The sequence below is a fragment of the Oncorhynchus kisutch genome, linkage group LG29 (assembly GCF_002021735.2).
Source record: "Oncorhynchus kisutch isolate 150728-3 linkage group LG29, Okis_V2, whole genome shotgun sequence".
NCBI lineage: Eukaryota > Metazoa > Chordata > Actinopteri > Salmoniformes > Salmonidae > Oncorhynchus > Oncorhynchus kisutch.
The window spans coordinates 38,657,110-38,729,198 of record NC_034202.2 but is presented as its reverse complement, the minus strand read 5'-3'; the positions used below and the strand labels follow the sequence as shown (position 1 = coordinate 38,729,198).

At 39.2% G+C, this 72,089-nt stretch overlaps 1 protein-coding gene across 1 annotated transcript; it reads left to right on the top strand.

Moving 5' to 3' along the window:
• Nucleotides 1-19,885: 19,885 nt before the first annotated feature.
• sertm1 (serine rich and transmembrane domain containing 1) lies at nt 19,886-66,523 on the top strand. Its single transcript, XM_031808736.1, has 2 exons — nt 19,886-20,241; nt 64,122-66,523. The coding sequence occupies exon 2, from the start codon at nt 64,145-64,147 to the stop codon at nt 64,493-64,495; it is 351 nt and encodes a 116-aa protein (XP_031664596.1). The 5' UTR covers nt 19,886-20,241; nt 64,122-64,144; the 3' UTR covers nt 64,496-66,523.
• The last annotated feature ends 5,566 nt before the right edge of the window (nt 66,524-72,089 follow it).

Sequence of the window (72,089 nt, the reverse complement as noted above, 5' to 3'; positions counted from 1 at the left end):
ACATTACCTACCATTACATGCTGCCCTGGACTGTCTGACTGGACTGTCTGATCCCTATTGACATTACCTACCATTACATACTGCCCTGGACTGTCTGATCCCTACTGACATTATCTATGATTACATACTGCTCTGTACTGTCTGATCTCTACTGACATGACCTACCATTACATACTGCCCTGGACTGTCTGATCTCTACTGACATTACCTACCATTACATACTGCCCTGGACTGTCTGATCCCTACTGACATTATCTATGATTACATACTGCTCTGTACTGTCTGATCTCTACTGACATTACCTACCATTACATACTGCCCTGGACTGTCTGATCCCTACTGACATTATCTACCATTACATACTGCCCTGGACTGTCTGATCTCTACTGACATTACCTACCATTACATACTGCCCTGGACTGTCTGATCTCTACTGACATTACCTACCATTACATACTGCTCTGGACTGTCTGATCTCTACTGACATTACCTACCATTATATACTGCCCTGGACTGTCTGATCTCTACTGACATTACCTACCATTACATACTGCCCTGGACTGTCTGATCTCTACTGACAATACCTACCATTACATACTGCTCTGGACTGTCTGATCTCTACTGACATTACCTACCATTACATACTGCCCTGGACTGTCTCATCTCTACTGACATTACCTACCATTACATGCTGCCCTGGACTGTCTGACTGGACTGTCTGATCCCTACTGACATTATCTATGATTACATACTGCCCTGGACTGTCTGATCTCTACTGACATTATCTATGATTACATACTGCCCTGGACTGTCTGATCTCTACTGACATTACCTACCATTACATACTGCCCTGGACTGTCTGATCCCTACTGACATTATCTATGATTACATACTGCCCTGGACTGTCTGATCTCAACTGACATTACCTACCATTACATACTGCCCTGGACTGTCTGATCTCTACTGACATTACCTATGATTACATACTGCTCTGGACTGTCTAATCTCTACTGACATTACCTATGATTACATACTGCTCTGGACTGTCTAATCTCTACTGACATTATCTATGATTACATACTGCTCTGGACTGTCTAATCTCTACTGACATTATCTACAATTACATACTGCCCTGGACTGTCTAATCTCTACTGACATTATCTACGATTACATACTGCTCTGGACTGTCTAATCTCTACTGACATTACCTACCATTACATACTGCCCTGGACTGTCTGATCTCTACTGACAATACCTACCATTACATACTGCTCTGGACTGTCTGATCTCTACTGACATTACCTACCATTACATACTGCCCTGGACTGTCTGATCCCTACTGACATTATCTATGATTACATACTGCCCTGGACTGTCTGATCTCTACTGACATTACCTACCATTACATACTGCCCTGGACTGTCTGATCCCTACTGACATTATGTATGATTACATACTGCCCTGGACTGTCTGATCTCTACTGACATTACCTACCATTACATACTGCCCTGGACTGTCTGATCCCTACTGACATTATCTATGATTACATACTGCCCTGGACTGTCTGATCTCTACTGACATTACCTACCATTACATACTGCCCTGGACTGTCTGATCCCTACTGACATTATGTATGATTACATACTGCCCTGGACTGTCTGATCTCTACTGACATTACCTACCATTACATACTGCTCTGGACTGTCTGATCCCTACTGACATTACCTACCATTACATACTGCCCTGGACTGTCTGATCTCTACTGACATTACCTACCATTACATACTGCTCTGGACTGTCTGATCTCTACTGACATTACCTACCATTACATACTGCCCTGGACTGTCTAATCTCTACTGACATTACCTACCATTACATGCTGCCCTGGACTGTCTGACTGGACTGTCTGATCCCTACTGACATTATCTATGATTACATACTGCCCTGGACTGTCTGATCTCTACTGACATTATCTATGATTACATACTGCCCTGGACTGTCTGATCTCTACTGACATTACCTACCATTACATACTGCCCTGGACTGTCTGATCCCTACTGACATTATCTATGATTACATACTGCTCTGTACTGTCTGATCTCTTCTGACATTACCTACCATTACATACTGCCCTGGACTGTCTGATCCCTACTGACATTATCTACCATTACATACTGCTCTGGACTGTCTAATCTCTACTGACATTACCTATGATTATATACTGCCCTGGACTGTCTGATCTCTACTGACATTACCTATGATTACATACTGCGCTGGACTGTCTGATCTCTACTGACATTACCTACGATTACATACTGCCCTGGACTGTCTAATCTCTACTGACATTACCTACCATTACATACTGCCCGGGACTGTCTAATCTAACTGACATTACCTACGATTACATACTGCCCTGGACTGTCTAATCTCTACTGACATTACCTATGATTATATACTGCTCTGGACTGTCTAATCTCTACTGACATTACCTACGATTACATACTGCTCTGGACTGTCTGATCTCTACTGACATTACCTACTGATTACTATACTGCCTCGAGACTGTCTAATCTCTACTGACATTACCTACGATTACATACTGCCCTGGACTGTCTGATCTCTACTGACATTACCTATGATTATATACTGCCCTGGACTGTCTGATCTCTACTGACATTACCTACCGATTACATACTGCCCTGGACTGTCTGATCTCTACTGACATTACCTACGATTATATACTGCCCTGGACTGTCTAATCTCTACTGACATTACCTATGATTACATACTGCTCTGGACTGTCTAATCTCTACTGACATTACCTACCATTATACTACTGCCCTGGACTGTCTGATCTCTACTGACATTACCTACCATTACATACTGCCCTGGACTGTCTGATCTCTACTGACATTACCTATGATTACATACTGCCCTGGACTGTCTGATCTCTACTGACATTACCTACCATTACATACTGCCCTGGACTGTCTGATCTCTACTGACATTACCTACGATTACATACTGCCCTGGACTGTCTGATCTCTACTGACATTACCTACGATTACATACTGCCCTGGACTGTCTGATCTCTACTGACATTACCTACCATTACATACTGCCCTGGACTGTCTGATCTCTACTGACATTACCTACCATTACATACTGCCCTGGACTGTCTGATCTCTACTGACATTACCTACCATTACATACTGCCCTGGACTGTCTGATCTCTACTGACATTACCTACCATTACATACTGCTCTGGACTGTCTGATCTCTACTGACATTACCTACCATTACATACTGCCCTGGACTGTCTGATCTCTACTGACATTACCTATGATTACATAGCTGGCCCTGGACTGTCTGACTGGACTGCTATGATCATTACCTGACCATTACAACTATGACTAACATACTGCCTCTGGACTGTCTGATCTCTACTGACATTATCTATGATTACACTACTGCCCTGGACTGTCTGATCTCTACTGACATTATCTATGATTACATACTGCATCTGGACTGTCTGATCCTCTACTGACCATTACCTACCATTACATACTGCCCTGGACTGTCTGATCTCTACTGACATTACCTACCGATTACATACTGCCCTGGACTGTCTGATCCCTACTGACATTATCTATGATTACATACTGCCCTGGACTGTCTGATCTCTACTGACATTACCTACCATTACATACTGCCCTGGACTGTCTGATCCCTACTGACATTATCTACCATTACATACTGCCCTGGACTGTCTGATCTCTACTGACATTACCTACCATTACATACTGCCCTGGACTGTCTGATCTCTACTGACATTACCTACCATTACATACTGCTCTGGACTGTCTGATCTCTACTGACATTACCTACCATTATATACTGCCCTGGACTGTCTGATCTCTACTGACATTACCTACCATTACATACTGCCCTGGACTGTCTGATCTCTACTGACAATACCTACCATTACATACTGCTCTGGACTGTCTGATCTCTACTGACATTACCTACCATTACATACTGCTCTAGACTGTCTGATCCCTACTGACATTACCTACGATTACATACTGCCCTGGACTGTCTGATCTCTACTGACATTACCTACCATTACATACTGCTCTGGACTGTCTGATCTCTACTGACATTACCTACCATTACATACTGCCCTGGACTGTCTAATCTCTACTGACATTACCTACGATTATATACTGCCCTGGACTGTCTAATCTCTACTGACATTACCTATGATTACATACTGCTCTGCACTGTCTAATCTCTACTGACATTACCTATGATTACATACTGCTCTGGACTGTCTGATCTCTACTGACATTACCTACCATTACATACTGCCCTGGACTGTCTGATCCCTACTGACATTATCTATGATTACATACTGCCCTGGACTGTCTGATCTCTACTGACATTACCTACCATTACATACTGCCCTGGACTGTCTGATCCCTACTGACATTATGTATGATTACATACTGCCCTGGACTGTCTGATCTCTACTGACATTACCTACCATTACATACTGCCCTGGACTGTCTGATCCCTACTGACATTATCTATGATTACATACTGCCCTGGACTGTCTGATCTCTACTGACATTACCTACCATTACATACTGCCCTGGACTGTCTGATCCCTACTGACATTATGTATGATTACATACTGCCCTGGACTGTCTGATCTCTACTGACATTACCTACCATTACATACTGCTCTGGACTGTCTGATCCCTACTGACATTACCTACCATTACATACTGCCCTGGACTGTCTGATCTCTACTGACATTACCTACCATTACATACTGCTCTGGACTGTCTGATCTCTACTGACATTACCTACCATTACATACTGCCCTGGACTGTCTAATCTCTACTGACATTACCTACCATTACATGCTGCCCTGGACTGTCTGACTGGACTGTCTGATCCCTACTGACATTATCTATGATTACATACTGCCCTGGACTGTCTGATCTCTACTGACATTATCTATGATTACATACTGCCCTGGACTGTCTGATCTCTACTGACATTACCTACCATTACATACTGCCCTGGACTGTCTGATCCCTACTGACATTATCTATGATTACATACTGCCCTGGACTGTCTGATCTCTACTGACATTACCTACCATTACATACTGCCCTGGACTGTCTGATCCCTACTGACATTATGTATGATTACATACTGCCCTGGACTGTCTGATCTCTACTGACATTACCTACCATTACATACTGCCCTGGACTGTCTGATCCCTACTGACATTATCTATGATTACATACTGCCCTGGACTGTCTGATCTCTACTGACATTACCTACCATTACATACTGCCCTGGACTGTCTGATCCCTACTGACATTATGTATGATTACATACTGCCCTGGACTGTCTGATCTCTACTGACATTACCTACCATTACATACTGCTCTGGACTGTCTGATCCCTACTGACATTACCTACCATTACATACTGCCCTGGACTGTCTGATCTCTACTGACATTACCTACCATTACATACTGCTCTGGACTGTCTGATCTCTACTGACATTACCTACCATTACATACTGCCCTGGACTGTCTAATCTCTACTGACATTACCTACCATTACATGCTGCCCTGGACTGTCTGACTGGACTGTCTGATCCCTACTGACATTATCTATGATTACATACTGCCCTGGACTGTCTGATCTCTACTGACATTACCTACGATTATATACTGCCCTGGACTGTCTAATCTCTACTGACATTACCTATGATTACATACTGCTCTGGACTGTCTAATCTCTACTGACATTACCTACGATTACATACTGCCCTGGACTGTCTGATCTCTACTGACATTACCTACGATTATATACTGCCCTGGACTGTCTAATCTCTACTGACATTACCTATGATTACATACTGCTCTGGACTGTCTAATCTCTACTGACATTACCTATGATTATATACTGCCCTGGACTGTCTGATCTCTACTGACATTACCTACGATTACATACTGCCCTGGACTGTCTGATCTCTACTGACATTACCTACGATTACATACTGCCCTGGACTGTCTAATCTCTACTGACATTACCTACCATTACATACTGCCCTGGACTGTCTAATCTCTACTGACATTACCTACCATTATATACTGCCCTGGACTGTCTGATCTCTACTGACATTACCTACCATTACATACTGCCCTGGACTGTCTGATCTCTACTGACAATACCTACCATTACATACTGCTCTGGACTGTCTGATCTCTACTGACATTACCTACCATTACATACTGCCCTGGACTGTCTCATCTCTACTGACATTACCTACCATTACATGCTGCCCTGGACTGTCTGACTGGACTGTCTGATCCCTACTGACATTATCTATGATTACATACTGCCCTGGACTGTCTGATCTCTACTGACATTATCTATGATTACATACTGCCCTGGACTGTCTGATCTCTACTGACATTATCTATGATTACATACTGCTCTGGACTGTCTAATCTCTACTGACAATACCTACCATTACATACTGCTCTGGACTGTCTGATCTCTACTGACATTACCTACCATTACATACTGCCCTGGACTGTCTGATCCCTACTGACATTATCTATGATTACATACTGCCCTGGACTGTCTGATCTCTACTGACATTACCTACCATTACATACTGCCCTGGACTGTCTGATCCCTACTGACATTATGTATGATTACATACTGCCCTGGACTGTCTGATCTCTACTGACATTACCTACCATTACATACTGCCCTGGACTGTCTGATCCCTACTGACATTATCTATGATTACATACTGCCCTGGACTGTCTGATCTCTACTGACATTACCTACCATTACATACTGCCCTGGACTGTCTGATCCCTACTGACATTATGTATGATTACATACTGCCCTGGACTGTCTGATCTCTACTGACATTACCTACCATTACATACTGCTCTGGACTGTCTGATCCCTACTGACATTACCTACCATTACATACTGCCCTGGACTGTCTGATCTCTACTGACATTACCTACCATTACATACTGCTCTGGACTGTCTGATCTCTACTGACATTACCTACCATTACATACTGCCCTGGACTGTCTAATCTCTACTGACATTACCTACCATTACATGCTGCCCTGGACTGTCTGACTGGACTGTCTGATCCCTACTGACATTATCTATGATTACATACTGCCCTGGACTGTCTGATCTCTACTGACATTATCTATGATTACATACTGCCCTGGACTGTCTGATCTCTACTGACATTACCTACCATTACATACTGCCCTGGACTGTCTGATCCCTACTGACATTATCTATGATTACATACTGCTCTGTACTGTCTGATTTCTTCTGACATTACCTACCATTACATACTGCCCTGGACTGTCTGATCCCTACTGACATTATCTACCATTACATACTGCCCTGGACTGTCTGATCTCTACTGACATTACCTACCATTACATACTGCCCTGGACTGTCTGATCTCTACTGACATTACCTACCATTACATACTGCTCTGGACTGTCTGATCTCTACTGACATTACCTACCATTATATACTGCCCTGGACTGTCTGATCTCTACTGACATTACCTACCATTACATACTGCCCTGGACTGTCTGATCTCTACTGACAATACCTACCATTACATACTGCTCTGGACTGTCTGATCTCTACTGACATTACCTACCATTACATACTGCTCTAGACTGTCTGATCCCTACTGACATTACCTACGATTACATACTGCCCTGGACTGTCTGATCTCTACTGACATTACCTACCATTACATACTGCTCTGGACTGTCTGATCTCTACTGACATTACCTACCATTACATACTGCCCTGGACTGTCTAATCTCTACTGACATTACCTACGATTATATACTGCCCTGGACTGTCTAATCTCTACTGACATTACCTATGATTACATACTGCTCTGCACTGTCTAATCTCTACTGACATTACCTATGATTACATACTGCTCTGGACTGTCTGATCTCTACTGACATTACCTACCATTACATACTGCCCTGGACTGTCTGATCCCTACTGACATTATCTATGATTACATACTGCCCTGGACTGTCTGATCTCTACTGACATTACCTACCATTACATACTGCCCTGGACTGTCTGATCCCTACTGACATTATGTATGATTACATACTGCCCTGGACTGTCTGATCTCTACTGACATTACCTACCATTACATACTGCCCTGGACTGTCTGATCCCTACTGACATTATCTATGATTACATACTGCCCTGGACTGTCTGATCTCTACTGACATTACCTACCATTACATACTGCCCTGGACTGTCTGATCCCTACTGACATTATGTATGATTACATACTGCCCTGGACTGTCTGATCTCTACTGACATTACCTACCATTACATACTGCTCTGGACTGTCTGATCCCTACTGACATTACCTACCATTACATACTGCCCTGGACTGTCTGATCTCTACTGACATTACCTACCATTACATACTGCTCTGGACTGTCTGATCTCTACTGACATTACCTACCATTACATACTGCCCTGGACTGTCTAATCTCTACTGACATTACCTACCATTACATGCTGCCCTGGACTGTCTGACTGGACTGTCTGATCCCTACTGACATTATCTATGATTACATACTGCCCTGGACTGTCTGATCTCTACTGACATTATCTATGATTACATACTGCCCTGGACTGTCTGATCTCTACTGACATTACCTACCATTACATACTGCCCTGGACTGTCTGATCCCTACTGACATTATCTATGATTACATACTGCCCTGGACTGTCTGATCTCTACTGACATTACCTACCATTACATACTGCCCTGGACTGTCTGATCCCTACTGACATTATGTATGATTACATACTGCCCTGGACTGTCTGATCTCTACTGACATTACCTACCATTACATACTGCCCTGGACTGTCTGATCCCTACTGACATTATCTATGATTACATACTGCCCTGGACTGTCTGATCTCTACTGACATTACCTACCATTACATACTGCCCTGGACTGTCTGATCCCTACTGACATTATGTATGATTACATACTGCCCTGGACTGTCTGATCTCTACTGACATTACCTACCATTACATACTGCTCTGGACTGTCTGATCCCTACTGACATTACCTACCATTACATACTGCCCTGGACTGTCTGATCTCTACTGACATTACCTACCATTACATACTGCTCTGGACTGTCTGATCTCTACTGACATTACCTACCATTACATACTGCCCTGGACTGTCTAATCTCTACTGACATTACCTACCATTACATGCTGCCCTGGACTGTCTGACTGGACTGTCTGATCCCTACTGACATTATCTATGATTACATACTGCCCTGGACTGTCTGATCTCTACTGACATTATCTATGATTACATACTGCCCTGGACTGTCTGATCTCTACTGACATTACCTACCATTACATACTGCCCTGGACTGTCTGATCCCTACTGACATTATCTATGATTACATACTGCTCTGTACTGTCTGATTTCTTCTGACATTACCTACCATTACATACTGCCCTGGACTGTCTGATCCCTACTGACATTATCTACCATTACATACTGCCCTGGACTGTCTGATCTCTACTGACATTACCTACCATTACATACTGCCCTGGACTGTCTGATCTCTACTGACATTACCTACCATTACATACTGCTCTGGACTGTCTGATCTCTACTGACATTACCTACCATTATATACTGCCCTGGACTGTCTGATCTCTACTGACATTACCTACCATTACATACTGCCCTGGACTGTCTGATCTCTACTGACAATACCTACCATTACATACTGCTCTGGACTGTCTGATCTCTACTGACATTACCTACCATTACATACTGCTCTAGACTGTCTGATCCCTACTGACATTACCTACGATTACATACTGCCCTGGACTGTCTGATCTCTACTGACATTACCTACCATTACATACTGCTCTGGACTGTCTGATCTCTACTGACATTACCTACCATTACATACTGCCCTGGACTGTCTAATCTCTACTGACATTACCTACGATTATATACTGCCCTGGACTGTCTAATCTCTACTGACATTACCTATGATTACATACTGCTCTGCACTGTCTAATCTCTACTGACATTACCTATGATTACATACTGCTCTGGACCGTCTAATCTCTACTGACATTACCTACGAGTATATACTGCCCTGGACTGTCTAATCTCTACTGACATTACCTATGATTATATACTGCTCTGGACTGTCTAATCTCTACTGACATTATCTATGATTACATACTGCTCTGGACTGTCTAATCTCTACTGACATTACCTATGATTACATACTGCTCTCGACTGTCTAATCTCTACTGACATTACCTATGATTACATACTGCTCTGGACTGTCTAATCTCTACTGACATTACCTATGATTACATACCGCCCTGGATTGTCTAATCTCTACTGACATTACCTATGATTACATACTACTCTGGACTGTCTAATCTCTACTGACATTATCTACGATTACATACTGCCCTGGACTGTCTAATCTCTACTGACATTATCTATGATTACATACTGCTCTGGACTGTCTAATCTCTACTGACATTATCTACAATTACATACTGCCCTGGACTGTCTAATTTCTACTGACATTATCTATGATTACATACTGCTCTGGACTGTCTAATCTCTACTGACATGATCTACGATTACATAGTGCTCTGGACTGTCTAATCTCTATTGATATTATCTACGATTACATACTGCCCGGGACTGTCTAATCTCTACTGACATTACCTACGATTATATACTGCCCTGGACTGTCTAATCTCTACTGACATTACCTATGATTACATACTGCTCTGGACTGTCTAATCTCTACTGACATTACCTATGATTATATACTGCCCTGGACTGTCTGATCTCTACTGACATTACCTATGATTACATACTGCCCTGGACTGTCTGATCTCTACTGACATTACCTACGATTACATACTGCCCTGGACTGTCTAATCTCTACTGACATTACTTACCATTACATACTGCCCTGGACTGTCTAATCTAAACTGACATTACCTACCATTACATACTGCCCTGGACTGTCTAATCTCTACTGACATTACCTACGATTATATACTGCCCTGGACTGTCTAATCTCTACTGACATTACCTATGATTACATACTGCTCTGGACTGTCTAATCTCTACTGACATTACCTATGATTACATACTGCTCGAGACTGTCTAATCTCTACTGACATTACCTACGATTACATACTGCCCTGGACTGTCTGATCTCTACTGACATTACCTACGATTACATACTGCCCTGGACTGTCTAATCTCTACTGACATTACCTACCATTACATACTGCCCGGGACTGTCTGATCTCTACTGACATCACCTACGATTATATACTGCCCTGGACTGTCTAATCTCTACTGACATTACCTATGATTACATACTGCTCTGGACTGTCTAATCTCTACTGACATTACCTATGATTATATACTGCCCTGGACTGTCTGATCTCTACTGACATTACCTACGATTACATACTGCCCTGGACTGTCTGATCTCTACTGACATTACCTACGATTATATACTGCCCTGGACTGTCTAATCTCTACTGACATTACCTATGATTACATACTGCTCTGGACTGTCTAATCTCTACTGACATTACCTATGATTATATACTGCCCTGGACTGTCTGATCTCTACTGACATTACCTACGATTACATACTGCCCTGGACTGTCTGATCTCTACTGACATTACCTACGATTACATACTGCCCTGGACTGTCTAATCTCTACTGACATTACCTACGATTACATACTGCCCTGGACTTTCTAATCTCTACTGACATTACCTACGATTACATACTGCCCTGGACTGTCTGATCTCTACTGACATTACCTACGATTACATACTGCCCTGGACTGTCTAATCTCTACTGACATTACCTACGATTACATACTGCCCTGGACTGTCTAATCTCTACTGACATTACCTACGATTACATACTGCCCTGGACTGTCTGATCTCTACTGACATTACCTACGATTACATACTGCCCTGGACTGTCTAATCTCTACTGACATTACCTACCATTACATACTGCCCTGGACTGTCTAATCTCTACTGACATTACCTACGATTACATACTGCCCTGGACTGTCTGATCTCTACTGACATTACCTACGATTACATACTGCCCTGGACTGTCTAATCTCTACTGACATTACCTACCATTACATACTGCCCTGGACTGTCTAATCTCTACTGACATTACCTACCATTACATACTGCCCTGGACTGTCTAATCTCTACTGACATTACCTACGATTATATACTGCCCTGGACTGTCTAATCTCTACTGACATTACCTATGATTACATACTGCTCTGGACTGTCTAATCTCTACTGACATTATCTATGATTACATACTGCTCTGGACTGTCTAATCTCTACTGACATTACCTATGATTACATACTGCTCTGCACTGTCTAATCTCTACTGACATTACCTACGATTATATACTGCCCTGGACTGTCTAATCTCTACTGACATTACCTATGATTACATACTGCTCTGGACTGTCTAATCTCTACTGACATTATCTATGATTACATACTGCTCTGGACTGTCTAATCTCTACTGATATTACCTATGATTACATACTGCTCTGGACTGTCTAATCTCTACTGACATTACCTATGATTACATACTGCTCTGGACTGTCTAATCTCTACTGATATTACCTACTGGATAAAGTTTAGCACACACATTTTAGCACACACATTTTAGCACACACATCTCTCTGTCAAATCTAAATTCTATTTGGACACAGTTCTCTTAGACCACACCAAAAACTACACATTTGTAGGACTAGATATCAGCAACACAGGTAGCTTTCACATGGCTGTGAACGAGCTGAGAGACAAAGCAAGAAGAGCATTCTATGCCATTAAAAGGGAATTCCAATTAGAATCTGGTTCAACTTTTTTCAATCAGTTCTAGAACCAATTGTTCTATATGGCAGTGAAGTATGGGGTCCAATCTCTAATAATGAATATACCAAATGTGACAAACATCCAATCAAAATACTATATGCAGAGTTTTGCAAGACTGTATTGCAAGTGCAAAGAAAAACTCCAAATAACGCATGTAGAGCAGAATTGGGCCAATACCCCCTCCTCATTCAAATAGAAAAAAGAGCCATCAAATTTCACAACCATCTAAAAACAAGTGACCCCAAAACATTCCATCACACAGCTCTACAATGTCAAGAGATGAAAAAAGAGAATAGTCCCCTCAGCCACCTGGTTCTGAGGCTCAGTTCACCAACCCAAACCCACCCCATAGAGCCTCAGGACAGCACTCAGAAAATCTGGCACAACCAAATCATCACAAAACAAAAAGAAAAATATATCACCTAAGTAAACTAAAACATACATGTTTTCATGCTATTTGTCTCTAAACAGACAGTACACGGTGGCAGACTATCTGACCACTGTGACTGATAGAAAACTGAGGAAAACATTGACTATGTACAGACTCAGTGAGCACATTCTGGCTATAGAGACCGGTCGTCACAGACAAACCTGGCTGCCCAGAGAGGATAGTCTGGCTATAGAGACCGGTCGTCACAGACAATCCTGGCTTCCCAGAGAGGACAGGCTGTGCTCACTCTGCTCCAGGGGAGAGGTACAGACTGAGCTGCATTTCCTACTACACTGTGACAAATACTCAAACCTAAGAGAATATTTCTTTCCCAAAATTATAATTCAATACAAAGATTTTGAAACTATAAAAAATGAAGAAAAAATCAAATATTTATTGGGTGAAAAGCCAAAATGTGCAGTTTCGGCAGCCAAATATGTGTCCTCCTGCCACAACCTGAGGGACAGCCAGTCAAAAGTGCAATGTAATGTTCATAATATTTCCCATCTTGTTTTGTTTTGTCTTTCATACCAGGTCATGTGTCTTCTCAGTCATGTTGACACTGGTCTACTACCAGGTCATGTGTCTTCTCAGTCATGTTGACACTGGTCTACTACCAGGTCATGTGTCTTCTCAGTCATGTTGACACTGGTCTACTACCAGGTCATGTGTCTTCTCAGTCATGTTGACACTGGTCTACTACCAGGTCATGTGTCTTCTCAGTCATGTTGACACTGGTCCACTACCAGGTCATGTGTCTTCTCAGTCATGTTGACACTGGTCTACTACCAGGTCATGTGTCTTCTCAGTCATGTTGACACTGGTCTACTACCAGGTCATGTGTCTTCTCAGTCATGTTGACACTGGTCTACTACCAGGTCATGTGTCTTCTCAGTCATGTTGACTGGTCTACTACCAGGTCATGTGTCTTCTCAGTCATGTTGACTGGTCTACTACCAGGTCATGTGTCTTCTCAGTCATGTTGACACTGGTCTACTACCAGGTCATGTGTCTTCTCAGTCATGTTGACACTGGTCTACTACCAGGTCATGTGTCTTCTCAGTCATGTTGACTGGTCTACTACCAGGTCATGTGTCTTCTCAGTCATGTTGACACTGGTCTACTACCAGGTCATGTGTCTTCTCAGTCATGTTGACACTGGTCTACTACCAGGTCATGTGTCTTCTCAGTCATGTTGACACTGGTCTACTACCAGGTCATGTGTCTTCTCAGTCATGTTGACACTGGTCTACTACCAGGTCATGTGTCTTCTCAGTCATGTTGACACTGGTCTACTACCAGGTCATGTGTCTTCTCAGTCATGTTGACACTGGTCTACTACCAGGTCATGTGTCTTCTCAGTCATGTTGACACTGGTCTACTACCAGGTCATGTGTCTTCTCAGTCATGTTGACACTGGTCTACTACCAGGTCATGTGTCTTCTCAGTCATGTTGACACTGGTCTACTACCAGGTCATGTGTCTTCTCAGTCATGTTGACACTGGTCTACTACCAGGTCATGTGTCTTCTCAGTCATGTTGACACTGGTCTACTACCAGGTCATGTGTCTTCTCAGTCATGTTGACACTGGTCTACTACCAGGTCATGTGTCTTCTCAGTCATGTTGACTGGTCTACTACCAGGTCATGTGTCTTCTCAGTCATGTTGACTGGTCTACTACCAGGTCATGTGTCTTCTCAGTCATGTTGACACTGGTCTACTACCATTGCTTTAATGTATTGTTGTTCTCATTAATATTGTTGTTGTAGTTGTTGTTAATGGTAATCCCATGTCCACTACTACTATTATTATTGCTGTTGGTCTCACCATTTATATATAAATATATATATATTTTATATATAAATATATTTTTTTATTTTATTTTCATTTTCCTATATGTATACTTTGACAATGTAAGTAATAATGAACTTGCCATGTCAGTAAAGTAAATTGAATCGAATTGAATTGAGAGAAACATAGAGACACAGAGAGAGGGACAGAGGGTGTGTGAGAGAGAGGAACATAGAGACACAGAGAGAGGGACAGAGGGTGTGTGAGAGAGAGAAACATAGAGACACAGAGAGAAGGAGAGAGGGCTTGAGAGAGAAAATCCTCTGCATTATTATTAACAGCAGACTCGTACATTTCCTCAATGAAAACAATGTACTGAGCAAATGTCAAATTGGCTTTTTACCAAATTACCGTACAACAGACCACGTATTCACCCTGCACACCCTAATTGACAATCAAACAAACCAAAACAAAGGCAAAGTCATCTCATGCTTTGTTGATTTCAAAAAAGCCTTCGACTCAATCTGGCATGAGGGTCTGCTATACAAACTGATGGAAAGTGGTGTTGGGGGTAAAACATACAACATTATAAAATCCATGTACACAAACAACAAGTGTGCGGTTAAAATTGGCAAAAAACACACACATTTCTTCACACAGGGTTGTGGGGTTAGACAGGGATGCAGCTTAAGCCCCACCCTCTTCAACATATATATCAACGAATTGGCGAGGGCACTAGAAAAGTCTGCAGCACCCGGCCTCCCCCTGCTAGAATCCGAAGTCAAATGTCTGCTGTTTGCTGATGATCTGGTGCTTCTGTCACCAACCAAGGAGGGCCTACAGCAGCACCTAGATCTTATGCACAGATTCTGTCAGACCTGGGCCCTGACAGTAAATCTCAGTAAGACCAAAATAATGGTGTTCCAAAAAAGGTCCAGTCACCAGGACCACAAATACAAATTCCATCTAGACACTGTTGCCCTAGAGCACACAAAAAACTATACATACCTTGGCCTAAACATCAGCACCACAGGTAACTTCCACAAAGCTAAGAACGATCTGAGAGACAAGGCAAGAAGGGCATTCTATGCCATCAAAAGAAACATAAATTTCAACATACCAATTAGGATTTGGCTAAAAATACTTGAATCAGTCATAGAGCCCATTGCCCTTTATGGTTGTGAGGTCTGGGGTCCGCTCACCAACCAAGACTTCACAAAATGGGACAAACACCAAATTGAGACTCTGCACGCAGAATTCTGCAAAAATATCCTCCGTGTACAACGTAGAACACCAAATAATGCATGCAGAGCAGAATTAGGCTGATACCCACTAATTATCAAAATCCAGAAAAGAGCTGTTAAATTCTACAACCACCTAAAAGGAAGCGATTCACAAACCTTCCATAACAAAGCCATCACCTACAGAGAGATGAACCTGGAGAAGAGTCCCCTAAGCAAGTTGGTCCTGGGGCTCTGTTCACAAACACAAACACACCCTACAGAGCCCCAGGACAGCAGCACAATTAGACCCAACCAAATCATGAGAAAACAAAAAGATAATTACTTGACACATTGGAAAGAATTAACAAAAAAACAGAGCAAACTAGAATGCTATTTGGCCCTACACAGAGAGTACACAGCGGCAGAATACCTGACCACTGTGACTGACCCAAAATTAAGGAAAGCCTTGACTATGTACAGACTCAGTGAGCATAGCCTTGCTATTGAGAAAGGCCGCCGTAGGCAGACATGGCTCTCAAGAGAAGACAGGCTATGTGCTCACTGCCCACAAAATGAGGTGGAAACTGAGCTGCACTTCCTAACCTCCTGCACAATGTATGACCATATTAGAGAGACATATTTCCCTCAGATTACACAGATCCACAAAGAATTCGAAAACAAATCCAATTTTGAAAAACTCCCATATCTACTGGGTGAAATTCCACAGTGTGCCATCACAGCAGCAAGATTTGTGACCTGTTGCCACGAGAAAAGGGCAACCAGTGAAGAACAAACACCATTCTAAATACAACCCATATTTATGCTTATTTATTTTATCTTGTGTCCTTTAGCCATTTGTACATTGTTAGAACACTGTATATATATATAATATGACATTTGTAATGTCTTTACTGTTTTGAAACTTCTGTATGTGTAATGTTTCCTGTTAATTTTTGTTGTTTTTCACTTTATATATTCACTTTGTATGTTGTCTACCTCACTTGCTTTGGCAATGTTAACACATGTTTCCCATGCCAATAAAGCCCTTGAATTGAATTGAATTGAATTGAAAACCTGGCTGCCCAGAGAGGACAGGCTGGCTATAGAGAGAGAGAGAGAAGGAGAGAGAAGGAGAGAAGGACAGAGGGTGTGTGAGAGAGAGAAACATAGAGACACAGAGAGAAGAACAGAGGGTGAGAGGGTGAGAGAGAGAGAAACAGAGAGAAGGAGAGAGGGTGAGAGAGAGAGAAACAGAGAGAAGGATGGAAGGAGAGAGGGTGAGAGAGAGAGAGAAACATAGAGACACAGAGAAAAGGAGAGAGGGTGAGAGAGAGAGAAACAGAGAGAAGGAGAGAAGGAGAGTAGGTGAGAGAGAGAGAAACATAGAGACACAGAGAGAAGGAGAGAGGGTGAGAGAGAGAGAAACAGAGAGAAGGAGAGAGGGTGAGAGAGAGAAACAGAGACACAGAAAGAAGGACAGAGGGTGTGAGAGAGAGAGAAACAGAGAGACACAGAGAGAAGGACAGAGGGTGTGTGAGAGAGAGAAACAGTGAGACACAGAGAGAAGAACAGAGGGTGAGAGAGAGAGAAAATAGAGACACAGAGAGAAGGACAGAGGATGTGAGAGAGAGAAACAGAGAGACACTGAGAGAACAGAGGGTGAGCTTAAGCCCCACCCTCTTCAACATATATATCAACGAATTGGCGCAGGCACTAGAAAAGTCTGCAGCATCCGGCCTCACCCTACTAGAATCCGAAGTCAAATGTCTGCTGTTTGCTGATGATCTGGTGCTTCTGTCACCAACCAAGGAGGGCCTACAGCAGCACCTAGATCTTATGCACAGATTCTGTCAGACCTGGACCCTGACAGTAAATCTCAGTAAGACCAAAATCATGGTGTTCCAAAAAAGGTCCAGTCACCAGGACCACAAATACAAATTCCATCTAGACACTGTTGCCCTAGAGCACACAAAAAACTATACATACCTTGGCCTAAACATCAGCACCACAGGTAACTTCCACAAAGCTAAGAACGATCTGAGAGACAAGGCAAGAAGGGCATTCTATGCCATCAAAAGGAACATAAATTTCAACATACCAATTAGGATTTGGCAAAAAATACTTGAATCAGTCATATAGCCCATTGCCCTTTATGGTTGTAAGGTCTGGGGTCCGCTCACCAACCAAGACTTCACAAAATGGGACAAACACCAAATTGAGACTCTGCACGCAGAATTCTGCAAAAATATCCTCCGTGTACAACGTAGAACACCAAATAATGCATGCAGAGCAGAATTAAGCCGATACCCACTAATTATCAAAATCCAGAAAAGAGCCGTTAAATTCTATAACCACCTAAAAGGAAGCGATTCCCAAACCTTCCACAACAAAGCCATCACCTACAGAGAGATGAACCTGGAGAAGAGCCCCCTAAGCAAGCTGGTCCTGGGGCTCTGTTCACAAACACAAACACACCCTACAGAGCCCCAGGACAGCAGCACAATTAGACCCAACCAAATCATGAGAAAACTAAAAGATAATTACTTGACACATTGGAAAGAATTAACAAAAAAACAGAGCAAACTAGAATGCTATTTGGCCCTACACAGAGAGTACACAGCGGCAGAATACCTGACCACTGTGACTGACCCAAAATTAAGGAAAGCTTTGACTATGTACAGACTCAGTGAGCATAGCCTTGCTATTGAGAAAGGCCGCCGTAGGCAGACATGGCTCTCAAGAGAGGACAGGCTATGTGCTCACTGCCCACAAAATGAGGTGGAAACTGAGCTGCACTTCCTAACCTCCTGCCCAATGTATGACCATATTAGAGAAACATATTTCCCTCAGATTACACAGATCCACAAAGAATTCGAAAACAAATTCAATTTTGATAAACTCCCATATCTACTGGGTGAAATACCACAGTGTGCCATCACAGCAGCAATATTTGTGACCTGTTGCCACAAGAAAAGGGCAACCAGTGAAGAACAAACACCATTGTAAATACAACCCATATATATTTATGCTTATTTATTTTATCTTGTGTCCTTTACCATTTGTACATTGTTAAAACACTGTATATATATATATATATGACATTTGTAATGTCTTTATTGTTTTGAAAATTCTGTATGTGTAATGTTTACTGTTCATTTTTATTGTTTATTTCACTTTATATATTATCTACCTCACTTGCTTTGGCAATGTTAACACATGTTTCCCATGCCAATAAAGCCCTTGAATTGAATTGAATTGAGAGAGAGAGAGAGAGAGAGAGAGAGAGAGAGAGAGAGAATGGGGGAGGAGAGCAGTGGTCAGTGAGGCAACACTCAGCTCCCAGTAGTGGATGAATACAACAGAGTGAAGAACTCTCTCTCTTCTCTCTTCTTCCTTCCATTCTTCCTTTCTTTCTCCTAATCCTTCACTTATCTGTTGGATTACTCTCCTGTCTTTCCTGGACTGTGTTTTGAGGAGAATATCACACACACGCAATTAGATTTCAGAGAGAGTGTGTGTGATTGGAGAAGAACTGCTCGTGTCGAAGAGGAATACACACTCGGCTGTCGCTCATACCGAGAGGAGAGAGAGAGAGAGAGCGAGAGGAGAGAGAGAGAGAGAGATGTCTGGAGTGTCTGGCTGAACAATCAAACAGAGATTGTGGGATGTGACAGAGAGGACTTCTTCAAGCAATAACAGGTCAGGATCTTTACTGTGTGGTGTGTGTGTGTGTGTGTGTGTGTGTGTGTGTGTGTGTGTGTGTGTGTGTGTGTGTGTGTGTGTGTGTGTGTGGTGTATGTGTGTGTGTGTGTGTGTGTGTGTGTGTGTGTGTGTGTGTGTGTGTGTGTGTGTGTGTGTGTGTGTGTGTGTGTGACAGTAGAGAGGGGAGTAAGTCTTGATCAACAGTTATCCATGAACAGGTGATAAAAGTACTGAACTGATTGATACACAACAATGATGGGAGAAGGCTGGACAATCAATCTCTATCCTCTCTCTTCCCCTCCCTCCCTCCCTCCCCTCCCTCCCCCACTCCCTCTCTCTTCCCCTCCTCTCTCTCTACCCCTCCTCTCTCCCTCTCCCCCAACATTTGTCTACCCCTCCTCTCTCCCTCCCCCAACATATCTGTCTACCCCCCTTCCCTCCACCTCCCTCCCTCTCTCCCCCTCCCCTCCCTCCCCTCCCTCTCTCCCCCTCCCCCTCCCTCCCCTCCCTCTCTTTCTCCCCCTCCCCCTCCCTCCCCCCTCCCTCCCTCCCCTCCCTCCCTCTCTCCCCCCCCTCTCCCTCCCTCTCTCCCCCTCCCTCCCTCTCTCTCCCTCTCTCCCCCTCCCCCTCCCTCCCCTCCCTCTCTCCCCCTCTCTCCCCCTCCCTCTCTCTCTCCCTCTTGTTTCTTTCTTCTTTATTCACATCTTCTGTAGAATTCTAATCAATCCATGACCTCTCTCTCTCTCTCCCCCCCCCCTCTCTCTCTCTCTCTCTCTCTCTCTCTCTCTCTCTCTCTCTCTCTCTCTCTCTCTCCCTCTCCCTCCTTCTCTCCCTCCCTCTCTCCCTCTCCCTCCTTCTCACCCTCCCTCCCTCTCTCCCTCCTTCTCTCCCTCCCTCCCTCTCTCCCTCTCCCTCCTTCTCTCCCTCCCCCTCCCCCTCCTTCTCTCCCTCCCTCTCTCCCTCTCCCTCCTTCTCTCCCTCCCTCTCTCCCTCTCCCTCCTTCTCTCCCTCCCTCTCTCCCTCCCCCTCCTTCTCTCCCTCCCTCCCTCTCTCCCTCTCCCTCCTTCTCTCCCTCCCTCTCTCCCTCTCCCTCCTTCTCTCCCTCCCTCTCTCCCTCCCCCTCCCTCTCTCCCTCCCTCTCTCTCTCTCTTCCTTTCTCTGTCATTCACCCTTTTTCTTTAACTCACATCCTCTGTGGAATCCCAATTACTCTCCACATGACCTCTCTCTCTCTTATCCCTCGCTCTCTCTTTCACACTCTCTCTTTCTCACTGAGCTTGAGAGCTCTTTGTGTGTGTGTGTCTGATTTTGTGTGTGTGTGTGTGTCAGATTTTGTGTTTCTGTTTGTGTGTGTGTGTGTGTGTGTGTGTGTTTGTCTGATTTTGTATGTGTCTGTGTGTGTGTTTGATTGTGTGTGTGTGTCTGATTGCGTGTGTGTGTCGGATTGTGTGTGTGTGTGTCTGTGTATGCACTTATGTGTCAAGGAGTCAATAGTAACTGTCCCTGCGTCAGGTTAATTAATCCTAAATGAATGAACTGTAGTTCAGTTAACAAGCTCAAGAATTGATTCATTCATTAAAATGGACAAAAGCACTAGAATGACTGCACTTCCTCTGACAGAGAGAAAGAGAGGAATGGAGAGAGGAATGGAGAGGGGGATGGAGAGGGGGATGGAGAGAGCGATGAAGAGAGCGATGAAGAGAGGGATGGAGAGAGCGATGAAGAGAGCGATGAAGAGAGGGATGGAGAGAGCGATGAAGAGAGCGATGGAGAGAGCGATGAGGAGAGGGATGGAGAGAGCGATGAAGAGAGGGATGGAGAGAGCGATGAAGAGAGCGATGGAGAGAGCGATGAAGAGAGGGATGAGAGAGCGATGAAGAGAGGGATGAGAGAGCGATGAAGAGAGCGATGAAGATAGGGATGGAGAGGGGGATGGAGAGAGCGATGAAGAGAGCGATGAAGAGATGGATGGAGAGAGCGATGAAGAGAGCGATGGAGAGAGCGATGAAGAGAGGGATGAGAGAGCGATGAAGAGAGCGATGAAGAGAGGGATGGAGAGGGGGATGGAGAGAGCGATGAAGAGAGCGATGAAGAGAGGGATGGAGAGAGCGATGAAGAGAGCGATGGAGAGAGCGATGAAGAGAGGGATGAGAGAGCGATGAAGAGAGCGATGAAGAGAGCGATGAAGAGAGGGATGGAGAGAGCGATGAAGAGAGCGATGGAGAGAGCGATGAAGAGAGGGATGGAGAGAGCGATGTAGAGAGGGATGGAGAGAGCGATGTAGAGAGCGATGAAGAGAGCGATGAAGAGAGCGATGGAGAGAGGGATGGAGAGAGGGATGGAGAGAGCGATGAAGAGAGCGATGGAGAGAGCGATGGAGAGAGCGATGGAGAGGGGGGTGGAGAGGGGGATGAAGAGAGCGATGGAGAGAGCGATGGATAGAGCGATGGAGAGGGGGGTGGAGAGGGGGATGGAGAGAGGAATGGAGAGGGGGATGGAGAGGGGGGTGGAGAGGGGGATGGAGAGAGGGATGTAGAGGGGGGTGGAGAGGGGGATGGAGAGAGGGATGGAGAGAGGGATGGAGAGAGGAATGGAGAGGGGGATGGAGAGGGGGGTGGAGAGAGGGATGGAGAGAGGAATGGAGAGAGGAATGGAGAGGGGGGTGGAGAGGGGGATGGAGAGAGGGATGGAGAGAGGAATGGAGAGAGGAATGGAGAGGGGGATGGAGAGAGGGATGGAGAGAGGAATGGAGAGGGGGATGGAGAGGGGGTGGAGAGAGCGATTGTAAACCAGGAATTCAGAGAAAAGAGGAAATGGACATAAAAAGAAGTGACCTCTAACTGATTTCATGGCTTAAAGGACAGCAGTGCGACTCTACCAGCACGCACACACACACACACACAGTCCCGTGGTCAAGGCTGAGGCCAGAATGTCATGACATTTAGCCAAACGGTACCTGATCCATTATTCATGTTAATACCACAATAGTAAACAACAGAATGGCCTCCTCTCACACTATGAAGCGTGTGTATGTTCTTGCCACTGAAATCAGTTAAGGAGTAGAAAGCGTTGTAATGAGCCTGTTGCCTGGATACAAAAAGCATAATTAAGAGCAATTATCAGCCACTTCAGTTCACACCAACAAGGTTTATCAGACGGTTCATAGCAAAACAACATCAACCAATGAATACAGCCAAAGACAGAGGAACAAGAGAGAGTAGGAGGGAGAGGACCAGAGCCCTATGGCACCCTATTCCCTATATAGTGCACTACTTTAGACCAGAGCCCTATGGCACCCTATCCCCTATATAGTGCACTACTTTAGACCATAGCCCTATGGCACCCTATTCCCTATATAGTGCACTACTTTAGATCAGAGCCCTATGTCACCCTATTCCCTATATAGTGCACTACTTTAGATCAGAGCCCTATGGCACCCTATTCCCTATATATAGTGCACTACTTTAGACCATAGCCCTATGGCACCCTATTCCCTATATATAGTGCACTACTTTAGACCAGAGCCCTATGGCACCCTATTCCATGTACACGCCTTGCAAAAGTATTCACACTTGGCGTTTTTCCTATTTCGTTGCATTCCAACTTGTAATTTAACTAGATTTTTTATTTGGATTTCATGTAAATACACAAATTGGTGAATTGAACTGAAAAAATAAAAGTTAATATGTATTCACCCACTTTGCTATGAAGCCCCTAAATAGGATCTGGTGCAACCAATTACCTTCAGAAGGCACATAATTAGTTAAATAAAGTCCACCTGTATGCAATCTAAGTGTCACATGATATGTCACATGATGTCAGTATATATACACCTGATGAAAGGCCCCAGTGTCTACAACACCACTAATCAAGGGGCACCACCAAGCAAGTGGCACCAAGGTGCTCTCCCAGGGACAAGGTCATGGAGAAGTACAGATCAGGGTTGGGTTATAAAAAAATATCCAAAACTTTGAACATCCCACTGAGCACCATTTAAATCCATTATTTAAACAATTGAAAGAATATGACACTACAACAAACCTGCCAAGAGAGGGCCGCCCACCAAAACTCACGGACCAGAAGACTCCTCAAACATATGGAAGAAGGTACTTTGGGCAGATGAGTCTAAAATTGAGCTTTTTGGACATCAAGGAAATCACTATGTCTAGCACAAACCCAACACCTCTCATCACCCCGAGAACCCCATCCCCACAGTGAAGCATGGTGGTGGCATGATGTTTTTCATCGGCAGGGACTGGGAAACTGGTCAGAATTGAAGGAATGATGGATGACGATAAATACATGGACATTTTTGAGGGAAACCTGTTTCAGTAGAACAACATCGGTCTCCTACATGTCATCTCTCTCTCAGTAGAGTAGAACAAAAGCAAGCCTAGGGCTAGGAGGAACAGAGCTCGATGGGAGACTAAGAGAGAGGGACAGAGAATGATGGGGATGAGGAGAGACTATTTTATTGAACTTGAAAGGCAACAATGTCCCAACACAATGTGTACACTTAACGCCTACCCAAATATAGCAAGTAATTCCAGACAGAGTGGGAGATCACAGAGAGAGAGTGAGGACAGAGAGAGAGAGAGAGAGAGAGAAAGACAGAGAGAAAGAGAAGGACAGAGAGAGGGAGAGAGAGTGAGAGAGAGAGAGAGAGAGAAAGAGAAGGACAGAGAGAGGGAGAGGGAGTGAGAGAGAGAGAGAGAGAGAAAGAGAAGGACAGAGAGAGGGAGAGAGGGGGGGACGCCTACCCAATTATAGCAAGTAATTCCAGACAGAGTGGGAGATCCCAGAGAGAGACAGAGGACAGAGGACAGAGAGAGAGAGAGAGAGAGAGAGAGAGAGAGATAGAGAGCAAGAAGGGTGGAGAGGGAGAGAGAGAGAGAGTGAGAACTACAGAGAGAGGGAGAGAGAGTGAGAGGACAGAGAGAGAGAGAGAGCGAGCGAGAATGGGTAGAGAGAGAGAGAGTGAGAACTACAAAGAGAGAGAGAGAGAGTGAAAACTACAGAGGGAGAGAGAGAGCAGGACAGAGAGAAGGAAAGAGAGTGAGAGGACAGAGAGAGAGAGAGAGAGTGGGGACGAAGGACAGAGAGAGGGAGAGAGAGTGAGAGGACAGAAAGAGAACGAGAGAGAGAGAGTGCGAGAAGGGTGGAGAGAAAGAGAGAGAGAGAGGGAAGGACAGAGAGAGGGAGAGAGAGAGAGAGTGAGAGGACAGATAGAGAGAGAGAGTGAAAACTACAGAGGGAGAGAGAGAAGGACAGAGAGAGAGAGAGATAGAGAGAGAGTGCGAGAAGGGAGGAGAGGGAGAGTGTGAGAAGGGAGGAGAGAGAGAGAGAGAGAGAGTGAGAACTACAGAGACACAAATGGATACACTGCAGGAATAGCAATAGGCAGCTGCAGCGAGGCAATGCGAATAGTGGGAAGGATATCAGGGAAGGATATGGAGAGAGTGAGAGGTGAGCTGCCCGCTCTCCTCTATGTTAAATACACTCTCCTTTTGAAGTCTTCCACCTGTTCTCCCCTTCGATCTCTCCATTCCTCTAAGCTCAGAGAGGAAACTGCCTCTAAAGGTCTAGCTTTACAAACAGGGTTGCAAAAGTCTGGTAACCCCGGGTAAAATTTCCCCGGATTTCCAGAAGTCACAGGTGGAAGATTCCTGAAATCAGGATGAACGTTGTCAGAAGTTACCACAATTTTTCAACCTTATTTTGGACACTGAGTCTCTCTTTCAGTCTGGCCCTGTTAATACACTAGCCTAGTTATATTACTAGCCTAGTTATATTACTACCCTAGTTATATTACTAGCCTAGTCTAGTTATATTACTACACTAGTCTAGATCTATTACTACACTAGTCTAGATCTATTACTACACTAGTTATATTACTAGCCTAGTCTAGTTCTATTACTAGCCTAGTCTAGTTCTATTACTAGCCTAGTTCTATTACTACACTAGTCTAGTTCTATTACTACACTAGCCTAGTTCTATTACTACACTAGTCTAGTTCTATTACTACACTAGCCTAGTTCTTTTACTAGCCTAGTTATATTACTACACTAGTCTAGTTCTATTACTAGCATAGTTCTATTTCTACACTAGCCTAGTTCTATTACTACACTACTCTAGTTCTATTACTACACTAGTCTAGTTCTATTACTAGCATAGTTCTATTTCTACACTAGTCTAGTTCTATTTCTACACTAGTCTAGTTCTATTACTACACTAGTCTAGTTCTATTACTACACTAGTCTAGTTCTATTACTAGCATAGTTCTATTACTACACTAGTCTAGTTCTATTACTACACTAGTCTAGTTCTATTACTACACTAGTCTAGTTCTATTACTAGCATAGTTCTATTTCTACACTAGTCTAGTTCTATTACTACACTAGTCTAGTTCTATTACTACACTAGTCTATTTCTATTACTACACTAGTCTAGTTCTATTACTACACTAGCCTAGTTCTATTACTACACTAGCCTAGTTCTATTACTACACTAGCCTAGTTCTATTACTACACTAGCCTATTACTATTACTACACTAGCCTAGTTCTATTTCTACACTAGCCTAGTTCTATTACTACACTAGTTCTATTACTAGCATAGTTGTATTACTACACTAGTCTAGTTATATTACTACACTAGCCTAGTTCTATTACTACACTAGCCTATTACTATTACTACACTAGCCTAGTTCTATTACTACACTAGCCTAGGTCTTTTACTAGCCTAGTTATATTACTACCAGCCTAGTTCTGTTCCTACACTAGCCTAGTTATATTACTATCCTAGTTCTGTTACTAATAGCCTAGTTACATTACTACACTAGTCTAGTTCTATTTCTACACTAGCCTAGTTCTATTACTACACTAGTCTAGTTCTGTTACTACCAGCCTAGTTCTATTTCTACACTAGTCTAGTTCTATTACTACACTAGTCTAGTTCTATTACTACACTAGTCTAGTTCTATTACTACACTAGCCTAGTTCTGTTACTACCAGCCTAGTTCTATTTCTACACTAGTCTAGTTCTATTACTACACTAGTCTAGTTCTATTACTACACTAGTCTAGTTCTATTACTAGCATAGTTCTATTTCTACACTAGCCTAGTTCTATTACTACACTAGTCTAGTTCTATTACTACACTAGTCTAGTTCTATTACTACACTAGCCTAGTTCTATTACTACACTAGTCTAGTTCTATCACTACACTAGTCTAGTTCTATTACTAGCCTAGTTCTATTACTACACTAGTCTAGTTCTATTACTACACTAGTCTAGTTCTATTACTACACTAGTCTAGTTCTATTACTACACTAGTCTAGTTCTATTACTAGCATAGTTCTATTTCTACACTAGCCTAGTTCTATTACTAGCCTAGTTCTATTACTACACTAGTCTAGTTCTATTACTACACTAGTCTATTTCTATTACTACACTAGTCTAGTTCTATTACTAGCATAGTTGTATTACTACACTAGTCTAGTTATATTACTACACTAGCCTAGTTCTATTACTACACTAGCCTAGTTCTTTTACTAGCCTAGTTATATTACTACACTAGCCTAGTTCTATTACTACACTAGTCTAATTCTATTACTAGCATAGTTCTATTTCTACACTAGTCTAGTTCTATTTCTACACTAGTCTAGTTCTATTACTACACTAGTCTAGTTCTATTACTACACTAGTCTAGTTCTATTACTAGCATAGTTCTATTACTACACTAGTCTAGTTCTATTACTACACTAGTCTAGTTCTATTACTACACTAGTCTAGTTCTATTACTAGCATAGTTCTATTTCTACATTAGTCTAGTTCTATTACTACACTAGTCTAGTTCTATTACTACACTAGCCTAGTTCTATTACTACACTAGCCTAGTTCTATTACTACACTAGCCTATTACTATTACTACACTAGCCTAGTTCTATTTCTACACTAGCCTAGTTCTATTACTACACTAGTTCTATTACTAGCATAGTTGTATTACTACACTAGTCTAGTTATATTACTACACTAGCCTAGTTCTATTACTACACTAGCCTAGTTCTATTACTACACTAGTCTAGTTCTATTACTAGCAAAGTTATATTTCTACACTAGCCTAGTTCTATTACTACACTAGTCTAGTTCTATTACTACACTAGTCTAGTTCTATTACAAGCATAGTTCTATTTCTACACTAGTCTAGTTCTATTTCTACACTAGTCTAGTTCTATTACTACACTAGTCTAGTTATATTACTACACTAGTCTAGTTCTATTACTAGCATAGTTCTATTACTACACTAGTCTAGTTCTATTACTACACTAGTCTAGTTCTATTACTACACTAGTCTAGTTCTATTACTACACTAGTCTAGTTCTATTACTAGCATAGTTCTATTTCTACACTAGTCTAGTTCTATTACTACACTAGTCTAGTTCTATTACTACACTAGTCTATTTCTATTACTACACTAGTCTAGTTATATTACTACACTAGCCTAGTTCTATTACTACACTAGCCTATTACTATTACTACACTAGCCTAGTTCTATTACTACACTAGCCTAGTTCTTTTACTAGCCTAGTTATATTACTACCAGCCTAGTTCTGTTACTACACTAGCCTAGTTATATTACTATCATAGTTCTTTTACTAATAGCCTAGTTACATTACTACACTAGTCTAGTTCTATTACTACACTAGCCTAGTTCTATTACTACACTAGCCTAGTTCTATTACTACACTAGTCTAGTTCTATTACTACACTAGTCTAGTTCTATTACTACACTAGCCTAGTTCTATTACTACACTAGTCTAGTTCTATTACTACACTAGTCTAGTTCTATTACTACACTAGTCTAGTTCTATTACTACACTAGTCTAGTTCTATTACTAGCATAGTTCTATTTCTACACTAGCCTAGTTCTATTACTAGCCTAGTTCTATTACTACACTAGTCTAGTTCTATTACTACACTAGTCTATTTCTATTACTACACTAGTCTAGTTCTATTACTAGCATAGTTGTATTACTACACTAGTCTAGTTATATTACTACACTAGCCTAGTTCTATTACTACACTAGCCTAGTTCTTTTACTAGCCTAGTTATATTACTACACTAGCCTAGTTCTATTACTACACTAGTCTAATTCTATTACTAGCATAGTTCTATTTCTACACTAGTCTAGTTCTATTTCTACACTAGTCTAGTTCTATTACTACACTAGTCTAGTTCTATTACTACACTAGTCTAGTTCTATTACTAGCATAGTTCTATTACTACACTAGTCTAGTTCTATTACTACACTAGTCTAGTTCTATTACTACACTAGCCTAGTTCTATTACTACACTAGTCTAGTTCTATTACTACACTAGTCTAGTTCTATTACTAGCCTAGTTCTATTACTACACTAGTCTAGTTCTATTACTACACTAGTCTAGTTCTATTACTACACTAGTCTAGTTCTATTACTACACTAGTCTAGTTCTATTACTAGCATAGTTCTATTTCTACACTAGCCTAGTTCTATTACTAGCCTAGTTCTATTACTACACTAGTCTAGTTCTATTACTACACTAGTCTATTTCTATTACTACACTAGTCTAGTTCTATTACTAGCATAGTTGTATTACTACACTAGTCTAGTTATATTACTACACTAGCCTAGTTCTATTACTACACTAGCCTAGTTCTTTTACTAGCCTAGTTATATTACTACACTAGCCTAGTTCTATTACTACACTAGTCTAATTCTATTACTAGCATAGTTCTATTTCTACACTAGTCTAGTTCTATTTCTACACTAGTCTAGTTCTATTACTACACTAGTCTAGTTCTATTACTACACTAGTCTAGTTCTATTACTAGCATAGTTCTATTACTACACTAGTCTAGTTCTATTACTACACTAGTCTAGTTCTATTACTACACTAGTCTAGTTCTATTACTAGCATAGTTCTATTTCTACATTAGTCTAGTTCTATTACTACACTAGTCTAGTTCTATTACTACACTAGTCTATTTCTATTACTACACTAGTCTAGTTCTATTACTACACTAGCTAGTTCTATTACTACACTAGCCTAGTTCTATTACTACACTAGCCTATTACTATTACTACACTAGCCTAGTTCTATTTCTACACTAGCCTAGTTCTATTACTACACTAGTTCTATTACTAGCATAGTTGTATTACTACACTAGTCTAGTTGTATTACTACACTAGCCTAGTTCTATTACTACACTAGCCTAGTTCTATTACTACACTAGTCTAGTTCTATTACTAGCAAAGTTATATTTCTACACTAGCCTAGTTCTATTACTACACTAGTCTAGTTCTATTACTACACTAGTCTAGTTCTATTACAAGCATAGTTCTATTTCTACACTAGTCTAGTTCTATTTCTACACTAGTCTAGTTCTATTACTACACTAGTCTAGTTATATTACTACACTAGTCTAGTTCTATTACTAGCATAGTTCTATTACTACACTAGTCTATTTCTATTACTACACTAGTCTAGTTATATTACTACACTAGCCTAGTTATATTACTACACTAGCCTATTACTATTACTACACTAGCCTAGTTCTATTACTACACTAGCCTAGTTCTTTTACTAGCCTAGTTATATTACTACCAGCCTAGTTCTGTTACTACACTAGCCTAGTTATATTACTATCATAGTTCTTTTACTAATAGCCTAGTTACATTACTACACTAGTCTAGTTCTATTACTACACTAGCCTAGTTCTATTACTACACTAGCCTAGTTCTATTACTACACTAGTCTAGTTCTATTACTACACTAGTCTAGTTCTATTACTACACTAGCCTAGTTCTATTACTACACTAGTCTAGTTCTATTACTACACTAGTCTAGTTCTATTACTAGCCTAGTTCTATTACTACACTAGTCTAGTTCTATTACTACACTAGTCTAGTTCTATTACTACACTAGTCTAGTTCTATTACTACACTAGTCTAGTTCTATTACTAGCATAGTTCTATTTCTACACTAGCCTAGTTCTATTACTAGCCTAGTTCTATTACTACACTAGTCTAGTTCTATTACTACACTAGTCTATTTCTATTACTACACTAGTCTAGTTCTATTACTAGCATAGTTGTATTACTACACTAGTCTAGTTATATTACTACACTAGCCTAGTTCTATTACTACACTAGCCTAGTTCTTTTACTAGCCTAGTTATATTACTACACTAGCCTAGTTCTATTACTACACTAGTCTAATTCTATTACTAGCATAGTTCTATTTCTACACTAGTCTAGTTCTATTTCTACACTAGTCTAGTTCTATTACTACACTAGTCTAGTTCTATTACTACACTAGTCTAGTTCTATTACTAGCATAGTTCTATTACTACACTAGTCTAGTTCTATTACTACACTAGTCTAGTTCTATTACTACACTAGTCTAGTTCTATTACTAGCATAGTTCTATTTCTACATTAGTCTAGTTCTATTACTACACTAGTCTAGTTCTATTACTACACTAGTCTATTTCTATTACTACACTAGTCTAGTTCTATTACTACACTAGCCTAGTTCTATTACTACACTAGCCTAGTTCTATTACTACACTAGCCTATTACTATTACTACACTAGCCTAGTTCTATTTCTACACTAGCCTAGTTCTATTACTACACTAGTTCTATTACTAGCATAGTTGTATTACTACACTAGTCTAGTTATATTACTACACTAGCCTAGTTCTATTACTACACTAGCCTAGTTCTATTACTACACTAGTCTAGTTCTATTACTAGCAAAGTTATATTTCTACACTAACCTAGTTCTATTACTACACTAGTCTAGTTCTATTACTACACTAGTCTAGTTCTATTACAAGCATAGTTCTATTTCTACACTAGTCTAGTTCTATTTCTACACTAGTCTAGTTCTATTACTACACTAGTCTAGTTATATTACTACACTAGTCTAGTTCTATTACTAGCATAGTTCTATTACTACACTAGTCTAGTTCTATTACTACACTAGTCTAGTTCTATTACTACACTAGTCTAGTTCTATTACTACACTAGTCTAGTTCTATTACTAGCATAGTTCTATTTCTACACTAGTCTAGTTCTATTACTACACTAGTCTAGTTCTATTACTACACTAGTCTATTTCTATTACTACACTAGTCTAGTTATATTACTACACTAGCCTAGTTCTATTACTACACTAGCCTAGTTCTTTTACTAGCCTAGTTATATTACTACCAGCCTAGTTCTGTTACTACACTAGCCTAGTTATATTACTATCATAGTTCTTTTACTAATAGCCTAGTTACATTACTACACTAGTCTAGTTCTATTACTACACTAGCCTAGTTCTATTACTACACTAGCCTAGTTCTATTACTGCACTAGTCTAGTTCTATTACTATACTATTCTAGTTCTATTACTAGCCTAGTTCTATTACTACATTAGCCTAGTTCTATTACTACACTAGTCTAGTTCTATTACTACACTAGTCTAGTTCTATTACTACACTAGCCTAGTTCTATTACTACACTAGTCTAGTTCTATTACTACACTAGTTCTATTACTACACAAGTCTAGTTCTATAACTACACTAGTTCTATTACTACACTAGTTCTATTACTACACTTGTTCTATTGCTACACTAGCCTAGTTCTATTACTACACTAGCCTAGTTCTATTACTAGCCTAGTTATATTACTACACTAGCCTAGTTCTATTACTACACTAGCCTAGTTCTATTACTACACTAGTCTAGTTATATTACTACACTAGCCTAGTTCTATTACTACACTAGCCTAGTTCTATTACTACACTAGTCTAGTTCTATTACTACACTAGTCTAGTTCTATTACTACACTAGCCTAGTTCTATTACTACACTAGTCTAGTTCTATTACTACACTAGTCTAGTTCTATTACTAGCCTAGTTCTATTACTACACTAGTCTAGTTCTATTACTACACTAGTCTAGTTCTATTACTACACTAGTCTAGTTCTATTACTACACTAGTCTAGTTCTATTACTAGCATAGTTCTATTTCTACACTAGCCTAGTTCTATTACTAGCCTAGTTCTATTACTACACTAGTCTAGTTCTATTACTACACTAGTCTATTTCTATTACTACACTAGTCTAGTTCTATTACTAGCATAGTTGTATTACTACACTAGTCTAGTTATATTACTACACTAGCCTAGTTCTATTACTACACTAGCCTAGTTCTTTTACTAGCCTAGTTATATTACTACACTAGCCTAGTTCTATTACTACACTAGTCTAATTCTATTACTAGCATAGTTCTATTTCTACACTAGTCTAGTTCTATTTCTACACTAGTCTAGTTCTATTACTACACTAGTCTAGTTCTATTACTACACTAGTCTAGTTCTATTACTAGCATAGTTCTATTACTACACTAGTCTAGTTCTATTACTACACTAGTCTAGTTCTATTACTACACTAGTCTAGTTCTATTACTAGCATAGTTCTATTTCTACATTAGTCTAGTTCTATTACTACACTAGTCTAGTTCTATTACTACACTAGTCTATTTCTATTACTACACTAGTCTAGTTCTATTACTACACTAGCCTAGTTCTATTACTACACTAGCCTAGTTCTATTACTACACTAGCCTATTACTATTACTACACTAGCCTAGTTCTATTTCTACACTAGCCTAGTTCTATTACTACACTAGTTCTATTACTAGCATAGTTGTATTACTACACTAGTCTAGTTATATTACTACACTAGCCTAGTTCTATTACTACACTAGCCTAGTTCTATTACTACACTAGTCTAGTTCTATTACTAGCAAAGTTATATTTCTACACTAGCCTAGTTCTATTACTACACTAGTCTAGTTCTATTACTACACTAGTCTAGTTCTATTACAAGCATAGTTCTATTTCTACACTAGTCTAGTTCTATTTCTACACTAGTCTAGTTCTATTACTACACTAGTCTAGTTATATTACTACACTAGTCTAGTTCTATTACTAGCATAGTTCTATTACTACACTAGTCTAGTTCTATTACTACACTAGTCTAGTTCTATTACTACACTAGTCTAGTTCTATTACTACACTAGTCTAGTTCTATTACTAGCATAGTTCTATTTCTACACTAGTCTAGTTCTATTACTACACTAGTCTAGTTCTATTACTACACTAGTCTATTTCTATTACTACACTAGTCTAGTTATATTACTACACTAGCCTAGTTCTATTACTACACTAGCCTAGTTCTTTTACTAGCCTAGTTATATTACTACCAGCCTAGTTCTGTTACTACACTAGCCTAGTTATATTACTATCATAGTTCTTTTACTAATAGCCTAGTTACATTACTACACTAGTCTAGTTCTATTACTACACTAGCCTAGTTCTATTACTACACTAGCCTAGTTCTATTACTGCACTAGTCTAGTTCTATTACTATACTATTCTAGTTCTATTACTAGCCTAGTTCTATTACTACATTAGCCTAGTTCTATTACTACACTAGTCTAGTTCTATTACTACACTAGTCTAGTTCTATTACTACACTAGCCTAGTTCTATTACTACACTAGTCTAGTTCTATTACTACACTAGTTCTATTACTACACAAGTCTAGTTCTATAACTACACTAGTTCTATTACTACACTAGTTCTATTACTACACTTGTTCTATTGCTACACTAGCCTAGTTCTATTACTACACTAGCCTAGTTCTATTACTAGCCTAGTTATATTACTACACTAGCCTAGTTCTATTACTACACTAGCCTAGTTCTATTACTACACTAGTCTAGTTATATTACTACACTAGCCTAGTTCTATTACTACACTAGCCTAGTTCTATTACTACACTAGTCTAGTTATATTACTACACTAGCCCAGTTATATTACTACACTAGCCTAGTTCTATTACTACACTAGCCTAGTTCTTTTACTAGCCTAGTTATATTACTACCAGCCTAGTTCTGTTACTACACTAGCCTAGTTATATTACTATCATAGTTCTGTTACTAATAGCCTAGTTACATTACTACACTAGTCTAGTTCTATTACTACACTAGCCTAGTTCTATTACTACACTAGCCTAGTTCTATTACTGCACTAGTCTAGTTCTATTACTATACTATTCTAGTTCTATTACTAGCCTAGTTCTATTACTACATTAGCCTAGTTCTATTACTACACTAGTCTAGTTCTATTACTACACTAGTCTAGTTCTATTACTACACTAGCCTAGTTCTATTACTACACTAGTCTAGTTCTATTACTACACTAGTTCTATTACTACACAAGTCTAGTTCTATAACTACACTAGTTCTATTACTACACTAGTTCTATTACTACACTTGTTCTATTACTACACTAGCCTAGTTCTATTACTACACTAGCCTAGTTCTATTACTAGCCTAGTTATATTACTACACTAGCCTAGTTCTATTACTACACTAGCCTAGTTCTATTACTACACTAGTCTAGTTATATTACTACACTAGCCTAGTTCTATTACTACACTAGCCTAGTTCTATTACTACACTAGTCTAGTTATATTACTACACTAGCCCAGTTATATTACTACACTAGCCTAGTTCTATTACTACACTAGCCTAGTTCTATTACTAGCCCAGTTCTATTACTACACTAGCCTAGTTATATTACTACTCTAGCCTAGTTATATTACTACACTAGTCTAGTTATATTACTACACTAGCCCAGTTCTATTACTACACTAGCCTAGTTCTATTACTACACTAGCCTAGTTCTATTACTACACTAGCCTAGTTCTATTACTACACTAGTCTAGTTCTATTACTACACTAGTCTAGTTCTATTACTAGCATAGTTCTATTTCTACACTAGTCTAGTTCTATTTCTACACTAGTCTAGTTCTATTACTACACTAGTCTAGTTCTATTACTACACTAGTCTAGTTCTATTACTAGCATAGTTCTATTACTACACTAGTCTAGTTCTATTACTACACTAGTCTAGTTCTATTACTACACTAGTCTAGTTCTATTACTACACTAGTCTAGTTCTATTACTAGCATAGTTCTATTTCTACACTAGTCTAGTTCTATTTCTACACTAGTCTAGTTCTATTACTACACTAGTCTAGTTCTATTACTACACTAGTCTATTTCTATTACTACACTAGTCTAGTTCTATTACTACACTAATCTAGTTATATTATTAGCCCAGTTCTATTACTACACTTGTTCTATTACTACACTAGCCCAGTTCTATTACTACACTAGCCTAGTTCTATTACTAGCCTAGTTATATTACTACACTAGTCTTTTTCTATTACTAGCCTAGTTCTATTACTACACTAGTCTAGTTCTATTACTACACTAGCCTAGTTATATTACTAGCCTAGTTATATTACTACACTAGCCTAGTTCTATTACTAGCCTAGTTCTATTACTACACTAGCCTAGTTTTATTACTACACTAGCCTAGTTCTATTACTACTCTAGTGTAGTTCTATTACTAGCCTAGTTCTATTACTACACTAGTCTAGTTCTATTACTACACTAGTCTAGTTCTATTACTACACTAGTTATATTACTAGCCCAGTTCTATTACTACACTAGCCTAGTTCTATTACTACACTAGTCTTTTTCTATTACTACACTAGCCTAGTTCTATTACTACACTAGCCTAGTTATATTACTACACTAGTTCTATTACTACACTAGTCTAGTTCTATTACTAGCCTAGTTCTATTACTACACTAGCCCAGTTCTGTTACTACACTAGTCTAGTTCTATTACTACACTAGCCTAGTTCTATTACTACACTAGTCTAGTTCTATTACTAGCCCAGTACTATTACTACACTAGCCTAGTTCTATTACTACACTAGTCTAGTTCTATTACTATCCCAGTTCTATTACTACAATAGTTATATTACTACACTAGCCCAGTTCTATTACTACACTAGCCTAGTTCTATTACTACACTAGTTCTATTACTACACTAATCTAGTTATATTATTAGCCCAGTTCTATTACTAGCCTATTACTATTACTACACTAGCCTAGTTCTATTACTACACTAGCCTAGTTTTATTATTAGCCTATTACTATTACTACACTAGCCTAGTTCTATTACTACACTAGTTCTATTACTACACTAATCTAGTTATATTATTAGCCCAGTTCTATTACTACACTTGTTCTATTACTACACTAGCCCAGTTCTATTACTACACTAGCCTAGTTCTATTACTAGCCTAGTTATATTACTACACTAGTCTTTTCTATTACTAGCCTAGTTCTATTACTACACTAGTCTAGTTCTATTACTACACTAGCCTAGTTATATTACTAGCCTAGTTATATTACTACACTAGCCTAGTTCTATTACTAGCCTAGTTCTATTACTACACTAGCCTAGTTTTATTACTAGCCTAGTTCTATTACTAGCCTATTACTATTACTACACTAGCCTAGTTCTATTACTACACTAGCCTAGTTTTATTATTAGCCTATTACTATTACTACACTAGCCTAGTTCTATTACTACACTAGCCTGGTTCTATTACTACACTAGCCTAGTTCTATTACTACACTAGCCTGGTTCTATTACTACACTAGCCTATTACTATTACTACACTAGCCTAGTTCTATTTCTACACTAGCCTAGTTCTATTACTACACTAGCCTAGTTCTATTACTAGCCTAGTTCTAATACTACAGTAGCCTAGTTCTATTACTACACTAGCCTAGTTCTATTACTACACTAGCCTAGTTCTATTACTACACTAGTCTAGTTCTATTACTAGCCCAGTACTATTACTACACTAGCCTAGTTCTATTACTACACTTGTCTAGTTCTATTACTGCACTAGTTCTATTACTACCCCCAGTTCTATTACTACACTAGCCTAGTTCTATTTCTACACTAGCCTAGTTCTACTACTACACTAGTTCTATTACTAGCCTCGTCTAGTTCTATTACTACACTAGCCTAGTTCTATTACTAGCCTAGTTCTATTACAAATAGCCTAGTTACATTACTACACTAGTCTAGTTCTATTACTACACTAGCCTAGTTCTATTACTACAGTAGTCTAGTTCTATTACTACACTAGTTCTATTACTACACAAGTCTAGTCCTATTACTATCCCAGTTCTATTACTACAATAGTTATATTACTACACTAGCCTAGTTCTATTACTACACTAGTTATATTACTACACTAATCTAGTTCTATTATTAGCCCAGTTCTATTACTACACTAGTTCTATTACTACACTTGTTCTATTACTACACTAGTCTAGTTCTATTACTACACTAGTCTAGATCTATTCCTAGCCCAGTTCTATTACTACACTAGTCTTTTTCTATTACTAGCCTAGTTCTATTACTACACTAGCCCAGTATTATTACTAGCCTAGTTCTATTACTAGCCTATTACTATTACTACACTAGCCTAGTTCTATTACTACACTAGCCTAGTTTTATTATTAGCCTATTACTATTACTACACTAGCCTAGTTCTATTACTACACTAGCCTGGTTCTATTACTACACTAGCCTAGTTCTATTACTACACTAGCCTGGTTCTATTACTACACTAGCCTATTACTATTACTACACTAGCCTAGTTCTATTTCTACACTAGCCTAGTTCTATTACTACACTAGCCTAGTTCTATTACTAGCCTAGTTCTAATACTACAGTAGCCTAGTTCTATTACTACACTAGCCTAGTTCTATTACTACACTAGCCTAGTTCTATTACTACACTAGTCTAGTTCTATTACTAGCCCAGTACTATTACTACACTAGCCTAGTTCTATTACTACACTTGTCTAGTTCTATTACTGCACTAGTTCTATTACTACCCCAGTTCTATTACTACACTAGCCTAGTTCTATTTCTACACTAGCCTAGTTCTACTACTACACTAGATCTATTACTAGCCTCGTCTAGTTCTATTACTACACTAGCCTAGTTCTATTACTAGCCTAGTTCTATTACTAATAGCCTAGTTACATTACTACACTAGTCTAGTTCTATTACTACACTAGCCTAGTTCTATTACTACAGTAGTCTAGTTCTATTACTACACTAGTTCTATTACTACACAAGTCTAGTCCTATTACTATCCCAGTTCTATTACTACAATAGTTATATTACTACACTAGCCTAGTTCTATTACTACACTAGTTATATTACTACACTAATCTAGTTCTATTATTAGCCCAGTTCTATTACTACACTAGTTCTATTACTACACTTGTTCTATTACTACACTAGTCTAGTTCTATTACTACACTAGTCTAGATCTATTCCTAGCCCAGTTCTATTACTACACTAGTCTTTTTCTATTACTAGCCTAGTTCTATTACTACACTAGCCCAGTATTATTACTAGCCTAGTTCTATTACTAGCCTATTACTATTACTACACTAGCCTAGTTCTATTACTACACTAGCCTAGTTTTATTATTAGCCTATTACTATTACTACACTAGCCTAGTTCTATTACTACACTAGCCTGGTTCTATTACTACACTAGCCTAGTTCTATTACTACACTAGCCTGGTTCTATTACTACACTAGCCTATTACTATTACTACACTAGCCTAGTTCTATTTCTACACTAGCCTAGTTCTATTACTACACTAGCCTAGTTCTATTACTAGCCTAGTTCTAATACTACAGTAGCCTAGTTCTATTACTACACTAGCCTAGTTCTATTACTACACTAGCCTAGTTCTATTACTACACTAGTCTAGTTCTATTACTAGCCCAGTACTATTACTACACTAGCCTAGTTCTATTACTACACTTGTCTAGTTCTATTACTGCACTAGTTCTATTACTACCCCAGTTCTATTACTACACTAGCCTAGTTCTATTTCTACACTAGCCTAGTTCTACTACTACACTAGATCTATTACTAGCCTCGTCTAGTTCTATTACTACACTAGCCTAGTTCTATTACTAGCCTAGTTCTATTACTAATAGCCTAGTTACATTACTACACTAGTCTAGTTCTATTACTACACTAGCCTAGTTCTATTACTACAGTAGTCTAGTTCTATTACTACACTAGTTCTATTACTACACAAGTCTAGTCCTATTACTATCCCAGTTCTATTACTACAATAGTTATATTACTACACTAGCCTAGTTCTATTACTACACTAGTTATATTACTACACTAATCTAGTTATATTATTAGCCCAGTTCTATTACTACACTAGTTCTATTACTACACTTGTTCTATTACTACACTAGCCTAGTTCTATTACTACACTAGCCTAGTTCTATTACTAGCCTAGTTCTATTACTACACTAGTCTTTTTCTATTACTAGCCTAGTTCTATTACTACACTAGTCTAGTTCTATTACTACACTAGCCTAGTTATATTACTAGCCTAGTTATATTACTACACTAGCCTAGTTCTATTACTAGCCTAGTTCTATTACTACACTAGCCTAGTTATATTACTACACTAGCCTAGTTCTATTACTAGCCTAGTAATATTACTACACTAGTCTTTTCTATTACTAGCCCAGTTCTATTACTACACTAGCCTAGTTCTATTACTAGCCTCGTCTAGTTCTATTACTACACTAGCCTAGTTCTATTACTAGCCTAGTTCTATTACTAATAGCCTAGTTACATTACTACACTAGTCTAGTTCTATTACTACACTAGCCTAGATCTATTACTACAGTAGTCTAGTTCTATTACTACACTAGTTCTATTACTACACAAGTCTAGTCCTATTACTATCCCAGTTCTATTACTACAATAGTTATATTACTACACTAGCCTAGTTCTATTACTACACTAGTTATATTACTACACTAATCTAGTTCTATTATTAGCCCAGTTCTATTACTACACTAGTTCTATTACTACACTTGTTCTATTACTACACTAGTCTAGTTCTATTACTACACTAGTCTAGATCTATTCCTAGCCCAGTTCTATTACTACACTAGTCTTTTTCTATTACTAGCCTAGTTCTATTACTACACTAGCCCAGTATTATTACTAGCCTAGTTCTATTACTAGCCTATTACTATTACTACACTAGCCTAGTTCTATTACTACACTAGCCTAGTTTTATTATTAGCCTATTACTATTACTACACTAGCCTAGTTCTATTACTACACTAGCCTGGTTCTATTACTACACTAGCCTAGTTCTATTACTACACTAGCCTGGTTCTATTACTACACTAGCCTATTACTATTACTACACTAGCCTAGTTCTATTTCTACACTAGCCTAGTTCTATTACTACACTAGCCTAGTTCTATTACTAGCCTAGTTCTAATACTACAGTAGCCTAGTTCTATTACTACACTAGCCTAGTTCTATTACTACACTAGCCTAGTTCTATTACTACACTAGTCTAGTTCTATTACTAGCCCAGTACTATTACTACACTAGCCTAGTTCTATTACTACACTTGTCTAGTTCTATTACTGCACTAGTTCTATTACTACCCCAGTTCTATTACTACACTAGCCTAGTTCTATTTCTACACTAGCCTAGTTCTACTACTACACTAGTTCTATTACTAGCCTCGTCTAGTTCTATTACTACACTAGCCTAGTTCTATTACTAGCCTAGTTATATTACTACACTAGTCTTTTTCTATTACTAGCCTAGTTCTATTACTACACTAGTCTAGTTCTATTACTACACTAGCCTAGTTATATTACTAGCCTAGTTATATTACTACACTAGCCTAGTTCTATTACTAGCCTAGTTCTATTACTACACTAGCCTAGTTATATTACTACACTAGCCTAGTTCTATTACTAGCCTAGTAATATTACTACACTAGTCTTTTTCTATTACTAGCCCAGTTCTATTACTACACTAGCCTAGTTCTATTACTAGCCTCGTCTAGTTCTATTACTACACTAGCCTAGTTCTATTACTAGCCTAGTTCTATTACTAATAGCCTAGTTACATTACTACACTAGTCTAGTTCTATTACTACACTAGCCTAGATCTATTACTACAGTAGTCTAGTTCTATTACTACACTAGTTCTATTACTACACAAGTCTAGTCCTATTACTATCCCAGTTCTATTACTACAATAGTTATATTACTACACTAGCCTAGTTCTATTACTACACTAGTTATATTACTACACTAATCTAGTTCTATTATTAGCCCAGTTCTATTACTACACTAGTTCTATTACTACACTTGTTCTATTACTACACTAGTCTAGTTCTATTACTACACTAGTCTAGATCTATTCCTAGCCCAGTTCTATTACTACACTAGTCTTTTCTATTACTAGCCTAGTTCTATTACTACACTAGCCCAGTATTATTACTAGCCTAGTTCTATTACTAGCCTATTACTATTACTACACTAGCCTAGTTCTATTACTACACTAGCCTAGTTTTATTATTAGCCTATTACTATTACTACACTAGCCTAGTTCTATTACTACACTAGCCTGGTTCTATTACTACACTAGCCTAGTTCTATTACTACACTAGCCTGGTTCTATTACTACACTAGCCTATTACTATTACTACACTAGCCTAGTTCTATTTCTACACTAGCCTAGTTCTATTACTACACTAGCCTAGTTCTATTACTAGCCTAGTTCTAATACTACAGTAGCCTAGTTCTATTACTACACTAGCCTAGTTCTATTACTACACTAGTCTAGTTCTATTACTAGCCCAGTACTATTACTACACTAGCCTAGTTCTATTACTACACTTGTCTAGTTCTATTACTGCACTAGTTCTATTACTACCCCAGTTCTATTACTACACTAGCCTAGTTCTATTTCTACACTAGCCTAGTTCTACTACTACACTAGTTCTATTACTAGCCTCGTCTAGTTCTATTACTACACTAGCCTAGTTCTATTACTAGCCTAGTTCTATTACTAATAGCCTAGTTACATTACTACACTAGTCTAGTTCTATTACTACACTAGCCTAGTTCTATTACTACAGTAGTCTAGTTCTATTACTACACTAGTTCTATTACTACACAAGTCTAGTCCTATTACTATCCCAGTTCTATTACTACAATAGTTATATTACTACACTAGCCTAGTTCTATTACTACACTAGTTATATTACTACACTAATCTAGTTATATTATTAGCCCAGTTCTATTACTACACTAGTTCTATTACTACACTTGTTCTATTACTACACTAGCCTAGTTCTATTACTACACTAGCCTAGTTCTATTACTAGCCTAGTTATATTACTACACTAGTCTTTTTCTATTACTAGCCTAGTTCTATTACTACACTAGTCTAGTTCTATTACTACACTAGCCTAGTTATATTACTAGCCTAGTTATATTACTACACTAGCCTAGTTCTATTACTAGCCTAGTTCTATTACTACACTAGCCTAGTTATATTACTACACTAGCCTAGTTATATTACTAGCCTAGTAATATTACTACACTAGTCTTTTTCTATTACTAGCCCAGTTCTATTACTACACTAGCCTAGTTCTATTACTACACTAGCCTAGTTCTATTACTACACTGGTATTTTTCTATTACTACACTAGCCTAGTTCTATTACTACACTAGCCTAGTTCTATTACTACACTGGCCTAGTTCTATAACTACACTACACTGGTCTAGTTATATTACTAGCCTAGTTCTATTACTACACTAGCCCAGTTCTATTACTACACTAGCCTAGTTCTATTACTACACTAGTCTAGTTCTATTACTAGCCCAGTTCTATTACTACACTAGTCTAGTTCTATTACTACACTAGCCTAGTTCTATTACTACACTAGTGTAGTTCTATTACTAGCCTAGTTCTATTACTACACTAGCCCAGTTCTATTACTACACTAGTCTAGTTCTATTACTAGCCCAGTTCTATTACTACACTAGTCTAGTTCTATTACTACACTAGCCTAGTTCTATTACTACACTAGTCTAGTTCTATTACTAGCCCAGTTATATTACTACACTAGTCTAGTTCTATCAATTCACTAGTCTTTTTCTATTACTAGCCCAGTTCTATTACTACACTAGCCCAGTTTTATTACTAGCCTAGTTCTATTACTACACTAGCCTAGTTTTATTATTATCCTATTACTATTACTACACTAGCCTAGTTCTATTACTACACTAGCCTGGTTCTATTACTACACTAGCCTAGTTCTATTACTACACTAGCCTATTACTATTACTACACTAGCCTAGTTCTATTTCTACACTAGCCTAGTTCTATTACTACACTAGTCTAGTTCTATTACTACACTAGCCCAGTTCTATTACTAGCCTAGTTCTTTTACTACACTAGCCTATTACTATTACTACACTAGCCCAGTTTTATTACTACACTAGCCTAGTTCTATTACTACACTAGCCTGGTTCTATTACTACACTAGCCTAGTTCTATTACTACACTAGCCTATTACTATTACTACACTAGCCTAGTTCTATTTCTACAGTAGCCTAGTTCTATTTCTACATTAGCCTAGTTCTATTACTACACTAGCCTAGTTCTATTACTAGCCTGGTTCTATTACTACACTAGCCTAGTTCTATTACTACACTAGCCTAGTTCTATTACTACACTAGCCTAGTTCTATTACTAGCCTGGTTCTATTACTACACTAGCCTAGTTCTATTACTACACTAGCCTAGTTCTATTACTACACTAGCCTAGTTCTATTACTAGCCTGGTTCTATTACTACACTAGCCTAGTTCTATTACTAGCCTCGTCTAGTTCTATTACTACACTAGCCTAGTTCTATTACTAGCCTAGTTCTATTACTAATAGCCTAGTTACATTACTACACTAGTCTAGTTCTATTACTACACTAGCCTAGTTCTATTACTACAGTAGTCTAGTTCTATTACTACACTAGTTCTATTACTACACAAGTCTAGTCCTATTACTATCCCAGTTCTATTACTACAATAGTTATATTACTACACTAGCCTAGTTCTATTACTACACTAGTTATATTACTACACTAATCTAGTTCTATTATTAGCCCAGTTCTATTACTACACTAGTTCTATTACTACACTTGTTCTATTACTACACTAGTCTAGTTCTATTACTACACTAGTCTAGATCTATTCCTAGCCCAGTTCTATTACTACACTAGTCTTTTTCTATTACTAGCCTAGTTCTATTACTACACTAGCCCAGTATTATTACTAGCCTAGTTCTATTACTAGCCTATTACTATTACTACACTAGCCTAGTTCTATTACTACACTAGCCCAGTTTTATTATTAGCCTATTACTATTACTACACTAGCCTAGTTCTATTACTACACTAGCCTGGTTCTATTACTACACTAGCCTAGTTCTATTACTACACTAGCCTGGTTCTATTACTACACTAGCCTAGTTCTATTACTAGCCTAGTTCTAATACTACAGTAGCCCTAGTTCTATTACTACACTAGCCTAGTTCTATTACTACACTAGCCTAGTTCTATACTACACTAGTCTAGTTCTATTACTAGCCCAGTACTATTACTACACTAGCCTAGTTCTATTACTACACTTGTCTAGTTCTATTACTGCACTAGTTCTATTACTACCCCAGTTCTATTACTACACTAGCCTAGTTCTATTTCTACACTAGCCTAGTTCTACTACTACACTAGTTCTATTACTAGCCTCGTCTAGTTCTATTACTACACTAGCCTAGTTCTATTACTAGCCTAGTTCTATTACTAATAGCCTAGTTACATTACTACACTAGTCTAGTTCTATTACTACACTAGCCTAGTTCTATTACTACAGTAGTCTAGTTCTATTACTACACTAGTTCTATTACTACACAAGTCTAGTCCTATTACTATCCCAGTTCTATTACTACAATAGTTATATTACTACACTAGCCTAGTTCTATTACTACACTAGTTATATTACTACACTAATCTAGTTATATTATTAGCCCAGTTCTATTACTACACTAGTTCTATTACTACACTTGTTCTATTACTACACTAGCCTAGTTCTATTACTACACTAGCCTAGTTCTATTACTAGCCTAGTTATATTACTACACTAGTCTTTTTCTATTACTAGCCTAGTTCTATTACTACACTAGTCTAGTTCTATTACTACACTAGCCTAGTTATATTACTAGCCTAGTTATATTACTACACTAGCCTAGTTCTATTACTAGCCTAGTTCTATTACTACACTAGCCTAGTTATATTACTACACTAGCCTAGTTCTATTACTAGCCTAGTAATATTACTACACTAGTCTTTTTCTATTACTAGCCCAGTTCTATTACTACACTAGCCTAGTTCTATTACTAGCCTCGTCTAGTTCTATTACTACACTAGCCTAGTTCTATTACTAGCCTAGTTCTATTACTAATAGCCTAGTTACATTACTACACTAGTCTAGTTCTATTACTACACTAGCCTAGTTCTATTACTACAGTAGTCTAGTTCTATTACTACACTAGTTCTATTACTACACAAGTCTAGTCCTATTACTATCCCAGTTCTATTACTACAATAGTTATATTACTACACTAGCCTAGTTCTATTACTACACTAGTTATATTACTACACTAATCTAGTTCTATTATTAGCCCAGTTCTATTACTACACTAGTTCTATTACTACACTTGTTCTATTACTACACTAGTCTAGTTCTATTACTACACTAGTCTAGATCTATTCCTAGCCCAGTTCTATTACTACACTAGTCTTTTTCTATTACTAGCCTAGTTCTATTACTACACTAGCCCAGTATTATTACTAGCCTAGTTCTATTACTAGCCTATTACTATTACTACACTAGCCTAGTTCTATTACTACACTAGCCTAGTTTTATTATTAGCCTATTACTATTACTACACTAGCCTAGTTCTATTACTACACTAGCCTGGTTCTATTACTACACTAGCCTAGTTCTATTACTACACTAGCCTGGTTCTATTACTACACTAGCCTATTACTATTACTACACTAGCCTAGTTCTATTTCTACACTAGCCTAGTTCTATTACTACACTAGCCTAGTTCTATTACTAGCCTAGTTCTAATACTACAGTAGCCTAGTTCTATTACTACACTAGCCTAGTTCTATTACTACACTAGCCTAGTTCTATTACTACACTAGTCTAGTTCTATTACTAGCCCAGTACTATTACTACACTAGCCTAGTTCTATTACTACACTTGTCTAGTTCTATTACTGCACTAGTTCTATTACTACCCCAGTTCTATTACTACACTAGCCTAGTTCTATTTCTACACTAGCCTAGTTCTACTACTACACTAGTTCTATTACTAGCCTCGTCTAGTTCTATTACTACACTAGCCTAGTTCTATTACTAGCCTAGTTCTATTACTAATAGCCTAGTTACATTACTACACTAGTCTAGTTCTATTACTACACTAGCCTAGTTCTATTACTACAGTAGTCTAGTTCTATTACTACACTAGTTCTATTACTACACAAGTCTAGTCCTATTACTATCCCAGTTCTATTACTACAATAGTTATATTACTACACTAGCCTAGTTCTATTACTACACTAGTTATATTACTACACTAATCTAGTTATATTATTAGCCCAGTTCTATTACTACACTAGTTCTATTACTACACTTGTTCTATTACTACACTAGCCTAGTTCTATTACTACACTAGCCTAGTTCTATTACTAGCCTAGTTATATTACTACACTAGTCTTTTTCTATTACTAGCCTAGTTCTATTACTACACTAGTCTAGTTCTATTACTACACTAGCCTAGTTATATTACTAGCCTAGTTATATTACTACACTAGCCTAGTTCTATTACTAGCCTAGTTCTATTACTACACTAGCCTAGTTATATTACTACACTAGCCTAGTTATATTACTAGCCTAGTAATATTACTACACTAGTCTTTTTCTATTACTAGCCCAGTTCTATTACTACACTAGCCTAGTTCTATTACTACACTAGCCTAGTTCTATTACTACACTGGTATTTTTCTATTACTACACTAGCCTAGTTCTATTACTACACTAGCCTAGTTCTATTACTACACTGGCCTAGTTCTATAACTACACTACACTGGTCTAGTTATATTACTAGCCTAGTTCTATTACTACACTAGCCCAGTTCTATTACTACACTAGCCTAGTTCTATTACTACACTAGTCTAGTTCTATTACTAGCCCAGTTCTATTACTACACTAGTCTAGTTCTATTACTACACTAGCCTAGTTCTATTACTACACTAGTGTAGTTCTATTACTAGCCTAGTTCTATTACTACACTAGCCCAGTTCTATTACTACACTAGTCTAGTTCTATTACTAGCCCAGTTATATTACTACACTAGTCTAGTTCTATCAATTCACTAGTCTTTTTCTATTACTAGCCCAGTTCTATTACTACACTAGCCCAGTTTTATTACTAGCCTAGTTCTATTACTACACTAGCCTAGTTTTATTATTATCCTATTACTATTACTACACTAGCCTAGTTCTATTACTACACTAGCCTGGTTCTATTACTACACTAGCCTAGTTCTATTACTACACTAGCCTATTACTATTACTACACTAGCCTAGTTCTATTTCTACACTAGCCTAGTTCTATTACTACACTAGTCTAGTTCTATTACTACACTAGCCCAGTTCTATTACTAGCCTAGTTCTTTTACTACACTAGCCTATTACTATTACTACACTAGCCCAGTTTTATTACTACACTAGCCTAGTTCTATTACTACACTAGCCTGGTTCTATTACTACACTAGCCTAGTTCTATTACTACACTAGCCTATTACTATTACTACACTAGCCTAGTTCTATTTCTACAGTAGCCTAGTTCTATTTCTACATTAGCCTAGTTCTATTACTACACTAGCCTAGTTCTATTACTAGCCTGGTTCTATTACTACACTAGCCTAGTTCTATTACTACACTAGCCTAGTTCTATTACTACACTAGCCTAGTTCTATTACTAGCCTGGTTCTATTACTACACTAGCCTAGTTCTATTACTACACTAGCCTAGTTCTATTACTACACTAGCCTAGTTCTATTACTAGCCTGGTTCTATTACTACACTAGCCTAGTTCTATTTCTACAGTAGCCTAGTTCTATTTCTACATTAGCCTAGTTCTATTACTACACTAGCCTGGTTCTATTACAACACTAGCCTAGTTCTATTACTACACTAACCTATTACTGTTACTACACTAGCCTTGTTCTATTACTACACTAGCCTAGTTCTATTACTAGCCTGGTTCTATTACTACACTAGCCTGGTTCTATTACTACACTAGCCTAGTTCTATTACTACACTAGCCTAGTTCTATTACTACACTAGCCTAGTTCTATTACTAGCCTAGTTCTATTACTACACTAGCCCAGTTCTATTACTACACTAGTCTAGTTCTATTACTACACTAGTCTAGTTCTATTACTACACTAGCCTAGTTCTATTACTACACTACTCTAGTTCTATTACTAGCCTAGTTCTATTACTACACTAGCCCAGTTCTATTACAACACTAGTCTAGTTCTATTACTACACTAGCCTAGTTCTATTACTACACTAGTCTAGTTCTATTACTAGCCCAGTTATATTACTACACTAGTCTAGTTCTATTACTACACTAGTCTTTTTCTATTACTAGCCCAGTTCTATTACTACACTAGCCCAGTTTTATTACTAGCCTAGTTCTATTACTACACTAGCCTAGTTTTATTACTACACTAGCCTGGTTCTATTACTACACTAGCCTAGTTCTATTACTACACTAGCCTATTACTATTACTACACTAGCCTAGTTCTATTTCTACACTAGCCTAGTTCTATTACTACACTTGTCTAGTTCTATTACTACACTAGCCCAGTTCTATTACTAGCCTAGTTCTTTTACTACACTAGCCTATTACTATTACTACACTAGCCCAGTTTTATTACTACACTAGCCTAGTTCTATTACTACACTAGCCTGGTTCTATTACTACACTAGCCTAGTTCTATTACTACACTAGCCTATTACTATTACTACACTAGCCTAGTTCTATTTCTACAGTAGCCTATTTCTATTTCTACATTAGCCTAGTTCTATTACTACACTAGCCTAGTTCTATTACTAGCCTGGTTCTATTACTACACTAGCCTAGTTCTATTACTACACTAGCCTAGTTCTATTACTACACTAGCCTAGTTCTATTACTAGCCTGGTTCTATTACTACACTAGCCTAGTTCTATTACTACACTAGCCTAGTTCTATTACTACACTAGCCTAGTTCTATTACTAGCCTGGTTCTATTACTACACTAGCCTAGTTCTATTTCTACAGTAGCCTAGTTCTATTTCTACATTAGCCTAGTTCTATTACTACACTAGCCTAGTTCTATTACTAGCCTGGTTCTATTACTACACTAGCCTAGTTCTATTACTACACTAGCCTAGTTCTATTACTACACTAGCCCAGTTTTATTACTACACTAGCCTGGTTCTATTACTACACTAGCCTAGTTCTATTACTACACTAGCCTATTACTATTACTACACTAGCCTAGTTCTATTACTACACTAGCCTAGTTCTATTACTAGCCTGGTTCTATTACTACACTAGCCTGGTTCTATTACTACACTAGCCTAGTTCTATTACTACACTAGCCTAGTTCTATTACTAGCCTAGTTCTAATACTACAGTATTCTAGTTCTATTACTACACTAGCCTAGTTCTATTACTACACTAGCCTAGTTCTATTACTAGCCTAGTTCTATTACTACACTAGCCTAGTTATATTACTACACTAGCCTGGTTCTATTACTACACTAGCCTAGTTCTATTACTACACTAGCCTATTACTATTACTACACTAGCCTAGTTCTATTTCTACACTAGCCTAGTTCTATTACTACACTAGTCTAGTTCTATTACTACACTAGCCCAGTTCTATTACTAGCCTAGTTCTTTTACTACACTAGCCTAGTTTTATTACTAGCCTAGTTCTATTACTACACTAGCCTAGTTTTATTACTACACTAGCCTGGTTCTATTACTACACTAGCCTAGTTCTATTTCTACACTAGCCCAGTTATATTACTACACTAGTCTAGTTCTATTACTACACTAGTCTTTTTCTATTACTAGCCCAGTTCTATTACTACACTAGCCCAGTTTTATTACTAGCCTAGTTCTATTACTACACTAGCCTAGTTTTATTACTACACTAGCCTGGTTCTATTACTACACTAGCCTAGTTCTATTACTACACTAGCCTATTACTATTACTACACTAGCCTAGTTCTATTTCTACACTAGCCTAGTTCTATTACTACACTAGTCTAGTTCTATTACTACACTAGCCCAGTTCTATTACTAGCCTAGTTCTTTTACTACACTAGCCTATTACTATTACTACACTAGCCCAGTTTTATTACTACACTAGCCTAGTTCTATTACTACACTAGCCTGGTTCTATTACTACACTAGCCTAGTTCTATTACTACACTAGCCTATTACTATTACTACACTAGCCTAGTTCTATTTCTACAGTAGCCTATTTCTATTTCTACATTAGCCTAGTTCTATTACTACACTAGCCTAGTTCTATTACTAGCCTGGTTCTATTACTACACTAGCCTAGTTCTATTACTACACTAGCCTAGTTCTATTACTACACTAGCCTAGTTCTATTACTAGCCTGGTTCTATTACTACACTAGCCTAGTTCTATTACTACACTAGCCTAGTTCTATTACTACACTAGCCTAGTTCTATTACTAGCCTGGTTCTATTACTACACTAGCCTAGTTCTATTTCTACAGTAGCCTAGTTCTATTTCTACATTAGCCTAGTTCTATTACTACACTAGCCTAGTTCTATTACTAGCCTGGTTCTATTACTACACTAGCCTAGTTCTATTACTACACTAGCCTAGTTCTATTACTACACTAGCCCAGTTTTATTACTACACTAGCCTGGTTCTATTACAACACTAGCCTAGTTCTATTACTACACTAACCTATTACTGTTACTACACTAGCCTAGTTCTATTACTACACTAGCCTAGTTCTATTACTAGCCTGGTTCTATTACTACACTAGCCTGGTTCTATTACTACACTAGCCTAGTTCTATTACTACACTAGCCTAGTTCTATTACTACACTAGCCTAGTTCTATTACTAGCCTAGTTCTATTACTACACTAGCCCAGTTCTATTACTACACTAGTCTAGTTCTATTACTACACTAGTCTAGTTCTATTACTACACTAGCCTAGTTCTATTACTAGCCTGGTTCTATTACTACACTAGCCTAGTTCTATTTCTACAGTAGCCTAGTTCTATTTCTACATTAGCCTAGTTCTATTACTACACTAGCCTGGTTCTATTACAAACACTAGCCTAGTTCTATTACTACACTAACCTATTACTGTTACTACACTAGCCTAGTTCTATTACTACACTAGCCTAGTTCTATTACTAGCCTGGTTCTATTACTACACTAGCCTGGTTCTATTACTACACTAGCCTAGTTCTATTACTACACTAGCCTAGTTCTATTACTACACTAGCCTAGTTCTATTACTAGCCTAGTTCTATTACTACACTAGCCCAGTTCTATTACTACACTAGTCTAGTTCTATTACTACACTAGTCTAGTTCTATTACTACACTAGCCTAGTTCTATTACTACACTACTCTAGTTCTATTACTAGCCTAGTTCTATTACTACACTAGCCCAGTTCTATTACTACACTAGTCTAGTTCTATTACTACACTAGCCTAGTTCTATTACTACACTAGTCTAGTTCTATTACTAGCCCAGTTATATTACTACACTAGTCTAGTTCTATTACTACACTAGTCTTTTTCTATTACTAGCCCAGTTCTATTACTACACTAGCCCAGTTTTATTACTAGCCTAGTTCTATTACTACACTAGCCTAGTTTTATTACTACACTAGCCTGGTTCTATTACTACACTAGCCTAGTTCTATTACTACACTAGCCTATTACTATTACTACACTAGCCTAGTTCTATTTCTACACTAGCCTAGTTCTATTACTACACTAGTCTAGTTCTATTACTACACTAGCCCAGTTCTATTACTAGCCTAGTTCTTTTACTACACTAGCCTATTACTATTACTACACTAGCCCAGTTTTATTACTACACTAGCCTAGTTCTATTACTACACTAGCCTGGTTCTATTACTACACTAGCCTAGTTCTATTACTACACTAGCCTATTACTATTACTACACTAGCCTAGTTCTATTTCTACAGTAGCCTATTTCTATTTCTACATTAGCCTAGTTCTATTACTACACTAGCCTAGTTCTATTACTAGCCTGGTTCTATTACTACACTAGCCTAGTTCTATTACTACACTAGCCTAGTTCTATTACTACACTAGCCTAGTTCTATTACTAGCCTGGTTCTATTACTACACTAGCCTAGTTCTATTACTACACTAGCCTAGTTCTATTACTACACTAGCCTAGTTCTATTACTAGCCTGGTTCTATTACTACACTAGCCTAGTTCTATTTCTACAGTAGCCTAGTTCTATTTCTACATTAGCCTAGTTCTATTACTACACTAGCCTAGTTCTATTACTAGCCTGGTTCTATTACTACACTAGCCTAGTTCTATTACTACACTAGCCTAGTTCTATTACTACACTAGCCCAGTTTTATTACTACACTAGTCTGGTTCTATTACTACACTAGCCTAGTTCTATTACTACACTAGCCTATTACTATTACTACACTAGCCTAGTTCTATTACTACACTAGCCTAGTTCTATTACTAGCCTGGTTCTATTACTACACTAGCCTGGTTCTATTACTACACTAGCCTAGTTCTATTACTACACTAGCCTAGTTCTATTACTAGCCTAGTTCTAATACTACAGTATTCTAGTTCTATTACTACACTAGCCTAGTTCTATTACTACACTAGCCTAGTTCTATTACTAGCCTAGTTCTATTACTACACTAGCCTAGTTATATTACTAGCCCAGTTCTATTACTACACTAGCCTAGTTATATTACTAGCCCAGTTCTATTACTACACTAGCCTAGTTCTATTACTACACTAGCCTAGTTCTATTACTACACTAGCCTAGTTCTATTACTACACTAGCCTAGTTCTATTACTACACTAGCCTAGTTCTATTACTACACTAGCCTAGTTCTATTACTACACTAGCCCAGTTCTATTACTACACTAGCCTAGTTCTATTACTAGCCTAGTTATATTACTAGCCTAGTTCTAATACTACACTAGTCTAGTTCTATTACTACACTAGCCTAGTTCTATTACTACACTAGCCTAGTTCTATTACTACACTAGCCTAGTTCTATTACTACACTAGCCTAGTTCTATTACTACACTAGCCTAGTTCTATTACTAGCCTGGTTCTATTACTACACTAGCCTGGTTCTATTACTACACTAGCCTAGTTCTATTACTACACTAGCCTAGTTCTATTACTACACTAGCCTAGTTCTATTACTACACTAGCCTAGTTCTATTACTACACTAGCCTAGTTCTATTACTACACTAGCCCAGTTCTATTACTACACTAGCCTAGTTCTATTACTAGCCTAGTTATATTACTAGCCTAGTTCTAATACTACACTAGTCTAGTTCTATTACTACACTAGCCTAGTTCTATTACTACACTAGCCTAGTTCTATTACTACACTAGCCTAGTTCTATTACTACACTAGCCTAGCTCTATTACTACACTAGCCTAGTTCTATTACTACACTAGCCCAGTTCTATTACTACACTAGCCTAGTTCTATTACTACACTAGCCTAGTTCTATTACTACACTAGCCCTGTTCTATTACTACACTAGCCTAGTTCTATTACTACACTAGTCTAGTTCTATTACTAGCCCAGTTCTATTACTACACTAGCCCAGTTCTATTACTACACTAGTCTAGTTCTATTACTAGCCCAGTTCTATTACTACACTAGCTTAGTTCTATTACTACACTAGCCTAGTTCGATTACTAGCCTAGTTATATTACTAGCCTAGTTATATTACTACACTAGCCTAGTTCTATTACTAGCCCAGTTCTATTACTACACTAGCCTAGTTCTATTACTACACTAGCCTAGTTCGATTACTAGCCTAGTTCTATTACTAGCCTAGTTATATTACTACACTAGCCCAGTTCTATTACTACACTAGCCCAGTTCTATTACTACACTAGCCTAGTTCTATTACTACACTAGCCTAGTTCTATTACTACACTAGTCTAGTTCTATTACTACACTAGCCTAGTTCTATTACTACACTAGCCTATTACTATTACTACACTAGCCTAGTTCTATTTCTACAGTAGCCTAGTTCTATTTCTACATTAGCCTAGTTCTATTACTACACTAGCCTAGTTCTATTACTACACTAGTCTAGTTCTATTACTAGCCCAGTTCTATTACTACACTAGTCTAGTTCTATTACTACACTAGCCTAGTTCTATTACTACACTAGTCTAGTTCTATTACTAGCCCAGTTATATTACTACACTAGTCTAGTTCTATTACTACACTAGTCTTTTTCTATTACTAGCCCAGTTCTATTACTACACTAGTCCAGTTTTATTACTAGCCTAGTTCTATTACTACACTAGCCTAGTTTTATTATTATCCTATTACTATTACTACACTAGCCTAGTTCTATTTCTACACTAGCCTAGTTCTATTACTACACTAGTCTAGTTCTATTACTACACTAGCCCAGTTCTATTACTAGCCTAGTTCTTTTACTACACTAGCCTATTACTATTACTACACTAGCCCAGTTTTATTACTACACTAGCCTAGTTCTATTACTACACTAGCCTGGTTCTATTACTACACTAGCCTAGTTCTATTACTACACTAGCCTATTACTATTACTACACTAGCCTAGTTCTATTTCTACAGTAGCCTAGTTCTATTTCTACATTAGCCTAGTTCTATTACTACACTAGCCTAGTTCTATTACTAGCCTGGTTCTATTACTACACTAGCCTAGTTCTATTACTACACTAGCCTAGTTCTATTACTACACTAGCCTAGTTCTATTACTAGCCTGGTTCTATTACTACACTAGCCTAGTTCTATTACTACACTAGCCTAGTTCTATTACTACACTAGCCTAGTTCTATTACTAGCCTGGTTCTATTACTACACTAGCCTAGTTCTATTTCTACAGTAGCCTAGTTCTATTTCTACATTAGCCTAGTTCTATTACTACACTAGCCTAGTTCTATTACTAGCCTGGTTCTATTACTACACTAGCCTAGTTCTATTACTACACTAGCCTAGTTCTATTACTACACTAGCCCAGTTTTATTACTACACTAGCCTAGTTCTATTACTACACTAGCCTGGTTCTATTACTACACTAGCCTAGTTCTATTACTACACTAGCCTATTACTATTACTACACTAGCCTAGTTCTATTACTACACTAGCCTAGTTCTATTACTAGCCTGGTTCTATTACTACACTAGCCTGGTTCTATTACTACACTAGCCTAGTTCTATTACTACACTAGCCTAGTTCTATTACTAGCCTAGTTCTAATACTACAGTATTCTAGTTCTATTACTACACTAGCCTAGTTCTATTACTACACTAGCCTAGTTCTATTACTAGCCTAGTTCTATTACTACACTAGCCTAGTTATATTACTAGCCCAGTTCTATTACTACACTAGCCTAGTTATATTACTAGCCCAGTTCTATTACTACACTAGCCTAGTTCTATTACTACACTAGCCTAGTTCTATTACTACACTAGCCTAGTTCTATTACTACACTAGCCTAGTTCTATTACTACACTAGCCTAGTTCTATTACTACACTAGCCTAGTTCTATTACTACACTAGCCCAGTTCTATTACTACACTAGCCTAGTTCTATTACTAGCCTAGTTATATTACTAGCCTAGTTCTAATACTACACTAGTCTAGTTCTATTACTAGCCCAGTTCTATTACTACACTAGCCCAGTTTTATTACTAGCCTAGTTCTATTACTACACTAGCCTAGTTTTATTATTATCCTATTACTATTACTACACTAGCCTAGTTCTATTACTACACTAGCCTGGTTCTATTACTACACTAGCCTAGTTCTATTACTACACTAGCCTATTACTATTACTACACTAGCCTAGTTCTATTTCTACACTAGCCTAGTTCTATTACTACACTAGTCTAGTTCTATTACTACACTAGCCCAGTTCTATTACTAGCCCAGTTCTATTACTACACTAGCCCAGTTTTATTACTAGCCTAGTTCTATTACTACACTAGCCTAGTTTTATTATTATCCTATTACTATTACTACACTAGCCTAGTTCTATTACTACACTAGCCTGGTTCTATTACTACACTAGCCTAGTTCTATTACTACACTAGCCTATTACTATTACTACACTAGCCTAGTTCTATTTCTACACTAGCCTAGTTCTATTACTACACTAGTCTAGTTCTATTACTACACTAGCCCAGTTCTATTACTAGCCTAGTTCTTTTACTACACTAGCCTATTACTATTACTACACTAGCCCAGTTTTATTACTACACTAGCCTAGTTCTATTACTACACTAGCCTGGTTCTATTACTACACTAGCCTAGTTCTATTACTACACTAGCCTATTACTATTACTACACTAGCCTAGTTCTATTTCTACAGTAGCCTAGTTCTATTTCTACATTAGCCTAGTTCTATTACTACACTAGCCTAGTTCTATTACTAGCCTGGTTCTATTACTACACTAGCCTAGTTCTATTACTACACTAGCCTAGTTCTATTACTACACTAGCCTAGTTCTATTACTAGCCTGGTTCTATTACTACACTAGCCTAGTTCTATTACTACACTAGCCTAGTTCTATTACTACACTAGCCTAGTTCTATTACTAGCCTGGTTCTATTACTACACTAGCCTAGTTCTATTTCTACAGTAGCCTAGTTCTATTTCTACATTAGCCTAGTTCTATTACTACACTAGCCTAGTTCTATTACTAGCCTGGTTCTATTACTACACTAGCCTAGTTCTATTACTACACTAGCCTAGTTCTATTACTACACTAGCCCAGTTTTATTACTACACTAGCCTAGTTCTATTACTATACTAGCCTGGTTCTATTACTACACTAGCCTAGTTCTATTACTACACTAGCCTATTACTATTACTACACTAGCCTAGTTCTATTACTACACTAGCCTAGTTCTATTACTAGCCTGGTTCTATTACTACACTAGCCTGGTTCTATTACTACACTAGCCTAGTTCTATTACTACACTAGCCTAGTTCTATTACTAGCCTAGTTCTAATACTACAGTATTCTAGTTCTATTACTACACTAGCCTAGTTCTATTACTACACTAGCCTAGTTCTATTACTAGCCTAGTTCTATTACTACACTAGCCTAGTTATATTACTAGCCCAGTTCTATTACTACACTAGCCTAGTTATATTACTAGCCCAGTTCTATTACTACACTAGCCTAGTTCTATTACTACACTAGCCTAGTTCTATTACTACACTAGCCTAGTTCTATTACTACACTAGCCTAGTTCTATTACTACACTAGCCTAGTTCTATTACTACACTAGCCTAGTTCTATTACTACACTAGCCCAGTTCTATTACTACACTAGCCTAGTTCTATTACTAGCCTAGTTCTATTACTAGCCTAGTTCTAATACTACACTAGTCTAGTTCTATTACTACACTAGCCTAGTTCTATTACTACACTAGCCTAGTTCTATTACTACACTAGCCTAGTTCTATTACTACACTAGCCTAGCTCTATTACTACACTAGCCTAGTTCTATTACTACACTAGCCCAGTTCTATTACTACACTAGCCTAGTTCTATTACTACACTAGCCTAGTTCTATTACTACACTAGCCCTGTTCTATTACTACACTAGCCTAGTTCTATTACTACACTAGTCTAGTTCTATTACTAGCCCAGTTCTATTACTACACTAGCCCAGTTCTATTACTACACTAGTCTAGTTCTATTACTAGCCCAGTTCTATTACTACACTAGCTTAGTTCTATTACTACACTAGCCTAGTTCGATTACTAGCCTAGTTCTATTACTAGCCTAGTTATATACTACACTAGCCTAGTTCTATTACTAGCCCAGTTCTATTACTACACTAGCCTAGTTCTATTACTGCACTAGCCTAGTTCGATTACTAGCCTATTTCTATTACTAGCCTAGTTATATTACTACACTAGCCCAGTTCTATTACTACACTAGCCCAGTTCTATTACTACACTAGCCTAGTTCTATTACTACACTAGCCTAGTTCTATTACTACACTAGTCTAGTTCTATTACTACACTAGCCTAGTTCTATTACTACACTAGCCTATTACTATTACTACACTAGCCTAGTTCTATTTCTACAGTAGCCTAGTTCTATTTCTACATTAGCCTAGTTCTATTACTACACTAGCCTAGTTCTATTACTAGCCTGGTTCTATTACTACACTAGCCTAGTTCTATTACTACACTAGCCTAGTTCTATTACTACACTAGCCTAGTTCTATTACTACACTAGCCTAGTTCTATTACTAGCCTGGTTCTATTACTACACTAGCCTAGTTCTATTTCTACAGTAGCCTAGTTCTATTTCTACATTAGCCTAGTTCTATTACTACACTAGCCTAGTTCTATTACTAGCCTGGTTCTATTACTACACTAGCCTAGTTCTATTACTACACTAGCCTAGTTCTATTACTACACTATCCCAGTTTTATTACTACACTAGCCTAGTTCTATTACTACACTAGCCTGGTTCTATTACTACACTAGCCTAGTTCTATTACTACACTAGCCTATTACTATTACTACACTAGCCTAGTTCTATTACTACACTAGCCTAGTTCTATTACTAGCCTGGTTCTATTACTACACTAGCCTGGTTCTATTACTACACTAGCCTAGTTCTATTACTACACTAGCCTAGTTCTATTACTAGCCTAGTTCTAATACTACAGTATTCTAGTTCTATTACTACACTAGCCTAGTTCTATTACTACACTAGCCTAGTTCTATTACTAGCCTAGTTCTATTACTACACTAGCCTAGTTATATTACTAGCCCAGTTCTATTACTACACTAGCCTAGTTATATTACTACCCCTTTTCTATTACTACACTAGCCTAGTTCTCTTACTACACTAGCCTAGTTCTATTACTACACTAGCCTAGTTCTATTACTACACTAGCCTAGTTCTATTACTACACTAGCCTAGTTCTATTACTACACTAGCCTAGTTCTATTACTACACTAGCCCAGTTCTATTACTACACTAGCCTAGTTCTATTACTAGCCTAGTTATATTACTAGCCTAGTTCTAATACTACACTAGTCTAGTTCTATTACTACACTAGCCTAGTTCTATTACTACACTAGCCTAGTTCTATTACTACACTAGCCTAGTTCTATTACTACACTAGCCTAGTTCTATTACTACACTAGCCTAGTTCTATTACTACACTAGCCCAGTTCTATTACTACACTAGCCTAGTTCTATTACTACACTAGCCTAGTTCTATTACTACACTAGCCCTGTTCTATTACTACACTAGCCTAGTTCTATTACTACACTAGTCTAGTTCTATTACTAGCCCAGTTCTATTACTACACTAGCCCAGTTCTATTACTACACTAGTCTAGTTCTATTACTAGCCCAGTTCTATTACTACACTAGCTTAGTTCTATTACTACACTAGCCTAGTTCGATTACTAGCCTAGTTCTATTACTAGCCTAGTTATATTACTACACTAGCCTAGTTCTATTACTAGCCCAGTTCTATTACTACACTAGCCTAGTTCTATTACTACACTAGCCTAGTTCGATTACTAGCCTAGTTCTATTACTAGCCTAGTTATATTACTACACTAGCCCAGTTCTATTACTACACTAGCCCAGTTCTATTACTACACTAGCCTAGTTCTATTACTACACTAGCCTAGTTCTATTACTACACTAGTCTAGTTCTATTACTACACTAGTCTAGTTCTATTACTACACTAGTCTAGTTCTATTACTACACTAGTCTACTTCTATTACTACACTAGTCTAGTTCTATTACTAGCCCAGTTCTATTACTACACTAGCCTAGTTCTATTACTAGCCTAGTTCTATTACTACACTAGCCCTGTTCTATTACTACACTAGCCTAGTTCTATTACTACACTAGTCTAGTTCTATTACTAGCCCAGTTCTATTACTACACTAGCCCAGTTCTATTACTACACTAGTCTAGTTCTATTACTAGCCCAGTTCTATTACTACACTAGCTTAGTTCTATTACTACACTAGCCTAGTTCGATTACTAGCCTAGTTCTATTACTAGCCTAGTTATATTACTACACTAGCCTAGTTCTATTACTAGCCCAGTTCTATTACTACACTAGCCTAGTTCTATTACTGCACTAGCCTAGTTCGATTACTAGCCTATTTCTATTACTAGCCTAGTTATATTACTACACTAGCCCAGTTCTATTACTACACTAGCCCAGTTCTATTACTACACTAGCCTAGTTCTATTACTACACTAGCCTAGTTCTATTACTACACTAGTCTAGTTCTATTACTACACTAGCCTAGTTCTATTACTACACTAGCCTATTACTATTACTACACTAGCCTAGTTCTATTTCTACAGTAGCCTAGTTCTATTTCTACATTAGCCTAGTTCTATTACTACACTAGCCTAGTTCTATTACTAGCCTGGTTCTATTACTACACTAGCCTAGTTCTATTACTACACTAGCCTAGTTCTATTACTACACTAGCCTAGTTCTATTACTAGCCTGGTTCTATTACTACACTAGCCTAGTTCTATTACTACACTAGCCTAGTTCTATTACTACACTAGCCTAGTTCTATTACTAGCCTGGTTCTATTACTACACTAGCCTAGTTCTATTTCTACAGTAGCCTAGTTCTATTTCTACATTAGCCTAGTTCTATTACTACACTAGCCTAGTTCTATTACTAGCCTGGTTCTATTACTACACTAGCCTAGTTCTATTACTACACTAGCCTAGTTCTATTACTACACTATCCCAGTTTTATTACTACACTAGCCTAGTTCTATTACTACACTAGCCTGGTTCTATTACTACACTAGCCTAGTTCTATTACTACACTAGCCTATTACTATTACTACACTAGCCTAGTTCTATTACTACACTAGCCTAGTTCTATTACTAGCCTGGTTCTATTACTACACTAGCCTGGTTCTATTACTACACTAGCCTAGTTCTATTACTACACTAGCCTAGTTCTATTACTAGCCTAGTTCTAATACTACAGTATTCTAGTTCTATTACTACACTAGCCTAGTTCTATTACTACACTAGCCTAGTTCTATTACTAGCCTAGTTCTATTACTACACTAGCCTAGTTATATTACTAGCCCAGTTCTATTACTACACTAGCCTAGTTATATTACTACCCCTTTTCTATTACTACACTAGCCTAGTTCTCTTACTACACTAGCCTAGTTCTATTACTACACTAGCCTAGTTCTATTACTACACTAGCCTAGTTCTATTACTACACTAGCCTAGTTCTATTACTACACTAGCCTAGTTCTATTACTACACTAGCCCAGTTCTATTACTACACTAGCCTAGTTCTATTACTAGCCTAGTTATATTACTAGCCTAGTTCTAATACTACACTAGTCTAGTTCTATTACTACACTAGCCTAGTTCTATTACTACACTAGCCTAGTTCTATTACTACACTAGCCTAGTTCTATTACTACACTAGCCTAGTTCTATTACTACACTAGCCTAGTTCTATTACTACACTAGCCCAGTTCTATTACTACACTAGCCTAGTTCTATTACTACACTAGCCTAGTTCTATTACTACACTAGCCCTGTTCTATTACTACACTAGCCTAGTTCTATTACTACACTAGTCTAGTTCTATTACTAGCCCAGTTCTATTACTACACTAGCCCAGTTCTATTACTACACTAGTCTAGTTCTATTACTAGCCCAGTTCTATTACTACACTAGCTTAGTTCTATTACTACACTAGCCTAGTTCGATTACTAGCCTAGTTCTATTACTAGCCTAGTTATATTACTACACTAGCCTAGTTCTATTACTAGCCCAGTTCTATTACTACACTAGCCTAGTTCTATTACTACACTAGCCTAGTTCGATTACTAGCCTAGTTCTATTACTAGCCTAGTTATATTACTACACTAGCCCAGTTCTATTACTACACTAGCCCAGTTCTATTACTACACTAGCCTAGTTCTATTACTACACTAGCCTAGTTCTATTACTACACTAGTCTAGTTCTATTACTACACTAGTCTAGTTCTATTACTACACTAGTCTAGTTCTATTACTACACTAGTCTACTTCTATTACTACACTAGTCTAGTTCTATTACTAGCCCAGTTCTATTACTACACTAGCCTAGTTCTATTACTAGCCTAGTTCTATTACTACACTAGCCTAGTTCTATTACTACACTAGCCTAGTTCTATTACTACACTAGCCTAGTTCTATTACTACACTAGCCTAGTTCTATTACTACACTAGCCTAGTTATATTACTAGCCCAGTTCTATTACTAGCCTGTATTTTATAATGATCCTCTTGTCGGTACAGCATGTTTGTAAATATTTGTCTGTATGTATTGATCCATTATTTAACCAGGCAAGTCACATTGAGGGTGACATCTCTGTTTCAAGTGAGTCGTGCTTTGTATCTGGGATCCACCCTTAATGTTCTCTTAATTTAACTTAATTGATGCGTTTACGTCATTGGTCAGGAGGCTATGAATTCACCTCACTATCAGGCACAGTAACAACCTATTTCTCCTCTCCCTCAGATCTGTCCATTCCGGTCGTCAGGATGTCCGGTATGGACCTCTCATTGGAGGAGCTGAACAGAACCGAAATCTCCCCAGACAACGGAAACTTCCTGAGGTTCTCCCCCACCTCCGTTTCCACTGCAGCCGCGGCGGCGGGGACAGGGTTGTCGTCGGGGCGACAGGAGAATGTTTACGTGTACGTGTGGATCTTCCTGAGTCTGCTGGTGTTCCTGCTGTCGATGATCATCATCTCCCTCCACAGGCTAAAGAATATCATTACATCCTCCTCCTCTGTACCTGACTGCAGCAGTGAGGGGGGCAGCTCATTCACCAACATGGAGATCTGTAGTATATCTTCACAGAGGTCAACCGTGTCCTCACTGTCAATTTGAGAGAGACACACACACACACACATACACACACACACACACACACACACACACACACACACACACACACACACACACACACACACACACACACTCCAGAAAACAAGCTTTTCAGTTGGACCATATGGGACTTTACACTGATGTGTTAAGGAGGTAGCTTGAACTGAACTCTGAACCCTCTGTGACTTCTCCTTTTGGCTCATGGGAAACATAGTTCACTGTGTAAAGAGCAGATCCAGGAAGAGAGAGAGAGAAAAAAAAACTCTGTTTTTGAATCTGGGGTATATTTACTACGAGCCAAACTGAAGCACAAGGGCCGAAAATGTTTTCCTTACGGTGTGCACTGATGAAACACCAGTCGTCTGTTTCGATTCTCGCATCCATGGAATACAACTTTAGAATCTTAGAGGTCCTCAGAAAGTTAGCCGGGGTCTAATCTTATCTAGTGTCGCTTTCAGTGTGGTTTCTAGGACCATGCCCCAGGACTACCTGACATGATGACTCCTTGCTGTCCCCAGTCTACCTGGCCATGCTGCTGCTCCAGTTTCAACTTCCACCTGACTGTGCTGCTGCTCTAGTTTCAACTGTTCTGCCTTATTATTATTCGACCATGCTGGTCATTTATGAACATTGAACATCTTGGCCATGTTCTGTTATAATCTCCACCCGGCACAGCCAGAAGAGGACTGGCCACCCCACATAGCCTGGTTCCTCTCTAGGTTTCTTCCTAGGTATTGGCCTTTCTAGGGAGTTTTTCCTAGCCACCGTGCTTCTACACCTGCATTGCTTGCTGTTTGGGGTTTTAGGCTGGGTTTCTGTACAGCACTTTGAGATATCAGCTGATGTACGAAGGGCTATATAAATACATTTGATTTGATTTGATTTGATTTATATCTGCCTTTCTCTTTTTATTTGAAATAGGAAACGACCGCTTCTGTTACTAATTCCACAACATTATGTGACTGATATGTTTATCTCAGATAACATATCTCATCCAGCTTTAATCCAGAGTTCATCTTTCTCTGGCTGTGTACAAAATGGTACCATATTCCCTGTATAATTGGCTCTGGCCAACAGTAGTGTTCTCTCTAGGGAATAGGGGCCATTTCAGATTTGTCCCCACTGCTGATTTCTTTCTGTAATATCCTAAATCTTTACTGTTTCCAGGGCAACCTGTACTAACCTGATTTTAGTGTGAAGTATAGGTCTTTCTGTTATGTCAAAATATCTCTACTGTTTCCAGGGCAACCTGTACTAACCTGGTTTAACTGTGAAGTATAGGTCTTTCTGTTATGTCAAAATATCTCTACTGTTTCCAGGGCAACCTGTACTAACCTGGTTTAACTGTGAAGTATAGGTCTTTCTGTTATGTCAAAATATCTCTACTGTTTCCAGGGCAACCTGTACTAACCTGGTTTAACTGTGAAGTATAGGTCTTTCTGTTATGTCAAAATATCTCTACTGTTTCCAGGGCAACCTGTACTAACCTGGTTTAACTGTAAAGTACATACTGAACCAGTTAAGTACATACTGAACCAGTTAAGTACATACTGAACCAGTTAAGTACATACTGAACCAGTTAAGTACATACTGAACCAGTTAAGTACATACTGAACCAGTTAAGTACATACTGAACCAGTTAAGTACATACTGAACCAGTTAAGTACATACTGAACCAGTTAAGTACATACTGAACCAGTTAAGTACATACTGAACCAGTTAAGTACATACTGAACCAGTTAAGTACATACTGAACCAGTTAAGTACATACTGAACCAGTTAAGTACATACTGAACCAGTTAAGTACATACTGAACCAGTTAAGTACATACTGAACCTCATATTTGATTATTTTGAAAGTATTGAATTGTAATGGACTGGATATCGAGAAGGTTCAACAATAAAACATATTAACATTTGTAATATCACTCTTTGTTTGAAGGTATGATCCCACAACTGGCCTCATTTCCTGCCTGACATTGTTATGGACAAAAACAACATGAGTAAGAACAGAAATAAAGGGGAAAAAGACAATAAAGCAGAAAGAGTATTCTCTCCCAGGGATCAGTGGCCTCATACCATAAAGCCAGAGTAGTCTCTCCCAGGGATCAGTGGCCTCATACCATAAAGCCAGAGTATTCTCTCCCAGGGAACAGTGGCCTCATACCATAAAGCCAGAGTATTCTCTCCCAGGGATCAGTGGCCTCATACCATAAAGCCAGAGTATTCTCTCCCAGGGATCAGTGGCCTCATACCATAAAGCCAGAGTATTCTCTCCCAGGGAACAGCGGCCTTATGCCATAAAGCCAGAGTATTCTCTCCCAGGGATCAGTGGCCTCATACCATAAAGCCAGAGTATTCTCTCCCAGGGATCAGTGGCCTCATACCATAAAGCCAGAGTATTCTCTCCCAGGGATCAGTGGCCTCATACCATAAAGCCAGAGTATTCTCTCCCAGGGATCAGTGGCCTCATACCATAAAGCCAGATTATTCTCTCCCAGGGATCAGTGGCCTCATACCATAAAGCCAGATTATTCTCTCCCAGGGATCAGTGGCCTCATACCATAAAGCCAGAGTATTCTCTCCCAGGGATCAGTGGCCTCATACCATAAAGCCAGAGTATTCTCTCCAGGGATCAGTGGCCTCATACCATAAAGCCAGAGTATTCTCTCCCAGGGATCAGTGGCCTCATACCATAAAGCCAGAGTATTCTCTCCCAGGGAACAGTGGCCTCATACCATAAAGCCAGAGTATTCTCTCCCAGGGATCAGTGGCCTCATACCATAAAGCCAGATTATTCTCTCCCAGGGATCAGTGGCCTCATACCATAAAGCCAGAGTATTCTCTCCCAGGGATCAGTGGCCTCATACCATAAAGCCAGATTATTCTCTCCCAGGGATCAGTGGCCTCATACCATAAAGCCAGAGTATTCTCTCCCAGGGATCAGTGGCCTCATACCATAAAGCCAGAGTATTCTCTCCAGGGATCAGTGGCCTCATACCATAAAGCCAGAGTATTCTCTCCCAGGGATCAGTGGCCTCATACCATAAAGCCAGAGTATTCTCTCCCAGGGAACAGTGGCCTCATACCATAAAGCCAGAGTATTCTCTCCCAGGGATCAGTGGCCTCATACCATAAAGCCAGATTATTCTCTCCCAGGGATCAGTGGCCTCATACCATAAAGCCAGAGTATTCTCTCCCAGGGATCAGTGGCCTCATACCATAAAGCCAGAGTATTCTCTCCCAGGGATCAGTGGCCTCATACCATAAAGCCAGAGTATTCTCTCCCAGGGATCAGTGGCCTCATACCATAAAGCCAGAGTATTCTCTCCCAGGGATCAGTGGCCTCATACCATAAAGCCAGAGTATTCTCTCCCAGGGATCAGTGGCCTCATACCATAAAGCCAGAGTATTCTCTCCCAGGGATCAGTGGCCTCATACCATAAAGCCAGAGTATTCTCTCCCAGGGATCAGTGGCCTCATACCATAAAGCCAGAGTATTCTCTCCCAGGGATCAGTGGCCTCATACCATAAAGCCAGAGTATTCTCTCCCAGGGAACAGTGGCCTCATACCATAAAGCCAGAGTATTCTCTCCCAGGGATCAGTGGCCTCATACCATAAAGCCAGATTATTCTCTCCCAGGGATCAGTGGCCTCATACCATAAAGCCAGAGTATTCTCTCCCAGGGATCAGTGGCCTCATACCATAAAGCCAGAGTATTCTCTCCCAGGGATCAGTGGCCTCATACCATAAAGCCAGAGTATTCTCTCCCAGGGATCAGTGGCCTCATACCATAAAGCCAGAGTATTCTCTCCCAGGGATCAGTGGCCTCATACCATAAAGCCAGAGTATTCTCTCCCAGGGATCAGTGGCCTCATACCATAAAGCCAGAGTATTCTCTCCCAGGGATCAGTGGCCTCATACCATAAAGCCAGAGTATTCTCTCCCAGGGATCAGTGGCCTCATACCATAAAGCCAGAGTATTCTCTCCCAGGGATCAGTGGCCTCATACCATAAAGCCAGAGTATTCTCTCCCAGGGATCAGTGGCCTCATACCATTAAGCCAGAGTATTCTCTCCCAGGATCAGTGGCCTCATACCATAAAGCCAGAGTATTCTCTCCCAGGATCAGTGGCCTCATACCATAAAGCCAGAGTATTCTCTCCCAGGGATCAGTGGCCTCATACCATAAAGCCAGAGTATTCTCTCCCAGGGATCAGTGGCCTCATACCATAAAGCCAGAGTATTCTCTCCCAGGGATCAGTGGCCTCATACCATTAAGCCAGAGTATTCTCTCCCAGGGATCAGTGGCCTCATACCATAAAGCCAGAGTTTTCTCTCCCAGGGATCAGTGGCCTCATACCATAAAGCCAGAGTATTCTCTCCCAGGGATCAGTGGCCTCATACCATAAAGCCAGAGTATTCTCTCCCAGGGATCAGTGGCCTCATACCATAAAGCCAGAGTATTCTCTCCCAGGGATCAGTGGCCTCATACCATAAAGCCAGAGTATTCTCTCCCAGGGATCAGTGGCCTCATACCATTAAGCCAGAGTATTCTCTCCCAGGATCAGTGGCCTCATACCATAAAGCCAGAGTATTCTCTCCCAGGATCAGTGGCCTCATACCATAAAGCCAGAGTATTCTCTCCCAGGGATCAGTGGCCTCATACCATAAAGCCAGAGTATTCTCTCCCAGGGATCAGTGGCCTCATACCATAAAGCCAGAGTATTCTCTCCCAGGGATCAGTGGCCTCATACCATTAAGCCAGAGTATTCTCTCCCAGGGATCAGTGGCCTCATACCATAAAGCCAGAGTTTTCTCTCCCAGGGATCAGTGGCCTCATACCATAAAGCCAGAGTATTCTCTCCCAGGGATCAGTGGCCTCATACCATAAAGCCAGAGTATTCTCTCCCAGGAACAGTGGCCTCATACCATAAAGCCAGAGTATTCTCTCCCAGGAACCGTGGCCTTATGCCATAAAGCCAGAGTATTCTCTCCCAGGGAACAGCGGCCTTATGCCATAAAGCCAGAGTATTCTCTCCCAGGGAACAGCGGCCTTGTGCCATAAAGCCAGAGTATTCTCTCCCAGGGAACAGCGGCCTTATGCCATAAAGCCAGAGTATTCTCTCCCAGGGAACAGCGGCCTTGTGCCATTAAGCCAGAGTATTCTCTCCCAGGGATCAGTGGCCTGATGCCATAAAGCCAGAGTATTCTCTCCCAGGGATCAGTGGCCTCATACCATAAAGCCAGAGTATTCTCTCCCAGGAACAGTGGCCTCATACCATAAAGCCAGAGTATTCTCTCCCAGGGAACAGCAGCCTTGTGCCATGAAGCCAGAGTATTCTCTCCCAGGGAACAGCGGCCTTATGCCATAAAGCCAGAGTATTCTCTCCCAGGGAACAGCGGCCTTGTGCCATAAAGCCAGAGTATTCTCTTCCAGGGAACAGCGGCCTTATGCCATAAAGCCAGAGTATTCTCTCCCAGGGAACAGCGGCCTTGTGCCATTAAGCCAGAGTATTCTCTCCCAGGGAACAGCGGCCTTATGCCATAAAGCCAGAGTATTCTCTCCCAGGGAACAGCGGCCTTGTGCCATTAAGCCAGAGTATTCTCTCCCAGGGATCAGTGGCCTTATGCCATAAAGCCAGAGTATTCTCTCCCAGGGAACAGCGGCCTTGTGCCATAAAGCCAGAGTATTCTCTTCCAGGGAACAGCGGCCTTATGCCATAAAGCCAGAGTATTCTCTCCCAGGGAACAGCGGCCTTGTGCCATTAAGCCAGAGTATTCTCTCCCAGGGAACAGCGGCCTTATGCCATAAAGCCAGAGTATTCTCTCCCAGGGAACAGCGGCCTTGTGCCATAAAGCCAGAGTATTCTCTCCCAGGGAACAGCGGCCTTATGCCATTAAGCCAGAGTGTTCTCTCCCAGGAACAGTGGCCTTATGCCATTAAGCCAGAGTGTTCTCTCCCAGGGAACAGCGGCCTTATGCCATAAAGCCAGAGTATTCTCTCCCAGGGAACAGCGGCCTTGTGCCATTAAGCCAGAGTATTCTCTCCCAGGGATCAGTGGCCTTATGCCATAAAGCCAGAGTATTCTCTCCCAGGGAACAGCGGCCTTGTGCCATAAAGCCAGAGTATTCTCTCCCAGGGAACAGCGGCCTTATGCCATTAAGCCAGAGTGTTCTCTCCCAGGAACAGTGGCCTTATGCCATTAAGCCAGAGTGTTCTCTCCCAGGGAACAGCGGCCTTATGCCATTAAGCCAGAGTATTCTCTCCCAGGAACAGTGGCCTTATGCCATAAAGCCAGAGTATTCTCTCCCAGGGAACAGCGGCCTCATACCATGAAGCCAGAGTATTCTCTCCCAGGAACAGTGGCCTTGTGCCATGAAGCCAGAGTATTCTCTCTCTAGTAATTATGGACAACGATGCCACTGTAATTCTTCCAGAATGAAGATCAAGGTCTTCATTAGAAACCACCTGCCAACTGACACTGTTGTTGAATCCAAAGCCCAATTATTTCAGAGCTGGACTCTGAGTATTTGGTGACCATACCACCACCAGCCCACTGTTTATTCTGGACAGTGATGTGACAATATTGAGGGAAAGTTGCGGTTTTATAAACGTTAGTAATGTGAATAGTCAAATTCAGTTGATATCAGATGAGAAAATAATACAGTGAAAAAATACTGTAACTGTCTGTGGAAAAGTTTGAAAAGTCCACTGGTTTTATCTAAAGGTACAGGGGAACATTATACCTTGATATAAAGGTACAGGGGAACATTATACCTTGATATAAAGGTACAGGGGAACATTATACCTTGATATAAAGGTACAGGGGAACATTATACCTTGATATAAAGGTACAGGGGAACATTATACCTTGATATAAAGGTACAGGGGAACATTATACCTTGATATAAAGGTACAGGGGAACATTATACCTTGATATAAAGGTACAGGGGAACATTATACCTTGATATAAAGGTACAGGGGAACATTATACCTTGATATAAAGGTACAGGGGAACATTATACCTTGATATAAAGGTACAGGGGAACATTATACCTTGATATAAAGGTACAGGGGAACATTATACCTTGATATAAAGGTACAGGGGAACATTATATCTTGATATAAAGGTACAGGGGAACATTATACCTTGATATAAAGGTACAGGGGAACATTATATCTTGATATAAAGGTACAGGGGAACATTATACCTTGATATAAAGGTACAGGGGAACATTATACCTTGATATAAAGGTACAGGGGAACATTATACCTTGAGCTAAAGGTACAGGGGAACATTATACCTCCACATTATACCTTGATATAAAGGTACAGGGGAACATTATACCTTGAGCTAAAGGTACAGGGGAACATTAGGCTATTCTCGCTGAGCAATAGTGACATACACCATACAATACAGGGTAGACATAGCCTGTAGGCCTAGTTGTTTTATGTGATTGTTTGGGTTCACAGTGCGGACTGAACCGAGGACCCGGCCCAGGAGTACGTGTACCGGTACAGCCTGTTAAACAAGGGTGTCCTCTATCGCCTTATTTATTCCAGCAGTTGATTAAAGCTACATGGAAATAAACAA

Coding starts and splice junctions, on each gene's coding strand:
- sertm1 (XM_031808736.1), top strand. CDS start 64,145: ATGTCCGGTATGGACCTCTCATTGGAGGAGCTGAACAGAACCGAAATC.